Below are 72,089 nucleotides of genomic sequence, written 5' to 3' on the forward strand. Positions count from 1 at the left end.
AATCTGTAGTTATGGTTTTATTTTTTATTTTAATAAAAACTTTTCTTTTGTGAACGCCAATCAGAAAACAAATAGAAAGCATAAAAAGGAAAAGCAATGATTTAAGCAAAAAATTAAGTATTGAGTTAAAATTAATCAGCATAAAAAATCGATAACTAAATATGATGTGAACGTATGAAAATGCTATAGTGCTGTTGTTTTGTGTTCAGTGTTGCAAAACCAACGTACAAAATGCAAAGGGCGGGGGTAACAAACTCCAATCTTCTTTTTGCTAATTTGTTGAAAGAGCTATTTAAATAACGCCAGAGCGAGCGCTAAATACATTTGGTCGCTTTTCTTATTTATTTTTTCTATAGTTTTCATTGGTCATATAAAATAAAGATGTTCAATGCAAAAGTGCGTACGTCACTACGGAAAAAAATACCATGAAGCTTCAAAAATGAAGCTACAAACTTACAACGTATCACAAGAGAAATGAAAAAATAGTGTTATTTCGAGTGTGCAAACCAATCTACCAAAACCAAAATCTACAAAATTCAAAATAAAAATCATCAAATAAATGGCTTTCGATCGGGGCATAAAATGACATTTTTATTAATCCGGGTTGTGTCTCTAAGTTCTTCTAAAATATGTTTTTCATGTGCGCTGTTTTTATTCAGATCGATATGCTCCAACTGGTGAGCAGTGACTGGCATGCTTATAGGATTCATGAGTACACGTGGGTCAAATCTGCTTGTGCTAGTAAACCGTATTTTAAATTTGAATTTATATAATAATCATGATCAGGAGCTATAAGAGATGGATCCTTTGATATCGGTGATCTGTAACCTTATTTCGTCAATGGAAATCCTTTGGGTTATTCAAGCTAAATGTAGCTTTGTGGATCACGTTACTAATTCATCATTTCCGAATATAGTTTTGAAACCCGTTATTTTCATGATTTACTATGAAAACTGGCTTGTAAAACACTGTAACTCTGTTGGCAAGCTCAACCAAGGTATATTATTTTACAACACATTGATTAGGGTTTGTCATATTCTCCGTAATGACATAAATAGATACTTCACAAAACAATTTTAACCATTTGCAATTGAAGAGGGTTAAAACACTCGTTACACGTGGATATGAATACTATTACTTTTCAAACTACTAATTTTATTAAAACTATACCTACTTGTCTATAAATGTTGGTCTGGCGATTCTGACAGTTGAAAATTTTGAACCGCAAACCGAGAATTTGAACTTGACGCACGGTGTTTTGTTGCCGTTAAGGTCATAAAACCGGTAATCCTACCGGTAATAAAATTACCGGTTAGGTGTATGAATGTGTTGTGACACACGGTGAAACATTGTGAGTGCGTATTCGTGCAGCAATAAATTTCCTCAAACACTAGAACTAAAACTGACGGATCCCGTCAGTCCGGAATCGGAATCGATCTTGTGCGCACGTCGTTTCGTTCGTTCGTTCTGCCAACACAGAACGATTTGGGAAAAATTGCCTCTTGAGTTTTTCTAGCGTGTCGTCGAGCGAGCTTTTGAGTTTGAAAATTGATTTACCCGCGTTTGGAAAATCATTGCAAAGGCCAAAAAGTGTGCGGACGTAAAACGCGGTGGAGAAAAAGCAAGCTCTTTTCCAAAAGGGAGGCAGCACCTTTCGGTTTGTTTGTTGTAGGTGAGTCCATCTTCTCCAGGAGCTCCGTGTTGGTTGGTGCTACGGTCTGTTTTGGTGGCTGCTTTTTAACTGGGTTTCATAAAACGGACAGATTGCTGTTATCGAATTGGTAACTTTCTGATTGATAACTTGCGATACCTGGCTGGAAAGACGTCTGTGCGTTGAATCGAGTGTAGTTTATGTGAATTCATCAATGAGCGTTTTCTTAGTAACAGAATGCAAAGAAGTAGGCTTTGAAGAGAAGGACAGCAACAAGATGGAAATGGAAAAGACGTCACGAGCGGAATAATGAAACGAAAAATGGAGAAAAAGAAAACAGTAGCCAAGTGGCGGAGTAAAAATTGTGTGGTCTAGTGTTTTGCGGATTCAGTAGAACGATCAAAGTAGCGCTTGGTCTTTTTGTTTCACAACCTCCCAGTTTTCTTCAACCGTGCGTGTGTGTGTGTGTTGGTGACAACGCATTTCGTGCCGCGTTGTTGTGCGAGACTATTGTTTTGCTAGGGTTTTAGTGTTGATTCTTTCATCTTAACGACGTGCAATCATATAAGCACAAAGAACGCTTGCGTTTTTTTTCAAGGAACTTGCAAATAACAGCAGAGACATACAGTCGGCATAACAAAATCGATCAACATTTTCCCCACACAAGAGCGTGGATGCACTTTTCAATTTCGATGCATTCTTACAGTGCAAGAGAACGAGCGTCGTGGTGGTAGGGTCGAGCAGACAATGCAAAAAAAACGTAACCTGGGAAAGCGAAGTGAAAGGAACCAAAATCGGACGAACATGGTTGGTGGAAGTGTGTGCGTACCGTTTTATTTCTTACCTGGAGCATATTAAATCATAAAACTTCCCTCGACACCCCCAACCCATTCATGTCTTCTGATTTTGCATTATTCTGCATTACTGTGCCATCTTTGTTTTCCTTTTCTTTGCTGGTCCGCAACCGTACTCTTCGACGGGGGTTTTCTCCTACCTTCTCTCGGGCAGCACTTTTTCTTTGTCCGCACAGCGATAAGCTCACTGCTTTCGGTGCGAAAGGTGGCCATGCTATTTTTGTGTGCGGAAAAGTGCATTTCCTTTCGCCTCATCTCCCATTCGTCGGTGCAGCAAGTGTTTTCCACCAGCTCTGTTTATCGTCTTTTGCTTGCTCTGACTCTGTGTGGACGGCTATATCAATGTTTGTTTGTTTATTTTTTCTTCTTTCCTCTCACATCCAGGATACGAAGTGTTTTCGAGCAGGGCAAGAGTAATCCCAGTTGAAATCGGTATCCTTTTTTATGTTGTGTTCTCCAAGCAGCGAGAGTGTGCGTTGTGTGTGTGTGCGTTGATGTTTCCATATGCGTTGTGAGAGCGGTTCGATGCAATGCGCAGAAGGCGTGTGTATTAGTGAAGCATCGCAAACGGGAAGAATCTTCCTTGAAGTTTGATAGAAAAAAAAGGAAAAGCTGAAGAAACCAAAATATATCTCGCAGTTTACGTTGCGTCGCCACGGTCCCGATTTGATTTGTTTTGATTTGGTGCAGGTGTACAAGCAGGAAAAGCAGGGTTAAGCCGTTAGTGCATTAGTTTCGCCCGAGACTCCTGTTCGCAGCCTGCTTTGTGTGATAAAGTGTGTTCAAGTGTTTGGTGAAGTGTCGAGAAAAAGGGCTTAGTTTGTAAAAAGTTGTGTCTGCAATCGGCGGCTGTGCTTTCGAAGTTTGCTTGCGAAGATAGCGATCCGTTTCTTCAGCCCGCCATCCGGTGGAAAATAGTGCTTTTTGTAGAGGATTTTTACCAACACCCTCCCCAGGCCCCGTGGGGTGTTTCGTTTTCTCTACCTTCGCATCGATTGCCTTCGTCCCTTCCACCAGTGCGATTCCGCGCGCGCCACCCTTCGGTGAGTGCGGATCCAACTGTATCTCGTACACAATAGGCTCGATCGAGGCAAACAGCGACACTACGGAGACCAACGGAACGAACGTCGTCGAAAGCATGGTTAAACGGTAAGTTGGATTATTTCCATAGCGCTGTTTCATTGGTTTTTTTTTCGTTTCTTACCTGCCCGTTACAGTGCCACCTTTTCGGAAAACGAAATGGAGGTTGTCTTGAGGAACTATTTTTGCCACAGTTTTGTGCGTCGTATGCGAGAAGGTGGTGCCTTTCGCTAATAGTGCCGGTTTCGTGTTTCGGCAGAGGATGGGCCACGAAATTCGATACATGGGTTTTGTGTGTCCCCTCCAGGCTGTCACCTACGCCCCTTCGCCGTGCTCTACGGGATTGAATGCCTTCATTGATCCTTTTCGTGTCCTTGCCCAACGCAGCACGCAGGTTGCTGGTTCGTTGCTTTATTCGTTTTGTCCGTTTTCATCGTCATTCTTCTTTTGGAAATGGGCACGAAAGCTAAACACCGAAATGGAATTCAGTTCCTTTAAGGTCAGGGTAGAGTTGGGATTTGTGGAATTTTTATACCATGTAGAGATGGTTCCTGTGAGGTATGGTTTCTTTGATGAAATTAAATAATTCGAAGAAGGTCATATTTCGATTTTAAAAAGCCAAACAAAGTTGATTTCACGTTATATTCATATTCCTAGTACCTCGAGTTGTTAAAACACATGCTACACACCAAATACTGCTATTTTGTCGCCTTTAGTTTTATTAATGAATGGAAAAAGTTCAATTTTGTTGGCACACAATGACTAAAGAATAGCAAAAAGGTCCCAATTGTATTAAATTATTTTTTAAGCTTTTTGCTTTTAAGCCTATATACTTTTGAAGATAAATAATTGCATTGCTGATGATATGAAATAATCTTTTATTTTCCAATAGAAACTGGTTTCACACAAGTTGCTCCATTGTGACAGAGATTGTGTAATTATATTCCAGAAAACGGTTGTTACGAAATAGCCTTCAGCAGGTCTCTTGTTGTGTGCAATTATCATTTATCGATTAGAAGCAAAAATCTAGTTTAGTTAAAAGGAATACTTTGCATGTACGATTGTGTTTTCACGTGTAATGATAGCCATGAGGCGAAGCGTGTCGTACTTATTTATTCTACAATCGCGAGCCTTCTTACTTTATTTATTCAAGCTACAGTTGAATGGTTTGCAGCGTGCGTCATTTTTTATTTGTTTACTATTGCCTTAGAAAACATGTGCATTTCATTGAAAATGGGGGAATAAATAGTCGCATGTTGAAGTGCAAAAATAAATGTAATTTCGAGTACAAATGTTACAAGCATAATTTGTTTTCGTGCTTAACATATTGTATGCATCAGGTTATCAGGTTTTATGGAACAAACATAATAAAAACAGTATTTTACACTGTAAAAGAGCGTGTTAGAAATGACTGAGTAAGAAGTTTGCCGTGAATGTTTCGACAAATGGCCTACTTTGAACTTTTTATAGGTTTCAACACAAAAAACATTCAGCAAAAAAAGTATACAGGAATTTTATGCTCTCAACCTTCGATAACGGTCGATAAAAGCCATTCCTACCTTCTTGCTTCTCCTATGCCACAACGTAGGAACACAGCGCAATTTTGTGAACTGACATTTACGAGAATCACGGTGAAGCTTTTAAAGTATCTGGTATATAAAGTAGCCACACACCTCCTATTGTCTCCTTATTACAACTTTGTTTTACCTTTGCCAATTGATTTGTTTGCTGAACATAAGCAATACAGTTGACATTTTCAAACTTATGATTTACCGTAGCACTTTCTATTTGTATGTGTATTTTATTTTTTTAACAGCGTGTATAGCATATAGTTTTTATTTATGTTTCGACCCAGAAAGTGCTGAACAAAAAGTTGCCCGTAATTATTGAGAGCCCCCGGGGGGGAAAAAGTTCTGCTCGATCGAGCATAATCAATAGGGAGGTGCCGGGAACCTGTCCCAATGGATGCACCATTGGTGCCAACTGAGCTGGACGAGATGATGCCATTGCGCTGTAGAGTCACTTTGAGAGATGACTTTTTTTCAATCAGTTACTGTTCACCGTTTTGTTAAAAAGTTTTCGAAACCGTGCTTGGAAAGTGGGTCCTTTGGCTCATTGAATGTGAATAACGTACAATTTCAAAGCTGGAGGATGTTGATCAATCAATCATGACCGGGATTTCGAGTTCGGATTTTGATAAGACTTCGTGTTTGATACTTAAACGGTTGGTGCAAGTGCAACAAGGGGTTGAAATCAACATAAACGACGGAATGAAAACAATCTAAAACGAGAATTTGATAACAAACAATCAGCAGCAAGCAAGCATTAACGAATTTTCTAATTTATTACCGCACGGAAACGCGTCAGTTGTCACGTCAAAATCGAATCTACTGAAAAGCTGGCCTAAGCTGAACCGAATCAAGTGCTTAGGAAAGAGTTTCGATGCTTTTATTTTTGTCATCATTTGGATAAGTTACACCTTTTTCATCGCTGTACTTTCTACTGCAATGTTTTTCTTTCACCTTGATTAGGGAGGGTCAGCTTCGTCGTCATCATCGGGACGGTAAATGTCAGAGCTACCCCAAGTGTGCGGCTTACTAACTTCTCCAGAACGTGCTCCCGCACACAAAAGGCGGCTCTAAAGACCGTCCATTTTTAGAACAGCAAAGCAGCAGCGCGCTGCAGCAATTACAAATCAATTGGCGCTCGTTTATTTTGTTGATCTTTTCCTCCAAGCCATCAGCGCCCCCAACCTCCTGTTGCCGCCAAACGCTTTTCGGGCAGGTTCAGGATAATTCCCCAACCTTGGTCCCTCGCGGTCGATGGGCGATTACTACTCGGCATGACAATCCAGCCCGTTCCGTTTTTCCCCTTCTTCCTTTTTCGGAAGCCGCAAATTTTCCACCCCATTGCCGTTTCCGTTCGGAAGTGTACGATGGCGGATCCTCCCGCGGTTTATGATTGTTTGTTTGCCTCACGCCTTGGTGGGACGCACGCTGAAGAAATGTGCCACGAGTACGCACTTGGCGGCATGCTGAACGTTTCGTTGGGGTAGAGGGATTCACGCAAGGGAGCGGGTGAACCGGGCGGGGAGCGTGCAAGCAATAACCGACAAACAAGCAAACGAGCGTAGGAGTAATTAGTTATGAAAGCTTGGTAAATTACGCACAAAACTATTTTGCGCGCGTGTAGGTTGCTAATAGAAGACTGGTCGTAACGGTTAATTAAAGTTGTTAAATCTGATCTTGTTGCATTTTTTACCGCACTAGTTGCCAAACATGTGTGTGTGTGTGTGTGTGTGCAATATGTTCATGATATTTTCATTAAACTCGCTCGTTTAGTACATTAATTGCTAACAAGGCAGGGTTGGGCACAGAAATGTGTCCATTCTTTGAATCGCATCTTTTGCATGTTTCCTTCGGAATGCTATTTAATCACCGAAAGGAATAGATTTATTGTGTCATAAATAATGGCAATGAGGAGAGATACAGCGCGCCCTTTCTACGAATGTTTGATTTTATTGCACAACATTTACAACACCACTTACGTGAACCATCCTGCTATCAGTCGTCGCTAAGGACACAATCACCAATTGTGTCGGTACGAAACATGCGACGGTCCGCATTGGAGTGACTTGTACAGCTGTGTTTTGTACTTCAGTAGTTTTTTTACTGTGTTGAACTAATTTTTTAACTTTATTTTCATATGTATTCAAGCCACTTATCTGTGATAATGCGAAGAGGAAATCAATTCTTTCTACGGCTTTAGAACAGGGGTCGGCACACGTTTTCTGAAATAGGGCAAACAATGTAAAAGAGTATGAAACGATGTGTTGTTCTTTTGAAAGTGATAGACCTTTTTCGAATGTATAATTTTTTTATCTTGAATGTAACATAAGTATTAGATAAAACATTTCGAAATTTTAATCCTTACCGTTAATTTTGATTGTTATTGGAAGTTGTATTTTTTTAGCATCAAACTTGTCGCTCACTGTATTTTAAGTACATTTTTTATATCATACCTGAAAAACAGCCTATGGATGTTTTGAATATTGTGAACCATATCTTATTATGTAGTGGTGTCGACAATTGTAGCCAGTAAAATTGTTATTTTATCGCTGGATTATGAACGAGATTCACGCGAGCGGGAAATTTCGAAATCGACGATCTAAAAAGTCAAATTGTAGGAGGAAACTACATGGTATTGAACATCACCTTCAACAGTGTAGAAAATGTCGGATGGTCTTCATGCGATTGAAGGAATCCTTATACCTCGAGCTTCAGTTTGCTACTTTTTTTATTCATCTGTTCAAATAGTTCATTTGGATCATCTAACAATTCATTTGACTTAGTTCCTGATTCCTATTTAGTTAATCCTTTTTTTTGTTGCATTCCTAAATGCCAGGATGTAGGCAACTTATAATCGCAACAAACAGTGTTAACACGTTAAGTGCTACGCGCAAATTGTACTACTTCCCGTTCTGCCAGCGATTCGTAGAAACGCCGGCCTACCCAACGGGCTCTGTCGGCCCGAGCAGACCGACGCCGGCTTACGGGGAAGAACACGTAGCGCTTAACGTGTTAACTTAAATTTTTAGGTCTAGGCAAGTGAGGCATCGTGAACAAATTCGATAAGAATTGAATGTTTGATTTTGTATGTTGCGCTAGATTTTTCTTACGGGCCGGATAACATTAGCTGATGGGCCGGATTTGGCCCGCGGGCCCGGCTTTGCCGGCCCCTGGCTCAGAAGAACATAAAGCAAGCTTCATCTACGATCCACTTCCGAGCGTGGCAGTCGATTCCGATCACGTTGTTCTTATCGAATATTCTTACACAGTGCAGGTCGTATGTTTTCTTCTGCATTGCAAAACACTCCGGCTCTTCCCAGATTGGCACCACACCACATGACGACGATGGTGCTCTTCGCTGGAACTATGGTCACTCGTTATGGCCCTGCGGGTGCTGCGGCGGTCTATTTATGGCGTGACCGTAAACGTGCCTTTGCCGGCGAACCGTTTCGGGGTACAGCAGCGAGCATTAGATGGTTTATGAATATTGCATGTCCCTCCCGGAATGAATACGGATGCCGTGCATCGCCGTGCTGCAGGTCGCGAATGCATCGTAACGTGTTCCGATGGGGTTTAGAATCAAGTGTGAGTCAGTGTGTCGTGTCGTTGCCACTCTTTGTCAAGGGCAATCCATGTGAGGTGTTCTAGCATGATGGGGGGAGGTTCTCCACAAATGCTGCCTTGAAGTTTAGATCCGAATAATATGCTTTCAAATAATTATTTTCTGCATCGGTCGGTTTACCCTTCAGCCCCCGGGGTTAATGTAAATGTATTCTAACCAAAGTGGCCTCGTTCATGAAATGCAGTCATATCTTCGTTCTTTCCACTTCATGCACAAGGGCAGTCGCGAATCGTAGATTAAGACCTATCGGCTGCAGCTTCTTATCACTAGCGTAAAAGGAAGGTAGGAATGACGATTTGCCCTGACACTGAATTTCCCTTCGGGCGGTGATTGACGGCTGCGATTAAGTGTAGCGATTGAAGATTTGCGTGCTGTTCACGGCATTACCGTCACGCGCCGAACCGGACGTGGCCGTACCATGACTCCATCTGGCCGGAATGACTCAGGTCTTAATGTGTGTGGCTAGCGAAAGAATATAACGGAAACACACGCAAACGAACCAGGTCAGGGATACAGCCCAGAGTGCCCTCTCTGCAGGGTAAGTGTGTAGGTTAGTGCCACACATAAACAGGTGTGTTTCATAGGAAGCCAATGCGACACTCCGCCTCTTATGCTTGCCAACAGCTGGTAGCACCGATTGCATCATACGCCACCCGCCTGAAACCCCGGAAAAAAAGCCTACAAATGGGCGTGAAACATACAAATGTGAGTAGCTTGTTGTGGGATGGGCAAAAGCCCTTGGCCTTCGGGGGGTGGTGAGGGCACACGAATCCTTTTCAGCATCCGGTCCGTTGAGTGATACCACCCAGCGGGAGCACACGTACATGTGAGGCGCACCATATTCTTCCATTCTTCCGCCCAACATGATTGCACATGACAAAGAAGCAAAGCTAGACAGGCGACTAGGAGCCTTCATCAGCAGCACGATCTGCGTATTTTATCCTCAATGACATCAGCATCAGCAGCTCCATCGTTCATGATAATAACCGGGTTTATCGGGAGGGGGTGGGGTGTTGCGGGTGGTCGGATTGAGGTTGCCTTTGGGTCGGTTCACGCGCTGAGGTAAGCAGACGGTGGCACATCGTTTGTTCGTTCGTTAAACTTTACTGCGGTTGCTTTTATTATTTTCGATCATAAAGTGGTAATTAATTTTAACGGCGATCGGCGCAAACGTTGCCAACTTCGGCCAAACGTAAGACGATACCGGCGGGTTATGATGCAATGGCGGTGGGTGGGGGCGCGCTGTATGTGTCAGTAATGAGAATCCGCTGCCGGTGCTGTATATGATAAAGGGTTTTGATGTGCATTCGATGGCGATTTCGATAAAACTAATCTTGTTTGCTACATTTTCATTAATTTATTTTTCAAATGTTTTTATTTCTTGGGCAGTAGAAAAGTATAATTCTGAAAATGTAGGTTTGTTGATTATTGTATTTGAACAATAAAAACACTGTAGTTTTTACGAGAGACCAATTTCTATGTTAACATCAGTTTGAGACGAATCTTTTATTACAAATTAAAAATTTAAATTCTTATTTATGTAGTGGAAAATTTAATTTGTTACCTGGTTTGGCGCAATCGAGGTACGAAAGCGTTGGAAACATCCTAAAATAACTAAGAATAACTAAATAGTAGCAGAAGATTCTAACATTTCACTTTAAACAACAGAGATGAAACCTTTCCTTCCAAATAAAGTTAATTCTACAAAATTAGCTTTTGCATAAACACATTCATAACAATGAAAAGTTGAGACGAAAAGATTGTTTTGATCAAAATCACTCAAAAGTATTGAAGCGGTTTTGTATTAAGTTGATATTATATTCATTAAAATACGGTACTAGGCATTTTAAAATGAATTTCGTCACTTGTTCCATCCATGTTGCTCTATACACTGCTTATTTTCTGTGTACATATTTAGTTATGAGCCCTTTTGCTATTGCAATTGTGATGTATTATTTATTTCAAAAATCTACTTTTCATGCTTAAAATACTTTTGTTCCAGAATGCATATATTAAATTAACTTATTCGTTAAGGCAGTGCTCGGGCCATAAATAACCGGCTGTTAAATATTAACGTAGCCAGCCAAGCGTGATAACTAAGTTCGACTAAAATTGCAAAAAACTAAAGAGAATCTTCATGGGCCATGGCGGCGTTCCCCAATACAACATTTATCAGCTTTTCTTCGTTCCTGGAACTGCTCTGGATTGCTTTGCTGTTGCCTTTGCCGACAGTGTATGGAGCTTGTTTCCGCCGTTGGCACATGCTCACAATCGAGTACTGCAGAACCCGCGACTGGCTGTTCTGCTGGTACTGCAGTATCAGCTGCGGTTGTCACCATTTTTCCTTTAATGTTTGGCTCATGTACGCAAGCTGTACCGATGGGCAATTTCCATATGAATTTTTTTTCGCGCGCACCAGACGGCTTTTTTGACCACTTTTTTTTGTCATCACCGGGCAGCAGAGCTCTAGCTCCCCCCTTTCGTAGCATACCGTTCCGGGAGGCCATTCAACTGCCCAACATTGCTGACGCCGGATGTGTTGCCTGGACCCGCGGGAAGACAAACCGCATGGAAAAAACCCCAAATAGCAGCTGTTCGTTCTGATGTGGGCTTCTACACCTTTTCCTCAAGCTGCGTTGCTCGAACGCTGGCGAAGTTCTCTCATGCGTGGCGTAAATATGTCATCTGGCGAGAGCGAACGAGCGTATTATTTTGCATTACATAAAAATGATATGAACCCACCGGTGCCGGCAGCGTGAGTAACACCGTGACCAGGAACGCACACGTTGTCCAAGGTGTTTTTCGTGGCATTCGATTTTTGTCTTACTGCATCATGCAAAAGTAGCCGTCTGGTGGTGAGGTCACAATGATGTGGCTTCGCGGTAGCAGCTGCCCGTCGTCATATTCCTGCCAACGACGGAAAATGTCCCATTTTTGTGGACTGTCAGCGGAAAACGAGGCCAGTAGAGTGATGGTGGAACGCCATGCCTTAATCAAGCAGGAGGAGGAGGAGGAAGTCCGCCATCGGATGCCGGCAATGTCGGGCCGATCGATGAAATCGCCATGGTCATATACGAACACTCCGAGTGAGTTTGAGGCCCGTTTCGTTCGGTCGGTTTATTGAACGGATTGTTCCGTTGGAGGCCACTGGAAGAGATATCGATCCGTAATCCAGCAGTTAGCGACGGTCAGCATGTTGGTTGACGGTGGACAATGCTTAAGAATAGTTGGAATGAAATTGTTATGAATATTTGAAAAGAAGGCACAATTTTATCGGTTCATGATTCCATTAACCGGTTGTCCATAAGTTAGAGGACTTTTCAGGATTAAAGGATCTTGGAACTATGATGCATCGTTTAGAAAGTATGTCAACAAACTATAAGGTTATCTCAACACTGAAAGGGTCGATAATACGTTTGTAGCTTAGATAAGATAAAAGTAGATCACGTAGTAGGTCACGGTATTGAAAATAAAGGTTACACTCGGTATGGATAGCAGACAAAAATAAAGGATCTTGCATCAGGTAAAGAAGTTTATGCCATGTTTCGTTTAGAGGTGGCAAAATAGAATGAAGTGTGCTGTAATTCAGTGGGTTTCGATATTAGCTAAGGTAAAATATGAAATGTAGCATAAAAACGTATTTTAAATTTTCATAAAAAGAGAACTGAATTATTTCTTACCCAATTTTTTTAACAATCGTTGTTGTAAAACATATGAATGCTCTTTTAGCCTTTTATTAAAATCTGTAGCAATTTTTCTTAAATACTTTGTGAAATGTTTTCGATTAATACGTTTTGTTGCGCTTATAAAGCTATTTAGACTCCAATATAAGAGGATCAAGCGTTAAATATTGTATAAATGATTAGTTTGATTCACTTTGTGAGTTAGGCTATCAAATAGTTTCAATTAATTTTTCACATTTTCATACATTAATGGTACTGTAATGAAGCAATCATTACGCAATTTATTCAAATAGTAATATCTACGATTATTATTCAAATTCGCAAATATATGAAGAACTACACGACTGCAGATAAATACGACTAAATGAAAGAGATTTTGTGCAAATGGTCTGCAAGATTCAGGTTATTGGGACACGACTCTGACAGCTTGTCTTTGATTTTATTACATTTGAATTAAGCCTATCTGGTTCATAATTTGCCAGGTTCATTTTATTAACAAGTTTGCTACGTGCACTTTTATTACATTCGGTTTTGAAGGTTGCCCTCACGATGAGTTCGCGGGGGCCATTCGATTCGGAACGTTTACTTGCGTTGGATTTACGACGACGAAGCCATTGCCCGCTCCGTGTGGGGGTCCAGTTGGCAGCAGTTTCAAGCGGACGGAACAGTTGCTCCGTCGAGCAGCGGTCATTAAACTCTAGCGCGGTTCTAGCGCCGATCAAAACGTCTCTCGCGCTCGCGCAACTATGTTTTAGGTTTGGTGCGCGTTCGCGTTTTACAAAATCGAGAGAAATTGAATGATCGACACAGCCAGTCGAGGGAGCGAGAGTCTTTCGTCCATGACTTTGGTCCGCTGCTGTCATCATGGCGGACGGTTGGAGCAGCGTGGTGTTGTTGTATTCCGGTGGTTTTTTTCGATGTGTACCGGATCGCGCCACAATATCTGAGCATATTATGCTACAGGGGACAACGTATGTGGGTCAATTTCTTGGGTCATAAAGTTTAAAAACAGGAAAATATGTACCAATAAAAGTATGTTGTCCCAATAAAAGCAATTTCGACAGAGAGAGAAATTACTTCCTGGTCGAATACTTGATGATCGACATCAATTTCTCAAGATTTTACGCTCGGTATTTATTTGAAGTCATACATGCTTATATAACTAATAGGAAGCTTGGTAGATCAGCTTTTTTGAAATATGTTTAACCCACAAAGTTTATTCAATATGGCATCTTTCTTTAAACCAAACCACATGTTCTGGATATGTTTCTGAGCCATTTATCTAAAAAAACAATGCTGTTGAATGGCTGTTCTCCGCATGATTACATCAAACCGGCTCGGTTGTTGAGCACTTGTTCTGAAGAATGGAAGACTCAAAAGGGACCAGCTGTTACTTGACGGTTAAGCTTTGTTTTACATGGGGGTAAGCAATCTTACACCAGTTGATTGTATGTTTTTGGCATACGTATTTCACTAGAATTGTTTTCCGTCGATTACATTGTTTTGAATACTGATGAAGCAAGATTTGGATGATATTGAAAATTGCTTGGATTTTGCATGTCATAGCCAAAAGTGACTCACTGCTGGTGCGTGTTATCATCCTTTGTATGAATTGCTTTTGATCAGCGGTTCATATTATAATGAGAACGATTAATTGTACTATATTGATACTGTTTCGCGAAATCAGTAACATTCTAGAGTTTGGACCACACCTTTGTTTGACTATCTTAATTACGTTACTCTATAACAGTTTTAATCAACATTGACTAGAGCGTGCCTAATTGAGCAAAAGAGAACAGCTAAATTTAAATCTTCTTTGGCGTGTAAACATAGAGAGCCTGCAGATTTAAATTTTGTTGTTTTATTGATACAAACTAGGTTATGAGGGTAACTGTACTACTTTGGGCCTGCGAATACCAGTTTCTTATCCAAGAAAAAGAATGAAGAGAAGGAACTAGATAATTGAACCATAATAAGCTCGCCTTCTCATATCGCAGCTAATCCCAACACATAAGAAATAATATGAAGAGTATAGTACCACGGTTGCAGCGAATCAAACAAAATTATTTCAAATCAAACAAAAGATTTCAATTAGGTGCTGCTGTTTCTGATAACCGGATGGAATATGAGGAAAATGTGCGTGACACTTATTAAATACTTTGAACATATTTCACTCTTTAACATTGTTCGACCCTTTATCTTCTACATAAAACAAAGATCTGTAAAAATGCGTGTGCTCACTGCTTAAGTCCATTGTCTGTTGTAGTTGCCCCACAGTGGGCTCCCTTCCGGAGGTAGCACACGAGACAATGCGGGGGGATACAGATTCAGACAAACTAACGTGCATCCAACAAAATGGCAGTGCAAACGCAATGCACCGGCGCATCGTTTGTCGTCTGCCGGCCACGGATAATTATGGAACAAAGAAAAACGGTGTGCGCACACACGTACACACACGGTTCGTTGTCACCAGGCTCGAAAGGGAGTAGTAGTAGACAGAACATACTTGGTGGACGCCATAGTTTCCATCGACGAAACCACCGCTGTCCGGACGTCTGCCGTCTGCGTCGAGTGTTGGCGAAATGGATGCACTTGCTGCTTGCTGTGGCACCCTCTCGAAGAGAGGAGCCTGTTGAAGCACCGGGCACGTGGAAGTGGTCGTGGATGTAAACTTCCGTTATCATCGCTCATCGTAATACTGTCGCACTCGAGCGTGTATCGCTAGCTTTTTGCGTAAGTACTTCCGGGTGTAATTTCACTATCGTCGCGCCCAACAAAACACGCCAGGTACTAAGGAGAGTGTCTGACGTAACAGTGTGTGTCAAACGGGCGAAAAAGGGCCTTTTTTTGGGTTTGCCATATGGTTGAAGTGGAGTATAGAGCAAATACCACGAGTGTGTGCATGCGCTCCCCTTCCACCTTCCGCCAGGGGAAGCCACAATTGGAAGACCTACGCTCTGTCCGTGCCTTTGTCGTCTGTCAATCTGTTGCTCTGTCCCGCGCGCTGGAGCTTATCAGGAGGAGCAGTAGTGCTAAAGTGTCACTCCGATTGCAATGCGTAGTAAGTTTGTTGTCGCCTTGGTAAATTGATGAGCAGTACCCATGGTTGAACTCGTTCCTAGACGACGACTTAAATAAGCTCTCGACGCAAATAAGCGCACCGGGTCGATCGAGTGATGTATCAAAGTGGGTTTTTCTTAATTTTAGTAACGATTCCCTTAGAGATTGGTGAATAAGCAATTTGAGGTTTAGAAATGCTGTATACGATACAAACAAAATTATTTAACTTGAGTCCACTTAAATAATTCAAATAATTTATATCACACAAGCGATGTCTACTCGATTGACATTGAAAACCATTTTGAAGGTTTTCGAAATCATACTGATTTGACATAGAAAAATATAAAACCGACAAAAAAGTCAACGAGATAGGGGTTTCCCCTACGGTACTTCCCTGGGTTCATGTCTCGGTTCCTGGTGTCCTGGTAGTCTAACTTGAGCCGCCTGAGAGACAACTCTTAATTTTAATCGCTCGATAATGGTTGCACTGCTGCTACTGCTAATGAGGCGGGAAGGCGGCTTATCTCGTCGCGGCTTGTACGTTTGTTGCTGCGATGAACTACATCAATTCATCTTAAGTAGGTTGAGTTACAATGGGCCAATTTTCAAGCAAGATTGTCGACAGTCCGGTTCTTATCATTACCTTATTGTTTTGTTCCTTATTTGAACTTTACGAGTAGTTATAGCCGCTGAAGCTGGAATCACTGTAGGAGAAAGTGTCATAAATGTGTAAAAGAATTTAAGTTCGTTGTGTGTAATTTCCATTATACGGCATTTAGCAAAAAACAATAGTACAGGTCTGAAACTTTCACAACTTCATTGTTACTATTTACTAATACTACTAAAAATATTAGTTTCCGGCTGAGGCGCCACAGTAGCACGCTTTCCTTGGTGTAATTTAGTTATGGTCATGCTTTAGTAATAACATCAAACGGGAAGCTACAGGGTAAAAAGAAGCTTCGTTTAATTGATGGTTAATACAATCAGAGTAGTTTATTTGCTGGTTGATTTCGTTTATAATCCATTTCATTTAGTCTTTGATTTCTATTCGCGTTTGATTCCCATCGTTAACATGCAAAGATAGAAGTATTTTTTTTCTAGAACCTTTAAAAAGAGTAGAACTTAGTTGCACAACTTTTTGATAAAATATCTTAAAGGCGTTTTAAACGATTGCAACTTTCACTTAACAGCAACTGTCAAACATTCATTTCACTCATGTGAAACACAACTTAACTTGTCTAAACGCGAAATAAACAAACACTTTTAGTTAAAATTTAAAATTTTACTTAACGTAGCCAGGTTTGAAATTTCACGAGCTTCATTGGTCATGTCTCCCCTAAAGCTAACTTATGCTTGGTCCACTTCATACGTGTAGTTGTGAATCTTCATCGGTTGTTTTATGCTGTATGTTATAATTTTTGAAAAGCCAGTCTACATTGAATATTTTTTATTTGGGTTTTCAAAATTTATATAGGATCTCAGGCACGCTTTTGCTATTTTGAGGTTATATGAAAGGCTTTCTTAGGCAATACGTCATAAAAGCATAATCATGTTTGTTAGCAATTGCATAATTACTTGCTAGAAGAGTTAAAGTCTGGTGTTCAGAAGGATCCGGGTAAAATTTAGAAATCAACTCTTCAATGTAAAGCTACGTGACATGAGCTATTCAAAAGCAATTACCGAAATTGCACGTAACAACGTACTTACATTTCTATTTCATTCCGCCCGATGCATCGAAATGCAGTGGTCAATACTTCAAGACACGGTCTAACCTCGGTCTAGCCATTGGCCCCTAACGGTGTCGGGTGCACAAACCCTCGCGGTTTGGTTCATGCGCTTACAGGGGTGTAATCGATGTAAAATCCGAAAAATTATTTACGAGCCTCTGCCCCGTGGAGCTTTCCTATCGGTTCTAATCTGAGCATCGAGCTGGACGCGATGTTTGCCGCATTAGCTGACGTCAGCCGCGGTGGAAGCGTGCCATCAGCTGCTTGTTCCTCCGGTTCAGGTCGGTCGCCCCGAAACGTGCCTCCGGGTGTGTTGATGTTGGAATGGAGAACCGAGGGGCAGGAGTTTGTGGTTGTGGCTGGCAGGGGGAAGGAACTTATTCCGTTCGTGACTCGTAATTATCGATTGCCCAGGCTTACTCCAACGATTGCGCGGATGATGGGAAGGGACAGCTGAGGGACCACTTTCCCAAAGGGCGCACGTGAGAGGCGGCAGGGGAGGGCAATCTCCTTCTCGAACACACGCGCGCCCGCGCATAGCATTATCGTAATCGATTAAACCTTCGCGGCGAACTGTGCCCCCTGTGATCGTGTGAATATTTGATGGGGCATGGCCTGGCGGTTCCACTCGCCGACTGTGCTTGTTTGTTGCAGCATGTTCGTCTCCAGTCCGACCGGCATCGGATTGTTGTAAAGCTCTTCTACAAGTGACTGAGATTGATGGTTGGTGCTGGAAAACTGGTGCACGCAAAAGGCACGCAAAGTTTTGGAGCGAAGGCACAGGAAAGTAGGCAGCGGGCACGGAGGTATAAGGAAGTCATCCAGCTAAAATACCGTGCCAGCAATTGTACAAGGTTTATAATTACCGGTTGACAGGCTTACTTACGGTTGGTTGGAGTGTCAAGGTTGCCCCAACCTCTCACGTGGTGGAAGGTTCATACGGAGTTAAGATATTAGAGAGCGCGTGTTTTGGACTTGATATTCTGCTTAAGGTATCTTGTGAAAAATGCCCACAACCGAATATTAATAACGCTTCTTTTGTGTTACAAGCGTTTTAAAAAACGCGGTATTTATTCGGGCTATCTTCACAGTCCAATAAAAAGGGCCGCTTCCCTTCGTAGCCTTATATTTATACTCTCCGTATCGCGATGGCCGGTTCATTTTCAAAATGCCCATCGGGGCCATCATGCGCGCATCTTGATCGGGCGAAATTTCGCCCAACCAAGCTAAGCAGTTAAGGAGTGTTCCTTTGACCTCTCTTACTCTATAAACCCTGCCTGTCACTGCCTGTCACTATTGTTTACTTCTCGATTCCACTACCGCGTGGATACCAATCTAGTTTAAAAGTCGTCGGCCAGTGTTACTTTGTAACATATCTGTTAATAAAATATTTTCTTCGAACCAACGAATCTCCCATACCTAAGCTGCATCGATACGCCATCAATCGGCTTCCCTAATGGACATTTTGGGTGATTTGTTTGGATGGTTTATGGCCACCTTTTAGTGCCGGTCAAATGACGCCACATGGTGGAACCCGGCTCTCACTATGGACGCGTTTTTGTCGGTTTAAAGTTGAAAGGTTTTCTTTCTTCTGGCGATCTTTGGCCTCTTTTCCGTTTGGAGGAGGAGAAATGTCCGGAATTGTCTTCCGCGTCGTTTCTCTGTTGCCTCTGCTTGCTGGTGGCGCAGATGTCATTGAACTTTTTCTGGTGAGATGTTCCGGTCGTTTCGGTTTCGGCGCGTGGCCGCCGGCGATAGTGTGTGTGTGTGGATCCTAGTGTTGATTCCACGTGCGTTCTTGAAAACCACTGGGAGTTGAGGCTATGAGAGGTTCGGCTAGTGTGGCGCCTGTCTAGGATGACATTCGCGTCATAAAGCGGTGGCAATAGAGAGTGGAAATGGGATTTTTGTGTTCCGATGGTTGGCCGTTCTCGGAAAACTTATTTTGTGATGCACTCTCTCTTCCTTAGCATCCGAAAAAGTTCCGCGGCACTGCTAAGAAAAACAAAAAGTATGACTAAAATAAGTTTTACCTATTTTTGTCCATTCCCATCCGCTTATCTAGTGACGTTTGCACGGTGGGATAAGAGGCGAATGTTTCGGAAAAAAATTAAAGTTTTTGTATACTAATGGAAACAAGCTTAAGTGATAGCCAGATCGTTAACTAAGAAAAGACCGTTGTACAAATTCAATACATTGCACAATGTTCTAGCTGTCCAATGTCAACATTTTTTTTGTTCAGTCAATTTTGAACGAGTTCGAACTTTCCTTTCACTTTCGGCATGTTAAAAAATATATTTTAAGAATGTCAATACAACTTTTTCATTTGAACAGCTACTAGAATTGAAATAACATGTTTCCAGGAGGTTTTCTAACTTTTATTATGAATAAAAAACGAATCTCAAAAACAACTGGGAAATTTCTGAAAAAGTTAAGCTGTCCGAATTTGCGAGTTTTTAAGATACTGCTTGTTAGGTACATGTACTATCGCGCGCAGAATGGGGTATTGTATGACCAAGGGCTGTGGTGGGTATCTATCGGATAGAATGTAGGATCTAAAAGTATTGCTTCGAAGCAATCCTATGCTGTAGCTTTTCAAAATACCGCATTAAATTGTTGCAGTACATCACTTACATATACATTACATCTATTGAATACACTTCGAGTGCCAAGCCTTGTTCACGCTACAGTGGTACCATCTAGTTTTTCCATGAAAAAATTACCTTTTTTCTTGTTTTTGAATCATTTTCGGTTAAAAACAATCAAAATCGGTGATAAAAGCATCGAAAATTTGTAATGTCCTCTTGATTGTTCTACCTTATCCCACCGTGCGTCGCTCGCAGTGGATCGATGGTGTACGGAAGTGTCGATAGATTTATGTCGAACGTCTTCGTCGTCGCAAAAGACTCGAATGGAAAATGCGACAAATCGACTCATATCCGGGATCACTTTCTTATTCTGATGGAATGAATGAAAAGGAAAACTCGAATCAACCGCTCAATTTGAAGCCTCCGTTTTTCCCGAGGGTTTGGTATTTTATTTCCTTTCCTTGAAATGGGTCCACTATCGATATGAAGATATCATCGTGAAGCTGATGTGGTTCCCTCCTGCATTCGGCTGTCAATAAATATCGTCCGTGGTTGGACCCGAAGGTGTACGTGGCGAGCTGGTGAAATATCTCTTGTAGAGTAGTTGTTCTGCTATAAATAGGTTCCATTTCTCGGCAATTTCTTCGCGACATATGGGACTGCTGCTGAAGCCATTTACCTACGGCTCTCGGTCGATGTTGGCCCCCGCACGAAGTTGAATCTTCGTGAGTGGCGGCTCATCGCTATCGGCTGGATGCCGCTGCATGTGATGGTGATGATGGTGATCTTTTACCGTCTTATGCTGCTCGATACCGGGTTCGTGGAACATCTGGAACGCAGCGTGATTCGATGGATTATTTATTTTTCGTGGTTGAAAGAAATGCTCTCTCTTCCCCTGTCGGGCGTTTCTAGATTATTCTGAGGATCTTAGCGTTGAACAGGGGAAAGGCAAGAGGAAAGAGATTTATAGAAGCTTTGCGGGAGCCGCTTGTGTCAGGCAGTTAACGATGTCACGATGAATTCTTGATCTTCTTGTCCCTCGCGGAGGTTAATTTTGTCGAGGGATTATGAAAATAAATTGTTGCATTTTATGTTAACCAAAAATGGTTTATTTTTATTTTGCAAACGAAAAAACAATAACAAATAAAACCTAAGAAAATATCGTGCAATTAGAATAAGCAAGAATGGCACAATTTTTATTGCTGCACACAATGATTCTCATTATGGTAAATTTTCAGCCAACATTTGAACCTACGTTTGCGCAGTACAGTTTGTTTAACTTTACTTTTCGGTTCGTTTTTTTCCACGCAAACTTCTTTTTCGCGATGTTTGACGCAGCCGGTGGGTCATCCATGTATTTTATTTTTCCGTCCGTTCCATCGTTTGTAGTGCTTCAGATTTATTATTTTCCATTCCAAACGAGAGCGCTTTCTTTGGTTTTTTTGTCGGTACGTTTTTTGAAGGCCACGCCGGAGCCGTTCAGACGCCGGGCGGCCAAAGTCGTTGGGCCCTTCGTGTGGCGTTTTGCGATGGGGAGCCATGGGTTAAAAGGAAAAAAAACCGCCTCCAAAACGTGAACAGGCGTGTATTAACCGCCATTGCGCGCTACGTGTCGTTGCGGCGACCGTGGCGATGTTGCGTGAGAAGCCATTTCCATTCGCCGACCGTTGGCTTACAAAAAGCTTTACATTTTCAACCGACTACAGTCTCTTTTTTTCCTTTCCGAAAGGTGACCGAGAGGCATCTTTTTCTGCTGGTTGGAAAATGGTATTTTTGCAATCGAATCATCATGCCGCATTTCATAATGGTGCAGCGTTGTAGAAGTCGATTTGTTCCTCAATTCTTATGCTAAACATTACAATATTTGATCGCTTACTTTCTTTCCTATCTTTGACGTTTGTTTCTATTTTACCTTCTTCTTTCCTTTCAGAACGGACGGCACAGAGTCTCCGATAATAGCCGAGGGTGATGCAGACACAGATAAGCCTCGAATGAGATACGGCGAGCTGGTGATACTAGGGTAAGTGGTGGTCCACCTATTTCCTGCGCGGTGCGCAAAAACAAAACGGAAAAACCGGGCAAAAGTTCCGGATTTCACCGAAATATCTCTCCCATTCCCATTCCGCTTATCATTCGCTCGTCTCTCCGGCATTTCGATCCATCTTTCGGGTCACGATGCAAAGTTCACCTATTTTCGGCCTAATGCTGATTCATGCTGGTATCTTCGGTCGAGTTTTTGCGTGCTCCATTTTGTCCGGGGGGTGGGGTGGAAAATCTTTTACTCCCCGCAGAGGGAATACACCGCAGGCGGCTTGACCGTGATAGGGTTGATAGTAATTGCCGATAGCTGCTACGTACAAACGTTACCGCAGGAGGGGGGTTGGTGAAAAGGCACCTTATAAACTGAAAGTTTGGTCACGGGATAAGGCTTAAGGGAATTGTGCGGAGCTGTTTTCTTTTCGCACACGTAACGGACATAGCCGGAGCCTGCATGACGGCGGGTCATGCGCTGAAGTTCGTGCACGATAGAAAGCAAAGCAAAGCTTTTCCGCTACACTGACACACAAATCCGCCTCCCACGGTATGGGGGTACCGTTTTCGGGTGAAAGTGAACCGGCGTGATATTTTACCAATTTTTCTCCTCTTTTCTCGTGTGCCATTTGTCAGTCGGCAATGCCGGTCGGAAAATTGACAAATCGTACGAACACTAGTTCAAGCGAAACATGAGATTGCATGTTTAAATAACGTTAAGCATTTGCGCTAGTAGACAAAATCTGGACCGCAAAACATCGTCACCGAAATACTTAAGTTTAAGATAAGTCAAGCTGCTTTAAATTGCCGAAGTTTTTTCTGCTACCCTCTTTGCTTGTTGGAATATTATGCACTGCATTATGATTTAATACTTATTAACCCTTTGCGCTCGAGAGCGTTTTCGCCTGCGCAAACCAGCAACTCGAGGCGAAATTGACCAAACTGCTATACGCAGTGGCGGATTTAACGATGCGCGGACTGAGCGGTCGCGGGGGCCCCGAGCTCGCAAGGAGTCCTGAACCTTCACGGGTTCCCTTCATACTTTAACACAAATTCTATAGACTTCATCGGTTTTCTTCAATGAGCGACAAGTAATAAATTGTAACCGGTCAATAATGGATAATTTTACTGCATCCTATAAAAATTATTGCCAAGAACCATGACGAAATAATGAAAGGATGGTCCGGTGTATAATCAGAGTTGAAGAGTATCAGTTGGAAATAAGCATGCATTTGCATAAAACCAACAGAATTTTTGAATACACCAAGCATAGGCAGTTTCAATGCAAGCAATGCGCTTTTGACTTGTCCTGTTAGATGTTGCATACATTTGAAAAAGCTGCAAAACATTTTAAATAAAAATCGTTAGTCCTTGCAAAACAAGGTACATGTTTAAACGAATATTTTATACGGATTTTAATTGGCGAAGTAAAATTATATAATTTCTCTACTCTGACTATTGAATGAATATCAATTCTCAAGATTGATAAAATCAAACTTCGAGGAATTTGTAAACTTATTGATTGTAGAATAAAAGTAATTTATAACATGGATTTTTTTCGGAAAGCATACCCCGTTCCTCCTTTTACCTCCAGGGATCGCGTTCACTTTACCGCTTAGAGCCCTAATGAGTGTGTTATTTTTGTTATACAAATTATTATGTTATTGTTTTTAAATAACAAATAACAAATGAGTGTGAATCCGTCACTGGGTAAACGTGTTATACGTGAGCGCATAAACTGTTTTAAACAAAGTAGCGTGGAAGAAGTTTACAGTTATGTAGTTTATTAATTAATTGATTCATCGTAAATATCAAAATGTCACTATGCATGTTGAAGCGCATGGATCAAGAATTGCAAATTGAGTAGGACTTGACCGGCTCACCAGCTTCAAACGGCTTGGCCGCTTGAAGTTGGTGCTACGCTACTGCTGGTCGTCGTATCGGTGCCGCTCGAGTGCAAAGGGTTAATATCATTTCAAAACACTAAATATATCACCGCTGATTCTCACTAACACCCTAGAAACGCAATTTGGTTTGTAAAATGGATTGCTTAAAATCAACTTTTTCTTACTCAGTAAAGAAGAACAAAATCTACTATTTATGTTTAAAGTGGGACGATTATTTCACACTCGCCAAACAGTTCAATCTTTGGCTCGGTAGATTGGCATCAGCATAGCATTGTGCGGCTGGGGATTGCATTTACCCATACTACAGAATGTTGTTTGCGTGAGAACCCGAAGCCAGCGTGATCGACAGCTTACCCAAAACCAACCACTCAATGCCGATCGGGTTTGCTCAAACTCCGGCTTTGTGCACGGAAACCCTTTTCCCTTTTCTTTCGTGCTCATATTTGTTTTAAGAAACGCACGCTTTCGTGAGCCCTACATACGTCAAGTCGGTGGATTGAGTTATAACACTCCACAGTCGCTGCCTTATCGTACCGTAGCAATTCACGTGATACGTTAAAAAAAGAAGACGAAGTATGGGCTGCTTACGACAGGGCAGACGTAAATGGTGCACCGGTGTTTGGTACAACAACGGGCAATGGGAAGCGCCAAGATAACGGGGGCCATTTTATTCCACTAAGTCGTTGAAAAAAATTCAGCGGTTTTATTTGACGCAACCGTTAGAACATTGGTAGTGTTTTATTTGCCCAAAAATGAGCCTAAATCGATACTTATCCGACCACACAAAACTTTGGAAGTATAACTCTCGTACATGCATTTTTCTATATAACTCTATAACTTTTACTAAAAAACCGTAATTAGATGCGTTTTTTCTTAAGGTAATTAAAAATTGTTATTTTATTTGTGTTAGTATGGCGTTTTCGAGGATATGTGAACAAAATACACAATTCATCTAAGATTCATAAGAATCATAAGAATAAATAGAAAAAAAGGTCTTAAAATTTCGCTTCCAATGCCAAATGGGGAAGCATAGAAAAAAAAATTCTCTTCACCAATAGTTTTGCAAACTTTAGCATATTTGACGATCGCTTGCTTATTTAATTCATTTATCTTAGAATTTCTTTATAATGCAAAGATATGCCAATGCATTTTTCCGCACTAGTTGAGTGTACTTCCCTAACTTTTACTTCAAATTTCTCTATCTTAATTTGTGTTTAAACTTGGTGCGTTCCTTAAACAAATGGCAAATGGCACAGCTACAAATAACTACTTATTTGATGAAATGATGATATTGCAATGAATCATTTTCAGTAAGTTAACAATACAGTATTGCTCACAGTTAACATTGTTGAAGTCATATTGTGCGTATTGAAATATGTGATGATGAGAGGGTTGTTTTTGTTCTGACAAGTAAATGTGCGCCTTCGAGCGGAAAGAAGATACTTTGTTGCCTTGTACGTCCTGTAATTATGGGATCTGAAAACAACAGCTGTTTACCTTTCTCCAACCGCGTTTTAATCCGTATGCTGCTGGTCTGGTCGCCTGTGCGTTCTGTGAAAAATGTTCCAGTTTTAAGTCCATCCGATGGACTGGTTCGGTTCCTTCCATTCCTCATCCGCTCAATCGTGCTCATGCGTGTGTGTGTGTGTGTGGGTTTTGACGTTTCGACTTAACGATGCGCCTTACCGAAGGTATCCATTAAGGGCTCAGTCCTGCGGCAGCACGCTGTCAGTTGGAGTGGCTGAGACGAGGGCAGAAGAGCGAGAAAGGCGTTGGTCGGCGTGTTCTGGCCGTAATGAAACAACTTCATCTCGGTGGAATAAATCAGCGGTGGTGGGTTCAGCGTTGGCCACGTTGGTTTGGTCGTAGGTTTGACTCCCCTGGGGTCATTCAGCTGAAGCGGCTTCGAAATAATCTCACTTAAACGTTTTAATTCGTCTCTCGCCCGGTTTTCTGGTCCGGTGGCGGAGGTTCGGTCGTTGGAGGGATGGGGACACAAGATGGTTTCCCTCTTATTTTGGGTACCATTGTGGAGGATCACGCGTTGAAGGATTGTCTTTGTGCGGCGTTGATGATCGTACGTCGGTTGCAATGTTGTAGTTCCGTGTTGTTTTCGTTTCGGATTTTCTTTCCCGAGGTTCTTCAGCCACCGCCAAACTAATCTGTTTGGTTCGTCCACTCCTCTGGTGTGAAGTCGGTACGCATTTGCTGTGGTCTTTGACTCTCGGACACGCACAATTACTGTGTCCGATGCCTAACGCTGCGGATGACCACACTCGAGACCGAGGACCTCCGGCGGCATTCATGTAACAACGCCGCAAAGTATTTCATTACCCGTGTGCCCGTTGGCCAACTTCCACGGGGGCATCCTTTCCGGATCTCTTTCGGAGTCGTTTGAAGAGACTAAATGAAAAATCATCAATCTCGTTGATCTCTCGTCTCCTCGGCACTTGTCGTCTTCGAAAACAACAAGCAACTCAGAGCGGACAGACGTCGGTCAGGGGGCTGATGATGGGCTTGTTGTTCCGGCTCATTACATCCATCCAAAAAGGGCCTCAGCTGGCAGGTCACAGGCCTCGTCTAGGTCTTGGTGAAAAAAATGATCTTCCTTTCCTTTTCCGTGTGCGCCAACGTTCATACATCAATGTAACTCGTTGGATGTCTTTGACCCAACCTCTGTTCTAGGGGTCACTACTTGGGAGATTCGGGTTGCCGGTTGGGTTCGATCTCGCTTCAGCTGGAAACTTGGTTCAGATTACAAATTCCTCGAAACCACCATACATAGAAAACGAAATGATAAACGCTCGCAGGGCCGCAGTACCATTGGCAAGCAAACGAGCCACCACCTCACCTAACATCCACGACATATGATTTTTTTTACTCTCCAACAACCAAGAACAGGCTTTAGGTCGTTCCGTTGGTTTCCTTCATCGATTTTTTTCGTTTCACCGGACTAACAAAAGGCGAGGCGAGAAGAAGAATATCGGTGGCCTACAGTGCGACTTCACAAACTCTTCCCAACTCCACACGCCTGATATTCTGATGGCCATCATTCGTGGCTCCGAGCCTCCACCGTTTGGTTTACGATATCTGTAGCCTCCGGCACTGCGTTTAGTGGGGCTGACCGGGCGCGAATAAAAATAAATTAAGCATCTTTGGTTAGACGGCTTGTTTTTTATCTCTCCTTCCTTCCTCTCGCTAGATTTCGGAGTAGCGATAAGTTCTAATACTAAATTTAATTTGGTCCCAACCACAACAGCACGAACAAGTATAACGTTTCCGAGAAATGGGATCGGTCGTCTAGACTCTACTGGAAGCGGTGGTGGTGTGTGATACCGTCGGCTATCTGAAAGTTATGGGAGAAGCGAAGGGTCGGAAAAATAAAACGTAAAAAGCATGTGTAAATCAATAACTTTGTAGCATACGACACAGTTCCGTGTGTCGCAGGGAGATTGAAAAAGTTACCTCAACACGACGGTGTGTTCGTAGCGTTTGTTTAATGCACCAAACATTCTCTAAACGGCGATGCGCTCCATGTTCGGTAACGAGTAGGTGTGTAACCGGGACGAGGACTCTCAGAATCACGGAAAACTTTCACGTAAATGTAATATACTTTACTGCCCCCCGAGCAAGTCTTCGCCTCGCTGTGGAGGCACAGTTTCGGTGCGGAAACGCTATAAATTAAGGCAGTGTCAGAGGCAGGCAGTTCCTAACTTCCATTTTGGGGCGCACGGTTTGGCGGGCTTGATTGAGCATGACTGTCCGTTCTAGTCGCAAGGTCTCTCACTGGGAGATGCTATGGGAGTTAAGGGAGCATAATAGGGAAGACAACAAAAATAAAGCGGATCAACCCGCCATCGCCGCAGTCTTGGCTGGATACACCGAAACCCATTGCTGCGGGTCCTCCATTGATGGCAGATCGAGAAACGCGCCCGGTCCAAACCCGGTGGAACCATTCGGCTTGGAAAAGGTGCTCCAATGGGTTCGTCCGACCACTTTTTAATGGTTGATCGAATGTCCGGCCGGGACGGTTGGGAATACGAAATGTTATTAAACATGTCTGCTTTATAGACACTAGTGATGGGCACTCCGGAGCGCATTACCAGCTCCCGAGCTTGCTCCACACCAACGGCTCCGGAACCGGCTCGGAACTAACGGTTCCAAGTTTACGGATCCGGAGCCGACGCCAAGGTAAAGTTTGGTAATATAAAACAAACGTAGAGTATTTGGAATTATATTCATAATTATGCTATTTCAAGACAAAAAAACCATAAAAATTGATGTTCCGATTCACAACAGCTTTAGTTGCCGACTACGATTACTTGATATCGTTAGTTTGGAACCGGCTCCGGAACTGTTAGTTCGGAATCGGCCTCTTAGCTGTTAGTTCGGAACCGGCTCCGGTTTCGGAACAAATTTTGGAGCCGGCTCCGGAGCTGGTTCCGAACTAACAGCTAAGTGGCCGGACTCCGACCAACTCCGGAAAATTTTAGAGCCATCTCCGGAAATAGGAAAATTGGCTCCGAAACCAGAGCCGCCCAAAATTTGCTTCAAAACCTGAGCCGACTCCGACCAACTCCGGCAAATTTTGGAGCCAGCTCTGGAAATAGGAAAATCGGCTCCGAAACCAGAGCCGCCCAAAATTTGCTTCAAAACCTGAGCCGACTCCGACCAACTCCGACCAACTCCGACCAATTCCGACCAACTCCGACAAATTTGGGAGCCGGCTCCGGTTTTGGAGCCAATTTTCCTATCACTAATAGACACACACACGGTCCCTCTGGTGAGTGGCATTCTAAGTCGTCTCATGATGACAAACATTTTAAGGACGATATCGTCGAAGATGTTCAATTCCCTCGCCGATCGATGCGGTCACTCGCAATCCGATCCCGGTACTGCTGAGATTGACGACGCTCCGTTGTGGTACCTTTTCCGAACAATAACATAAAAGAAAAGGCTGAGCTGTTGGAACTAATTTATTTTTCATTAATCTGCTTTCCTCACGGTCGGTTCATGTGTGCCCCGAGAGGATGTTGGGTCCTTGAGGGTCAACCGTTATTTCTACTGTATCAACGTGCCTTTTTTGTGGCATTGTCATGCGTGTATGCGTGAAAGCGACGTGTGTGTGTGTGTGAAGGGATGTAATGTCGTCTGAAAACCTGAAGGCGGTGAAGGTGACCGGTCACGCCCGTCTCGTCAAGGAAGATGATATTTACGACCCTTCACTTTGGCAGTCCCCCGATGATAGGGCGATGATGATGTTTCCAATGCTGCCCGATTACAGATGATGAATCCTCAGCCGGGTCACAGTCTTCGTCTGGCTTGAGAGGAGAAAATGATCTTCCTTGTGTGGAAAAATATAAACTTTAATGAATAGTTTTTTGAGTTTTGTTTCGTTTGGATTGCTCAGGTGGAACGATTTGTTTCGACGTGCCCTTCACATTCGTTATCGGACCATCTTTAGCTAATGCCTTCGATCACATTTAGGTCAACCTCCAAGACGGACAACATTTAGGCTCTAATTGAACGTGAATTTTCACGACAACACACCATGTTACTAGCTTTGTTTCGAGATATGCGTTATCAACTTTAAAAGTTCGATTCGATGATGAAATTCTTCTCAAAAAACGATGACGATTAAAATTACGATTGTGTTAAAGAATTTAAATATTTCGCATTTTCACAGAGAAACATATCCCCACGGTGTAATGCCAATCCTATCGAATTTTGATACCAAAGTTGTTTCTACTATATTTGGCATTTGCTAAAATAATTGCTTCACACACTGTGGTCCCACAAAAAATGTTAGATTATGTACAAACGACTGCAGATAATCTCTTGGCGAGTTCGGAAGGTGCATCGGTTGAATCGGTTGAATTGAATTAAAATATCAAACAAGATTCGCATATAAACATGTGATTCTACTGCGTTTATTATTTGCTCGACGAAAATGAATCATTTTACAAAAATGATTTCCGATGATTCAACGAAACTGTTTGATTATATTCAAATGGCTACAACTAATCTTTTTGTTGGTTGTTTGCTGTTTCAAAACTTCTTCCTTTTGGTGAATTTGGGTTGTGCATTAGTGTTCGCTATGAAGCAAAGTAAATCGATAAAAGGGGCGGTTATTAAATTTACAACACCGTCCTTATGGTCTGCTACTCTTTGTTCAACAATTTTAGACTAAAATTACAGCTTTATAATTATGCTGATTAATTGAAATGTCAAACAATGAAGGATCATGTAGACATAAGTGATGCTATTGCATTTATTATTTGCTCCGCAAAAACGAATGATGGCTCGACGAAAATGTTAGGTGATGTACAAATGGCTGCAACTAATCGTTTTTCCGTTGTTTCCTGTTTCAAAACTCCTTCCTTTCGCTGAACCTCGGTTGGTGCACCGGTGCACTCGCGTTCGCTGTGCAAAGCAAAATAAATCGACCAAAGGGCAGTTATTAAATTTGCAACGCCTTCCTTATTTCTGCTACAATTCGTTCAATATTATTTGACGTCAGGCAAAGGCGGATTAATAATTTTAAAAAACTCGTTCCGATTGCACACACTCTGTCTAGCGTTTCGTTCCATGTTTTAAGCCGGTGTTTCGTGTCTGCACGGGGTTCGTTTTCAAATAATTAAGGTGTCTTTGAGCGCTTGAAGGCAAGTTTCACGAACCAGTTGGTTTGAATTTCGGTTGAGTTTGCAATGTTTAGCCCGCAACCACGGCGGCGATGTCTGCCTGTCTTTCAATCCGAAGGAATCGATTTAGAATGATACCCTCTCTCAAACGAAGGGTTAGCTATATAGCTTCAGCCGACTCACGGTAATCGTGTACATGGACGAGTGCATGAACCCTCCGGAACCGAAGCACATCGATCCGGGTCGCGCGAATGCCGCATTGACGGTGCCAAATACCCCAATTCGCCGCACGTTTCTGGGGCAATCAGTGAAGGTTAAAGCTGCTGACGTTGGACGTCGTGTCCGGGTTAACAGTTCCTTTCGCTTTGAAGCGAGCCTTCCTTGGCTCCTTTCTTGATGGCTGTGCGAGCACATCATCCGGTCGATACGATGCGATGGTGGTTGGTTTTTGCCGTTTTAGCACCGTCAGGTGGCGTTGAGTGTGTATGTGTGTGTGTGTATGTGTGTCCGTTTCGTCGTATCGATCGGAAGTGGTCGTGGTTAGTGTTGGGTCAAGTAACACTTTTTGATGTGCCGTATTGTGGTACCACACACAATTTGCTGTGCTGTGAATTGTGGTAGCACAGTAAAGTGTCATACAGTTATACAACTTGTCTTTTTATTCAGCAACATCTTCTCGATGCAAAATGCACAAACAAGTATCTGCTGAGTGTTGTTACTTTGCGCGCTAATCAAATCACAAAAGGATGCTAAAGTATCTGCAGTATATGCATTTTGCTCGATATTATGCTAGCTCGATAAGGGCTTTAGCCATTTAAATTTCCATTCAACACATTCATAATCCATAAGCAATTAGAGCCGGTGTTTAAAATGTGTTCCTTGTAAAAAATCATTAATAATCGATACAAAACCTCTGTTTTTTTAATGTGAGCTTAGTGGCGGTTTTGTTTCAAGTATATGCGTTATGTTTGAATAAAGTAGGGAAATTTCTTTTCTTCTTGGATTGGTTCCTATTGTGCTTCAATCGTAGCCTTTTTTCGTATGGTGGCAGTTTTTTTTATACAAATAATAGAGTAAAGTTTATATGATAATGATGTTAAAATTCCACATACTGGTTTATACACTTCATTCCTATGCTATGGTAGCTATGGAATTGGTATATCAAGGAACCAAAGAACGGTTCATACAATTTATTGGTTTAACGGTATGAAACTTTACTGTGGTACCACAATTTTTTCTGTGTCGTGTGTGTTGCCACACTTTACTGTGTTGTGTGTGTTGGGTAGCACAGTACCACACGACCCAACACTAGTCGTGGTCCGTCTGATTTCGGAGGGCCCGTACTCAGTTTTTCTTCGTCGGAAACCTTGACCGTTTGATGGTTTTTTGTTTTGCCCAGCCGTTCTGCGCGGGTACTTTTTTTTAAGTTTTGCATTTTTCACGCTTTTTCCCATTCGCGAGCCACCATTTTTGAAGGGAACTTGATGGAAAAATCGAGCGGAAGTACATGAAGGTTGTTGGTTTCAAAGTGCCCCGCTTTCTTAGATGTGTTTTTGTTCATGCCATTACATTTCGGCATCGTTTGTCGCGTTTTTGATTCTGCAATAGGGTTTACGAATGGTCATTTCCAAGTCAAGGATGGATTTGGAAGATTTTCGTGCTCAATGGTTGCGGTTTGTTGTGCCACGTGCGTCCAGTGCGTGCCCCGAGCATAGCTTGTGTGGTCAGTGCCGGCACAAGTTAATTTATAGATTGGAACGAATTAATTCTACCCAGACTCCAATGGAACAGCGCCGTTCGAGGTGGTTACAGTTTTCCATTTTTTTTTTTGTCACTGGTTTGCTGGTTGTTGGACTGCAAAAGATTATTTCTTTGGGCCATTAACTTCACCGCACATTACCAACCTCGGAATAGGATGCGTCCTTTCTGTTTTAATTTGATATTGAAATTATAACTTTTGAAGATAGCTCTAGAACAGTTTGTTGTTGGTTTTGGGTATGTGTGTTTAATTCATCTATTTTTAAATTTCAATGCTACTTTTTATCTCAGATGGACATGCGGGGTTCCGCGTACACTTTGGTCGGTATATAAATCACAGTTTTAATTAGTGAATCGGCCCATGTCAATATTTAACGTCTGGAACAGAAGAACCGGAATAGAATGGCTGAGTTGCTGCTGCCCCCCGGGCAGCTTGAATTTCGTGTGCTTGAGCCGTGCCCAACAAACGAGGGAAGTTGATTGCTAAATGGGCGTGAGTTCAGTGGTCGTTGGTTAGTTCTAAAAAGTTTACTTTTCTTTCTTTCAACCCAGACGGATCTACTTAGCTAACGTAGTCGATTTAACACTGGAATCCATATAACGGTTATTTTAACCGCTACGGAATTTTCTATTTTAATATCTCAAAAAGGATTGAATATTTTTTCAAAACAAAATATGCGTTTTTCGCAATCCAAAGCTACATCTAAAAGAAAACTTTGAGATTTTTATATTCGTCCGAGTTTCGGGAACCAATTTAGGCATTAATACTCGTTAAAATATGAAACCACGTTTTAAAGGTATTAGTACTGCAATTATTTTTGATATATTTTTGCGCATACACTGATTTCTTAATTTGAATATTACATTTTGTTAAACTAAAAGTTAAAAAGAATTTGATAAAAATAAAACCGTTTTTTTAACGCGCTATGATAAAAAAGAAACCGTTTGCGGATTTGAAAAATCTTTTAAATTATAGTGTGTTAAAAAAGCTTCCAAAAAGATCCCTTAAATAATTCGGGCAAGATTCCAAAACAATGTATTCTAGTTTTGAGTGGAACTAACCAGTAAAATCTGAGTGGTATAGAAAAATAGATTTTAAATTTATGTGAAATCAAACATTTACCATATTTTCCTCATCCATTAATGTAACATCTCATCGTTCTATGCTATTGCCAACCCCTGACCACAGAGCCGAGTGGTAATTCGATACGATTCTACACAATTTCTGCGGGTTTTGCCGCTGACCAACGTATTTTAGAAAAAAAAGGCACAACCCAGCTGAAAAAGAATTAGGGAAGATTAATGAAAGGACTTTTATACCTCCACTTCATCGGCGCTATTTTTTTTTTTTTTTGCGAGCTCTTACATTTCTTTTTGCTAGAAGACGTCGGTCGAGCGATTCCTTTTTCCTTTTGTTTTCCCCTAAACGACCGTCGCTAATGAAGTCGTACCCTCATCAGCCGTTCCTTTCCTTAACGATGCGCGCATTAACCTAAATTCGAAAATCCGCCATATTTCTGCGCGGCTGTCAATGTGCTTCAACGTTACACGATATCATCGCCGGTATCGGTATCGTCTTGCGGTCAGCTCGGGGATGGTGTGGTGTGGGTGCGGTTTGGAAATGGTTTAACTGATGGAAATCTTTCACCGCCCGGGAAGCGGCACTTCCGGTGGAGATATATCAAGTATCTGGATTAACAACGGGTGATGCAGCGAGAACAACCCGCAGGATACCGCGCATGCTGACGGCGATTGAAATGTTCGATTTCTCATCCTGGTGTCTCCCACCTTTCTGTTTTTGTTTTGCTTTGCAGATATAATGGCTGTCTACCACAGGGCGATCGGGGCCGCCGTCGGTCAAAGTTCGTCCTACACAAGCGCACCGAACCGAACGGCGTCAAGCGCTCGAAACACTACATCGTCCAGTCGCCCCAGACGTCGCAGGCCATCCTGGACGCCAAGCAGCACTCCATATCGTACACACTGTCCCGCAATCAGGCCGTCATCGTAGAGTACAAAGAGGACCAGGATACGGACATGTTTCAGGTAGGCCAAAGGCAGTGGCATGGATTTGGGGAATCAATGTTTGCGGTAGTGTTTATGTGCAACATGTTTATCTTCCGTAGGAGAATTTATCAGCACCCCTATGTAGGTCATCTTTCTATCGCTACCGGCTCGGAAAACTAAACATTACTTTTAAGTTTTTAAATGTTCAAAGCTCCAAACCATTCAGAGGGAATATGGGTTGTTTTGCTTATTCTTTATGTTGACCTTGTCCAAAAAAACAGTGTGCCTCGGAAGTGCTTATCTACCCGGGGTGATCCCGGTACCAGTTGGGAAAAGTATGTCACGGTTTCCGGCATGTTCTGCCTCCGGTGGTTGTATCATATTTCTCCACAAAGGGGATCGGCACTGTAATTACTGGACTTATTTGGGTTTGTTTTGGTTCTTCTGTCGCAAGACGAACATCCGGTATGTCGTTCGGAGTGCCCTTTTTCGTTGCTGTAGTCGGAGCTAGCCGTTACCGGGCACGATTTGTGTGTTTCCTTCATCGGATGTCATTTTGGATAAGATAAGTTAAAATTGAGCAATTTGAAACACTATGGAAAAATCGGTTTCCTTTTCGGTTCCACTTGTTCTTGTTATGCAAAAACAGTTGGACCACATGTTTTGGAGCGAATTTTGTTTTGTTAAAAATCACTAGAGCTTTTTTATATATACCAGTATGTTTGTTATAGTTCTTTTAATCGTGCCTTGTCTATTCTCTTGACATAATGTTTGAGCTTGCCCTTGGACAGACAAAGCTGATGTTGCAATGTATTATTTTCTCTCAAGACCGATTTCCACCCAATGGTAGTAGGTTTCCCACGTGCATAGTACAATTTGCTTCTTGCTAAGCATTTCTCATATGTTCCGGATTGTCTAACAGGGTGGCGTTGTCGTTCAACCGTTGGTACGTCTACGTTTGTCTCATTTCACCTGGCAACTGTAGATAAAACCCCGTAGCACCAACCAGGTTGTGCCAGCAAGCATAGATTAAGTGTTATAGCTCTGTCCATGCTTGGATTTTTCCATGGCTTTATGTCTTCTGGCAAAAAAAAAATAGAACCATTCCAAGGTGGTTTTACTTTGCTATTCTGGACATCTGATGGCGGTCAAAATTACTGTGATTTCCGGTATCCAAACCATCCTGGTCCCCGGTCCGTATTTGCCGTGCGTTTCTGGGTGTGTCTGCTTCAGGCGAGGCTATAATTTTGGATGATCGAATTGGAAAATGCCATCGGTGGGCAATAATGTGTCCGAACAGCAGAAAAAAGGGCATTGAAATATTACCGTATAAAATACGTTGGTGTGACCCTTTGTGTGGTCGTCCGTTAAAAGTAATGTGCAGTATTAATATACGGGAATGGAAAAGAAGGATAAGGAAGGAGGTTTTATTGGGAAATATATGTTTGTAAACTTTTCTATTTTACAAAGCTAATCCCCTTATGTGTTTTTTTCTGGTAGTGTCACCGATATCAATAAACAGAAAAAACCCAGTTTCAGCTACCCTTAAGGTTCTAATAGTTCGAGTGCTATAAATTTGTTCCTTATCAACGTCTAAACACTCTTACTCGCTTGCGTTATACTCAAGACAACATATCGATTTTTGGAATTGGAAAAAACAAACAACCCAGAATCAAGGTCTAGATTTAAGTTTCGTTTTCGACGATAAGACATCGCTGTTTGGTGTAGTGCTTACTAAGAGCGAGCTACAAATATAGGTCACTGAGCTGTCGGAAATGGCTTTTTCAGTATTTAAAAGCTACTCTTACTGGATTTCTTTTTTCATTCTACAAGATGCAAGCTGCAGCTACTTCCTCATCAACATCGAAACTCTACAAAACTGTGCAATCCGTGTGCTTATGGGGATTAAAAGCATTTGCACTCATAGAAGCAGACAGCTATTAGCACCATCGTCGGAAGAGAGGACCCAACCCTCGAACAGTGCACAGCAAACAAAACTGGATGGAAACAACAAACGTCCGCGGGATGCACTCCTGCCAGGGAACCAGATAGACCGACGCACCTCCCGGAGCGAAAGGGATCCACACACTTTGGTGCCCGGAGATAACGGGACGACGCCCGGCGGTCGATTGGTCGGCGCCGTTTTGCGATTGCAGCAAATTGCACAGGCTTTAGCGCTCGAGGAAGCCGAACCGGCAACAGGTTTCTCGTGGGCTCTTTGAACGGCGGGGCTCCGGTGTTGCAGGGGCGCACTACTATCTCTCTAGTGCTTGTGTGTCGCGCTAGTCGTGACCTTCGAGGGTGGATTTGTTTACCGGAAAGGTTCTCGTCGGGCGTTGCCTTGACGGAACAAGCTTCCTCTTGTGCGGAATCGCAAACAAACGCAACGAACGAATGATTGTTTCCGCAATATTCATGATGGCAAGGACCTTGATAGGAAAAATATTGTAATCTTTGTTTTATATTTAAAAATTTTATTTATTGAACTTAAAGAACGGAAGTAGCCTTTTTAAATCAAGATTTTCCTTATTGTAGGATATGCATAATGTTGATTAATCATCATTTTACCGTCTCCTTATGAGACTTGTTCCTTGTTCAACTTATTGTTTTTACATAACCCTTGGTATCATGAAGTAACATACATAGCTGACTAAATGAATAGTGGTTTGCTACAATATTTCATAATTGTTAAGCTTTACTGTTACTTCTGCTTTATTTTATTATTTAAACAGAGTGTTAGGTTGTACCACATAGCGTTTAGTGTATTTATTCGTTTGCGGTGTTATCAGGCTTTCAATACGATTTTTACAATTGCTTTCAAAACCTAAATAAACGAATGTGATTGTGGTTATTATAAACAAAATTGCTTTGCCTATATAACGCTGTGATTAGCTCTCCGTAATGGAATAGAGTAATAGTCGTCCATTTCTCAATGTTCTCGTTTTGCTTCCACCCTTGCCGCGGTTCAATGACCTTATGCTGGTGCTGCTTTTCGACGCGACCGTTGACCGAGGTGTAATTGGACACTGGGTTTTGCACTATTGACGTGGGTGTGTACTCCACTGTTCGGTTGTACGAGGTGGCAGGTGTAGAACTAGACACCGTCCAGAATGAACCCGCGGATGACGCGGATTCTGCTGTCTGCTTCAGACTGTCCGCCGACGACGACCCCTTCGTTTCCTATCAGCATTTTCATCTCCGTGCCCCCCTCCCCTCCCCATCCGAAACGATAGTTTTCTATCGTGGACACACCGATGATTCGTCTAACGTGTAATGCCCACCCAAGCACCCGCCGGGAGATGCAGTTTGCAAACAAACGGCAACGGAGACCAAACAGTGTGTGACGACCTGGGCGGCACCATCGGGGTAGCGGTAAATGTCACATAATGGACATTAATGCTGATGCCGCCACACGAACCTACCGTGCACGTGAGACGTGCAGAAGCGGTAGGGAAGAGAGAAAGAAAGAAAGAAAGAAAAAGAATGTAAATAAAATCAACCCCCAAAGAGAACACTTTAACTAGCCGGACCGGTTTGATGCTATGATGCATTACTGCGGCCACGATCACCGAACCCTCCCGCCTGCCCGTTGTCGATGCAGCTGCTCGTTCCCGGTGCACCTAGGAATGGTGGTGGGTGTGATTCGAGGGAGGGAACGCTGTGGAGGTGTGACTGGGAAAACTCGATCCACAACCCACCAGCTAACTCACTTCCCACTGCTGCTGACGCTGTTGCGAATCAATGCACTTGTTGTTTTGCTATTCTCTCGTGCGTTTGCCCTTTTTAACCGTTTGTCGTTTTTACACTGCTTTGTCGATGTTTGAGTGCAATGAAGTTTTTCATTTTTAACTTATTTTATGTGTGTGTTTTTGTATGCTGCACGTGAAAATGCAAATGCAAAGAATTCCCGTTAAAAACTACCACGCATTTTTGACTTATTTGAAAATGTCATAAACTATCATTGGTCCAATTTAGTTATCTCTTTTTTGCTATAGGTGTTTTATTAGACATTATTTAAATTGGGAAAGAGATGTTGTAGCATATGAGGCAAAGCAGCGTTGTTTATTTTATCTACCTTGAGGTTAAGCTGATCAATTGCATCTTACCAAACCTTTTTTGTCAGCAAACTTAAGATTAACAGCAAAAGCTGAAAAATTGGAAAAGGAAACTGTGAAAAAACGCTCTTTGATTGTAATATTACTTAATAAGTCCACCAGTTTTCTCAATTACCTACTCCAATCGGAATCGAGGGCATATCTTCACAATGTATAACTCAGTTATCGAGTTCCATGGCTTGGTAATGGAAGCTTTCAGGGATCCTACGATGGCGTTCACATACGTTAATCTGAACATATGCCCATGTTGAGTAATCCAAAGGATTCAAACCAGAGCTACTGGGAGGCCAAATGTGCTTTGCCCAATATTGCATGATTTCCTTCAACCGCGCTTGAGTACTTTTTGAGGTATGACACGATGCTCCGTTCTGTTGGAAAATGACGTGTCGGTGTGTTTCAAAGTTTTCTTTCATCCATGACAGAACGTGATCGTTCACAATGTTTATGTAAACTTCGGTATTAACTTTTAATCCAGTTTATTAAATACTGGAGGCATTTTCAAACCGTTGGTCGCAACTGCCCCTAAAATCATAACTCTGGCCGGATGTTTGCTTGTAAATTGAATTGTTTGATTTGGTCCGTTACAAGATGGTGCTTTACTTTTCAAGTCATATTTGAACAACCGGTGCATGGTAGTTTTTGAAACTTTGGGCTCCTTAGCCAATTTCCGGATCGATCTGATGGGATTCTTTTCCAACATTTTTTTCAACTTTACTTTCACCTTTTTTTATATGACATTCTGTATTTGTCATCGTTGATCTTTTCATTCCGTTGAAAAATCACCGCCTTTTAAAATCATAAATAACATTCGCGCAAACACCAAGCGATTGCCTCTTATTCGTTGTAAATGCCTTTGCATTGGCGTGGGAAAAGCATGGTACTATGCCCAACATGGGAAGATCATTGGCACGGTTTCATCTAGTTCCTTATGTCGCTTTTCCCTTGCTACAGTCACTCCCCAACCCACCTAGCTGTAGAATGCAAGATAAACGTCTAATTATCTGTTTCACTTTTTGCGTCTGCATTTAGCTGCAACTGATCGGTCACTAACCGTCCGGGGGTTTGTGCACTGGGCGCAAATGATGGCGCACGGTTGCCTTTGAGCGGTTCTTAGCAACGGCGCTGCTATTTGCTGTTGCACGGGAAAACAGTGTTCCCGTCGTGTTCGTCTTGTGGATTTACTCTTACCCAGGTGTATTTACGGTTATTTATAGATGACTTTATCATGGCGCTGAACTCTAGAATCGGTTCAACGCACGCGTGTTATATTGGGATGGGAAATAATACTGCATATTTTTGAACATGTACGTGTCCATGGGATAAAATGATAGAATGCATGATTTTTATGAAATAATAAAAATAATACTACCTTGATTCTCACTCGGATGTGGAAGATAATCAAGACACGTAGCGAGCTGGCCCGGATGCGTGTCGAAGAAACGAGTAAGTGTTAAAAAGGCATAAAGCTAAACATGGCTTCAGTTACCCCACAGGGGCTGGGGGGGGGGCTTTTGTAACACTTCAAGAGTGACAGTTGAAGGGATGCGCTCAAAAGGACGCCTACGGCAAGTTGTGCCTGCAACATGGAAAGAAGAGCGTCATAGTTAGTGAAGCACCTTTCGGTAAATGTATGAGTGGGGAGCAAAGGGTCAAGGATGCAGGAACGCGTGTGCTTTGTTTTGAATGGTTGCATCGTTTTCTTGACACTTTTTATTTTCCGCATGCCAAAGGGTATATTGCTCATGCATGATTAAATGCTTCAAAGCAGAAGAATGTGACGTTTCGTTCTTGTACCGTGTTTTTTACTTTCACTGTTTATGATGTGATTCTCCCGGAAATTTTTAAATTATCTGTTAACAGAAAAATTACCCTTTCCAATATTTTACATTTGTTTTTGCATTCTGCATATTAAGTTCGGCAAACGCACATTATCTGTTAGCATATGAATTATGGTCACAAGAAGCTCTGTCCTTATTTATATATAATGACTCAGAAGGCATTTAACCCCTTCACAGTCTCAGTGGTTTTTGAGACTTTTTGTGATTTAGATGAATACTGTGTTAAATGTTGTTCCATTTCATCGATTGGTATCGCATAAATGAGTTAAAATGTACAAACATGTAATTACGTGTTTTTGAAGCAGATGCATTTAGAATCAACGTCGCACAACGAAAATAGAAACAAAACAGGCGACAAAAACTGCCCAAAACTGGGCAAAACTTAAGGGGTTAAAATCACACATATAAAAACTGTTTCGTACATTAGGTCTTACTTTAAAACTATGTAAAGGTAGCAATGTTAAAAATTAAGGATTATTTATTTCTTTTGAATCGTTTAGTGTGTATTGCATTTTTCACAAATTTGGTTGTTTTAAGATTTGCAAAAAATTAGGGTTATCGATGAGAAAGATGGAAAACACATTGGTACATTTAGAGGCGTCGGGGTTATCATAAAACAAATTTCATACCCAGCATTAACATATCACCCTGATAGCGATTGCTCAATGAGGTAATTTTGTGCTTGCTGACAGCAAACGTTAAAATGTTTCGTTTGTGATTATGTTTGTTTGCTTTTCCGTTTTCAGAGCGGACAGGAAGAGGGCACCTTTCTGGGAGCGCGCAGTTTCCCTGTTTATTTATACGGTTCCGCTGTTTTCGTTTTGTCATCTACTGGACATAAGACGCCCGTTCCGGCTGAGACAAACAGGGCGGTGGAGTTATGGGTTTTTTTTTAAAAACTTATGCGATGCCCCACGTTTCTTGGCTGAACGCATTGTTTTCTGCAGCGACGGAGAAAGTGTGTTGACCTGCTGAATGATGCACCGAAGTGCATCGTGCTGACACACTAGCCACACCATGGGTGAAGAGATGCATGATTTATAAAAATAAATTTAAAAACAAACGAAGTCGAACGCAAGACAGCGAAAATGCTGACCCAAACGAAGCGCGGGCTGAGAAAAACGCCTACGATAAACAAGTTTTGATTTATTTGCTTAAAGTTGTACCAATAACAATTTTGTGTGTATTTCGCAACACTTGGTTGTAGTCGAAGGAGCGGAAAGTTAAATTTTTCACTGAAAGTGGATGTGCTGCAACATGAATTTTTAAGCTAATTTATTATGTTTTTAATATAAAACTTTTAGACAAGAATTTGTACCAATTACTGTTTTTTAGTTTACCCTTCTGTTAATGTTTGGAATTGAAATCCAGCTTTTAGCAAAGTGCTTGTTTTTGAAGTTTGTATTTTTTTTCTCTCCTGTGAAAGTTAAGTGCTTTGTGGATATGCTCTTTTTCCAGAGAGTAACCAACTATTTCCATTGTTCCTGCGAGATTCACACTAATTTGGTTACTTACGCTTGACCTAGTTCGACTCGAAGTAATCCGATCGGAGTTCTTTGTGACTTTTATATTCGTTTCCGACGAAGTGGAACTAAAATTGTTTTTCAAAGTTATTTTTAACGGCGACTTTTAACCCAAGAAAGATTTATATCAATTCATAGGAATTACAGTATATTCTTTTTCTAACGGAGTATCACCTTCTTGATATTTTACTCATTTTCACAAACGATTTGACTTTTCATTTGAAACCTTTCGCATAAACTACCGTCGCAGATGTTGACTTGCGTTTTGCCAAACAGTGAACAGATATTGTTACTCAACCACTCACAGGCACCCACTTTACCCAAATCTCTGCACCGGGCAGTGCAACAACGCGTACTCCAACTCGTGTCCTTGGCGCTGGCATCACGTTGGATGGTTGGGTTGCTTGGCCCTTGGCGTGTCTGCTGCATCCAGATGAAGTACACATTAACACTTTGGCCAGTTCGACGTTCGTCCCTGAGACGATAGGAGACGTCTAGTGGTCGCGCTTTGCTACGGCATCGCCGGTCGCTGGGATGCTGTTTCAATGTTCGCTTCGAAACCTCCGAACAAGCATTCCTACGAGGACACTTACATTCATCGGATCGTTGCACTTTCTTTGTGTCACTGTGCAAGCAGAGTCGATGGAAGATGTTTGTCAGATATGGTAATGTACGATAGCAATCCAAGTTCCGTTGATTTTGTTTTGTTTTTTTTTTGCATGTCAGCGTAGAGCAATGCTCTGAAGGGGGTTAATAAATATGTATTTTCAATCACTATTTAACTTGCCTTACAACCGGTCTTTGTGGATGGCAGCATTAGCTGGTGTTGTGTACGACTTACAAAATTTTGACTCCAACAAACCTTTTGTGACTTTTTCTCCAGTGTAGTTTCTATTGGATTCGATTGGTCAATTGATGAATTATATAACTTTTTCTCGCATTTTATCGAAAATGTTACACATTTTATCTAAAAGCTCATTACGGGATCGAAAAGTAAATCAGTAATAATTTTATTTTAAAAATATATTCACAAGCATATTCTTGCTTACAGCTTTTGCTTCTTTTTTTTGTGTAATCGTGAAATTGGCTTCGACTTGTTCTCATTTTCGTTACCACTTATGCTTTTATTTTCTTTCAGCGAAGTCAGTGTAGAAAAACGGCAGTTAAAAAAATATGATCCGTTGATTGAAAAACGGCTGTTTCGCGTTTCAATCAAATAATTTAATTGTTTATTTCTCTTGTGTTTCTGGTCAATACTGTGTGGGTAATTAAACAAAAACAAAATAATGGCAGTTTAATGGGTAACTAAACAAAAAGTAATCGCACTTTCATTTCATTTTGGTTTTGTTTTCTCCCTTCAAGTTTCGTAAGCGCATTTTCGAAACGGTGTCAGGTTTATTGAATTTGCAAGATTTTCCTTTGTCGTCGCGTCGTTTTTTACGGCTTTTGAAAGCAAACCGCGCCACTCACCGCTCATACCCACCCCGAAGAGACGGCAAGGCAGCACCGGTGGAAAAAAGAAACCAAGAAAAGCCGGCTTGGCGGCTTCGGAAAAGCGGATTACGATGTGGGCACCACCCCTTGCCGCCGGTAGTGTTGCGTGGGGTTGGAGTAAAAACTAGCAAAAACTGGGTGTGTGTGCGTGGTTTCGTTGGTGAGCACGACTGCCCGCACCGTGGCCCATTTAATTTTCGCTACATCGATTGAAAATCCACCGCAGCTCCAAGTGACCGCTCTTAATTGTCCGTGGCTTTGGGTGTAAGAGTGTGTCCAGCTTGCGGAAAAGGGGCGCTGGGTGGAGAAGCGATGCGCTCGTCTACCGATGAAGTATCTGGCGGGGCGGGGATCCATCCAATTTCCTAATCCAAACCGCTTGGCCTCGCGATCGCCCCTGGGGTGTGTGTGTGTGTGTGTGTTTTGTGCATTTTTATTGCACTTCTGCACACCCGGCAAGAGCAAGAGCTCTGCTCCACACGCCGGTGGTTTACCATTGAAAGTTGATACCATTGATAAAATGGAGCGCGTGGCGCCTCCAAAATGGATTGGGTAATAGTCTACACCACTCCACTGGGGGAGACCAGTACTCCGCTGTCGAGCACTTTTATGGCCTCTAAGTATGAATGGGCCGTCTTCGTCTTCGGAGCGACCGATGGGCAGTTTCCTAATCAGCCATCGTGGGCTTCATAGCTTCGACGCTTTGGTAATTTATTGAACTGCCACGGTTTATGGGAATTTGAATTGGGTTATTATTTTGATGGTTTGTTGTATTTGTTAAATTTCGTAAATGGTTCAGTATGAGATAATTGTACAAAACAAATAAAAACATCCTTTTTTAATTTATCTGCAAAATATTGATTATAAAATATTACCAAACCTATCAAGAGAAAGGCAAATAAAGCAAAATATTGTTTCCATTGAAGTTCATTTTTTTCCGTAGGCTCTTATTTACTTCGTTTTCAATCCATTAATGGAAACATTCAACTAGGATTCCTTTTTTATCTCCCTTCTCACCTACTCTCTTCTCCTCTCTTCCCTCTAACGCACACTCCAGGTTGGCCGATCATCTGAATCACCGATAGATTTCGTCGTCATGGATACGCTACCCGGCGACAAAAAGGACGCCAAGGTACTGCAGAGCACGATTTCACGATTCGCTTGCCGGATTCTGGTGGATCGAACCGATGGCAACAAGGCACGGATATACGCAGCGGGCTTCGACTCTAGCAGAAACATATTCCTCGGGGTAAGTCGCTGTGTAACTGTTGTTGGTTTAAGGTTTTGCTATCTATTTTTAGACTGCTGTTAAAACTACTGTTGGCTTAAGGCACCTATCGCTAAGATATTTATGATATTCTGTTTGGCTCGGTGGTCCGAATGTATTCGGCTTTTCGATTGGTAAAAAGGCACACTGCAACGATGGGGCAGATAAATAATGCAACGATAAAGAGTTGCAATAAACTTCATTGGTATTATTCGCCAATTTGGAGCAAAGTTAATTAACCACGAAGAGTGATTCGTCTCCTGTGAATTGCCAAGTAGGAAATGAATTTTCTTTCGTTTGGCATTTGCGCTTGTTTGCGAGCTACCTTAAAGCAATCTGACCTTCAGTAAACTGCACGGCAATTCAGTGAAGAAAAACCAAATTTCACACGTACCATTTTCCGGGGACCGTATTACCGTTGCGTGTGTGGTATTTCGCCCACAACCATAAACTTTAGCATCGGGATGCGGATGACGGGGTAGGAAGTGAAAAAGTCTCGTCCAGAACGATAAAACCAGCTGATTTGGTGCCATAAAATATTTTATTCCCTCATTCACCATCCAGTGGAAAGGGGAAAGAGTATCGCACCTGTGCCGGGCTTTCGTTTTTACGACGTTATGCATTGCGGTCCCCTCTCGTTAATGTGAAAGAAGATGCAGAAAAGTGGGAATTGACTATACAGCTCGACTTTATCAGTAGCGAAAAGTGGCGTGTTGCGTCGCCCGGTATCATCACTTACGTCGCTACGGTCAGCAGAAGAAAGCAACCGGTTCGGGGTCTGGTCGACAAACGCTGGGGAAACTATGGAGCATCAACACTTCCGTGGCCCAGTTAATGGATGACAGCAGACAGCAGTAACGCTCCGGTCGCCCCCCTTCCTCACACAATGATGAAACGACGGGGGACTATCACGCTGTGGAAAACGAGGGGAAAACTAAAAGTAATGACAATAATAACCGATCGACCTCCAAAATACGCAATGTGAAAGGAAAACTTTCTTATGTCACCGTGTTCGCGGATATGGTGTAAACTTGTACCGTGTGTACACGACCGGTTTTTGCTGTAATCGATCCGATCGTGTTTGCCGCCAGTTCGTACGGGCAGATGAACGAATCGAAAATGAAAGACGACAACCCATTGAGATTACGGCAAACGGGTTGCGGAATTGGTAAAGTTGTACCGGGCTGAAGGAGAAGACATGTGTGGCGTCGTCAAACGGATGTGATTCAATTCATAGAGCTTACACGGGTGGTGAATGGTTTTGCTGGCATATCGTTCGCCTTGGGGTGTGCCATAACTTTCCATGCCTCACGGGGTAAGCGGTAGTAGGGGAGAAAACTGTGAGCTAAACGCGATTATTGGACGGATCCTGGAAAGGACAGCTTCACCATGATCTTACCGGTAAAATCCATACGCGCATGGGACCACCGACCCGGGGCGCCAAACGGAAACGAGTTAAACAGGTTGGAAGATACATGCGCATGTGCGAGTCCGCTACGGCCGGCCACTATTTCGTGGCCATGATCATTATCATCAAACAACATGATCGGTCGGTCTCCGTCATCATATGGGACGGCAAAGTTGTCGTGTGCGACGCGCTTGATCGTGCGTTGAATCTGTTCGCTTCCAAAGGTGTTCCATTTGATGGCTCCCTCAGCGTTTGCCTTTTTCTGCCAAAAAAGGGAAAAGAAATAGGTGTGCGTGAATATGCCGTTGTGTTTTTTGTTTTAATTCGTCACTAACGCCCGGATCCCGTTGGTAGTGATCATGAAAAACGACCGGCTTGCTTACCGTGACGCGAAATAAAGCCACGGAGATCTTCAGCGATCGTGCCAGTTGTGGAATAATCATAAAATAAAGGAAGCCGGACTTGGAGGAAGTCGACAGTAAATGGTTAATTTTATATCAATAGTGTGTAGAATACGCTTCTTCTTCAGATGGGTGTTTTACTTCGCTGGACATATGCTGTAGGCGGATGTTTAGTCACTTGTTTATCCCTGGATATACAGAACGTTCGTGCGTGACTTGATTGCATTAACCGCTTATTTAAATCCGTCGGGGCGCACTGATCCAAACACCTCTACGACGGAACATAAGAGGTCTTTCGTGTGTTAAATCGATGGGAAATCTTTTAAAAAATTATCATTAGCCAGTACCAACAATTCTGAAAGAATTGGGGTTCGTTGTGCAACTGTTATCTGTGGAAGCTCGTTCGTTCGTTAATTCACACGTTTTCTTTTGCTCGTCCAAATAATTGTTTACAAAATGAAATGAAAACGTATAGATTTTTCTGTCATTCAATTTATTCTTGTCCTTATGTTATTTGTGTACTATCAGGGACTAAGTAAAATTCTTCAAATATGCTTTGTATTTGTTGCTCAACATTGTACCCTTGTTATGAAGCTTTCTCTGTTCAAATCTGTGTCTGTTTGTGAAAAAAATAATTAATTTTTCAGTTTTAAATCGTAACCTCGTTTTGGAAAAGGGCAAAACAAACGAACCAGTTGCTGTAACACAATAATCTATCGTAATAAAATCATTGACATTGCTCTCGACACTACCATCATTTGCATATGGTCTAAATCCAAGCGCAACGTCAACTTGTCAAAGGTCAAAGACGTGTCACACCGGAAAGCAGAAGGGCGAGCACATCGATCCACCACGTTGGTGGACAGTCCAACTCCCCGGTAAAAGCCGGGTTTTTTTGGTGTAATTGTTCCGGTGTGTCGGCGTTTCCGTTAGTTGCGTGAGTCAACCGGGCGTCGACATGTGCAATGAGTCACAAATATACGTGAAGCTAGCGAGCTCTTGTTCACCTTTCACACGATGAAGTTAGACTGCGGGCTGCATTGATATGCAAATACTTTCATTATCACTGCCACCGCGTCATCGTGCTGGCGCCGACCGTACCGGAAATGGGAAGCAACCTCTGTTGGGTAGGGCGGGGTGGTTTTTTGTTTCTTTTGTAGGTTACAGTTAAAGGTAGCCAGCAATCGAATTGGCACACCTCTTCCGACCATCTCCGTTCGTGGTACATTTCTTCCACATCTTGGAGATTATAAGTGGCCCACTTTGAGCTGGAAAAGATTAATAGTAACACATGGGAAAAAGACAAACCCCCACTGGGATGGAGTTGACTCAACAATTCCTGTGCCGGGATGGACGGACAAGAATGACTGTTGACTAACGCTAATCAACCGGTTTTCTAGGTTTGAACTTTTCCCGTGTTATGTGCGTGCCTAACCCATCGGATGTTCCGAGTGTGGTGCGAAAAAAGCTCGGCATTCTAGTCGTACTTTATTTGCCATTTGGAATGAAACATTCCTTTCCTTTAGTCGGGAATGTTTTGCTCCCTCGTGCCGATAGGAGAAGGTGTGGAATGTTAAGTGCTAATAAATTAAGCATTTTTGTAGCAGTACTCGACCTTGTATATCCGTATTTTTTTAGTTCCTTCGTAAGATCTTCCGGGTATGGTAACATGTAAAAACAATCCGGTGCAGAGGAAAAGAGCACGTTTACATTTTGGTTAAACATTTTCCAGCTGGGTGAAAGTTGGTATTGTCCCCCACATTGCTAGAGGCGAAAAAAACATTGCACGGTTGAATTCGCACCAGGGCTCGCCAATCGTTGCGAGTGATCTACCAGAGCCGCTCGCCGCTGTAGGGATTAGTAATGGCTTTTCTGGTGCTCCATTTACGCTTCCCCCCGGGTAGGTCCGGTATTTGCCGACATGTTTTATGGGATTAATGGCGATTTGTTCGAGGCTCGGAAGCAAACTTTCTTTTTTTTTTCTGCAAGCTTCTTTAACGTTTCTTCATTCGGGGTGTAAGTTTTGGTGTCGCCCAATTAGCTTTGTGAATATTTCCACCAAGTGTAGCTAAATGTACTCCCCGTAAAAGCTGACTCCCGCTGAAGCCCCGAACTGTTCGTTCCCTAACGGAAACAGTACTGCGCAGTACTGGTTTGTAGGTTTCTTTATCTCCGTCGCGTCACGACAAAAACAACGAGACAGGAATATGGCGTTGGCGAATCCCTGAGCAATTGGTGGTGGTTTGTGTATGCCCCTCTATGGTTTACCATTTTCGTCGTTGTCGTCGTCGTCGTTGTCGTTCGGCAATAATAATAACAACACTGACGGCGCAACAGCCAGACAGACCGACCCGGGTGTTTGTTGTGGCTGGGACGCTGGATCACGTACCACAAATGCGCGGATTTTCGATTTCGCTGAAATTGGAAAGGAAACGGAACACCGTGACCGGAGGCTCTCCGAGTACTGGTACGAAAATCTTTCTTTGTGCCACGGCGGAGTGTGTGTTCACTCGTTCCGTGGAAGCTGTGGCTGCGTAATAAACTTGCAAATTACTTTGGCGCAATTTTTGGTTCGTTGTTCTGACTGATTTTGTGATGTACGAATAAGGTTTGTTTTGATTGTGATTTCCCCCTCGGCGAGGGATCGATCGTGTTGTGGTTTCGAGGAGGACACTCCAAGAAGTTTTTTTATTTAAGTACTGAACATGTATGCATTAATGCTTTACCTAAATAACAATTATTGTTTAATAAATTAGAAAAAAATATTAACGTTTCTATGAAATAATCTCTGACACACAGGAAAAGGCAACCAAATGGCAGGACAAAGTCGAAATCGATGGTCTCACAACGAACGGCGTGCTGATCATGCACCCCAAGGGTGAATTCTGCGGTGGCAACGCGGACCGTGGCCAGTGGCGCGAGACGTCGGTCGGCGGGGACGTGTTTAGCTTGCGAGAGTGCCGCTCGGCACAGCAAAAGGGCCAGCAGGTGTACGACGAAACCAACGTCCTGCAGGACGGCACACTGATCGATCTCTGCGGCGCGACGCTACTATGGCGCTCGGCCGAAGGTTTAGGGCATTCGCCGGTAAGTGTCGCGGGGTAGCAAGAGGAACTTCACGGCGCATTCACGGTTGAGCTTCGATAATCGAACCTTTTCCCCTTTTTCCTCTTTTCAGACAAAGAAAGATCTTGAAAAGCTAGTAGACGAAATCAATGCCGGCCGGCCGCAGTGTCCGGTCGGTCTCAACACATTAGTTATTCCTAGAAAAGTGTCATTGGGTGATCACGTCAATCAGCCTTACGTCTATCTTAACTGTGGTCATGTTCAGGGTAAGCTCTGTTCCCCCGGTCCCTTACTTTGTTTGTGCGCCTTAAAAGATGCATAATGCTATTTCCTACCACACTCAAACAGGTCAGCACGGTTGGGGTCAGGACAAAAATACCAATGCCCGGCGGTGTCCGATGTGTCTGGAGGTGGGCCCCGTCGTCACGCTGTGCATGGGAGTGGAGCCTGCATTTTACGTCGACTGCGGTCCGCCGACGTATGCATTTAACCCGTGTGGTCACATGGCCACGGAGAAGACGGTCAAGTAAGTAGGGAATGATAGCTCTTCCTCGCCAAATGCGACGACTATACAGCTAATAACCGGTGGCTCTTTTCACCCCCCTATTTTGCAGGTACTGGGCAAATGTCGATATACCTCACGGTACCAACGGTTTCCAGTCGGTGTGCCCGTTCTGTGCGACCCCGCTAGTAGGTGCTCCCGGTTCCGGTTACATAAGGTTGATTTTCCAGGACAATTTAGATTAATTTCGTCCGCATCGTCTTTGTCGTCGTCGTCGTCGTCATCTCGCCGTCGTCATTACTGTTCGGTGTCTGCTAGGTCATGTTTTTTTTTCGTTTTTCGTGCTAAGTTTTACGCAATGCTGCACCCGATGGGAAAGTAATCCTGCCTTATCCTGGAAAGCTTCTTTTAGTCTCGCCGTTCGCTAAACACGCTCTGAAAATGGTGGCGTACCCCCCAAAGTCATCTTTGTCGCCATGTTTGCGTTCCTCATTCTCGGGACTTTTTTGGCGGACGCCGGAATAGGTCCATCAAGTGCACTAAAACATGGTTCAGGGATCGTTGGCGCCACCAACTGTATCGATAAAGCAGAAATCCTCTTAAAGCTGTAATTGGAACAACCCCGAATGGGTTTTGGAACCACAAAACGTTTGTTTAAACCGGCTCCGTTCAAACCGGTTTCGTTCAATCCGGTTTCGTTCAATCCGGTTTTCAAAAAAACTTTGCATAGTGTCTCATAGATGGCGCTGAAGGATCTGCACATTGAAATCTTGCGTCTCTGCAATATTTCACGCTTGAGCTCGTATTTTTCTAAATTGTACTTGATGGTTTTGTTGGATACGTTAGCTAGTTTATGTTTTTAAAAGATTTTTTTTTATCTTTGTTTATCTTATGTCATCACCGTGCGCTGCGTGAATTCTTCAACAGCATTAAACTAGCCCGTGTGAAGGTGAAGAACATTGTTAGAGCTGATGGGCGCTGGTCGAGTCAGTTGCATGTCGAATGTTTGTGTAAAATAAAAGATTTAATTTTAGTGAATTCTTAGAACAACCCTTTCCGTGCTGGCATTGCTTTTGGCGTATTTTTCATGTATTCTTCAGCCATTGAAAGTGGTTAATTTACATATTACTGTTCATTTAAAGCGAGAACGCGCTGCATCGAAAGTGTATTAACGGTACCAAACGAACCGGACAGCGTACGACTTGGTGCGATCAATTTGTTACGGTTTTATTTCAATGTATCGCCTTGTGTAGTTTAAATTAAATTCTCTTTGTAGCTCACAGTAAGATATATGGAAGAATTCGTATTGTTCTCGCGTTCTATAGCGTTAGTTATATGCGAAAAGTAAAGAGAGAAGAATACAGCAACAAAACAAAGGAAAGCAAAAGGCTACATGGGACCGGGGGGAAAGTAAGCCAGCCCTCTGCTTAAAGGTACTACATGTCCCGTTAAATCCCGGCTTCTTTCATTGTGCCGCCAGCTTGGCAATTGGACGCGTGCAGGCAGACGTAGGCAGAATAAGGAAAACGTTGATCGTTGGTCCCGTGGACGTAACGACTTCATCATTTCGATCTTCGGTTAGCTTTAGAGTAAATGTTAATGAATTTTGCTTGCAGATATGGTATATTTTGTGTTTATTTTTATCTCTAAAATAAGGGACCGTAGTTTGTAGTACATCGGGACTCATAGAACCCAATGGATCGTTTCATGCAGCTATAGCTAGTTTTCATTCGTACATTTTTAATCGATACAAGAAAAAAGAAACGAGTGAGATTCAACTTTCTCCGTTCGTTCTGTTTCTTATTCATTTCGTTTTTCACTAGTTTAGCTCCGTTTCGTCACCGTTTAATGCTTTACGATGGGATGTCTTGAATGGTTGTTTCTGTGGCAAAATGTAGAGTGGTGAGAAAACCCCCTTTGTTATAAGTTTTCGTTTAAAACTAAATTGATACCGCATGCATCCGGGTGGCAAAAGGTCTATGGCGAGCGTATGTGAAATGAATTTACGAGTGATTGAACAAAGTTTAAACTTTAAGAACGCCGAGGGAAAACACGGGACGAATAGAAGTTAGTGAAATATGTTCTAAAGCCGTTTCTGCAAGCAGCTATTGCTTCTCTTTCTCGATGGAACGTTTCCGAAAGCGAATCGAAAAGCATGGAGTTGGATGGGGCTCCGGACAAAAAAAAAAAACAAACAAGAAAGATTGAAGAAAACTTCAGAAAAACACAAATGACCCCGTTGTCGAATGACCGTGTATATACAGTAATGATAAGAGAAGTGCATAAAATAAATAGATGAAATAAGCGTGTGTGATGTACGCGTGGTGAAAAATAGAATTTGAGTATTAGTTGGGAAAGGAGTGGGGATTATTTTTCGTTTCATCCAATTTTGTTTTGAATTGAAAGAAGGAAATGTTCAACAAAAATATAAAAAGTGTGAAAAAGGCTACAAATTTTCAGTTGTGAATGATTAAGTGTCGTGGTAGTCGGTTTGAGCAGCATGATCTCGTTGAATCGAGCACTAATTTATGCTCGGAAAACGCACGTCGATGCTATTAGATGAAAATACCCCGTAACATGCATCCTTCGAGCGTAATTATAATCCCTCTAGTGATTATACAATTTCCGTTTCCCTACACCAGACCAAAGCAAGGAAAACCGAGTTTGCTCTTCCTAAATATCACTTCACACTGATCTCCTTGCATCGTACCTTTCCGATTCGTTTGGGAGATATGCAAACATTTTAATTGTCTCTCCGTTTTCTGGCAAACCCTTCCACCGCGTTACACCGCGTAGGGATCCCATTAGCGGAACAGTTGTCACCGTGTCATGCTGTCAGCGTGAACATTTCATCGTCGAATTTGTGCCCCACGCAAACCGGTGGTACTGGCGGCGGGCGTATGGTGTTACACGTTACCGGTTTCGGTAGTATCCAAACAAACGGGGAGATATTCAGTTCATTCTTAGATGGAACAAATTGCTCATCTGCCATCACGGTGGGAAGTGTCATTTTTCAACCAATTTAATGTTTTTTAACTCTTCAAATGTCGGTACGGTGATGCAAGTAAAACTCCACTAAGGAGAATTGCCGCTGGAACAGGGAGTTCCATGTCGGCTTGTGGCAGGGTTTGGTGCTTCGCACTGCGCTGGAACCTGGTGGAATCCTCGTGTCGGATGTTCTCCCTCCAACGGCTTGATCTTCGTTATCATCGCGGATGGCCATAATTTTTAATTTATTAAATCCGCCTTGTGCGTGTCCCTTCGACGGGTGTTTCCTCCGCCGGTGGGAAAAGAAAGCCTTCCGCCAGCACCGGAAAAAGAAGAGGTTATCATCCGGTAGCAAGGTACCCTTCGCTAACTCCCTGCCGCGCGGGACGGGATGTGAAGCTTTTCGCTTTAGTTTGCACGGTGAAATATTGAGCTTCCAGCGAAAAGCGATGGAGACCGGTTTGAACAAACAGAATACCACGGCGGAACCGAGAGATGGTGAACGGAAGGTTTGAATAAAGAACGCGCCCGGCTTCTTAGAGCGTACTATATCCATCTCTGCGTTTGCATGCATTTTTCATCGATGTCATTGGGTGTCGTTCGCGCGTCTGTTCGGCGCTTCGCAGGAAAAAGAAATTAAAGTAGCGGTGTTGGATCGGTAGAAAATGAACAAATAGAACCTTTTTTGTTCCATGACAGTGTATCTTCGCAACCTGGTGCGTCCTATTATCATTACGTTATGATGGTTGGTACTGTTCGTTTGATTAGCAGATATGAATTGACACAAAATTAACACAACGATTTATAATTAATAACAATTAATTGTGTTTTTCCAACTGGATCAATGCAATTATTTGCAATTAAAGCAATTATCAACGCATTTCAATGTAAAGTAATGAGAATACTTAGGACCACTTAAGGACCACCGATAAACATTTATTTCTCCCTGTCCATGGCAGAAAAATATCGCAAATTTGCACAGATCGTTTCTTTTACATCTCATTTATATCCAAAAATATCAAAACGACCTACTATCATATTCGAACTAAAACTAACATTTTTAATATCACCATTTTCCACGCATGATTGAGAATTGTGGGTGTAAGTGGCGCATATTAGATATTTTTGCTTTTATCTCCACAACCAGAATGCAAGGATTATTTCCAGTAATAATTGAATAACGGATTGATGTACTAAATGCTGGCTCGATTTAATTATTTCTTTTTAAAAAGCGTTCACCGTCAAATATGGTAGGTATTTACCAAATTTGCTTTATCCTATTTTCTTTGTTAAATTGTTGAGTTGTGTAAACAATCTATTTGCATTTTTGAAATTTTCCATAAATTCATATATTTTGTTTGTTTAAAAATTTAGTATTGTGCCTTTATATACATTTTACATCAAAAGATTCCTTCTTACCTTTTGTGGTAACTTTTGTACTTCATTTTCACTTCTTGTATGACGCGTTTTTACAATTGGTTTGTTACAAGACACTGTTATATTTTAATAAATTCTAACATGAGTTTGGACTGACTTCCAAATAAAAAAAATCTAGTTAATCCTTAATTGGTTGGCATGAGCGAAAACTATCGTTGCGCCAACAATGAAGAAGATAGAGACCGGGAACGCTAACAATCTTTATGCAAGTTACCGTCGCACACGCGCTACCGGCACACGGCAACACGCGGATACGCGGATTAAGGGCAGCAGCAGCGTTGGGCCATCGACCGATAGTTGCCGACGCAGCAACACGCGCCGATCGGACGACTGGCGCACCGTGGGATACGCTGACGCAGCGGCATGCGCCAATCGGGTCACCCGGAGCACCGTGGAACCTGCTGGCGCAGCACGGTGCGGTGCGCAGCACGACGACCATCGGAACAACAGTTGAAATTAGTTCTGTTCCAGCTGGCGACGAGTAAAGGTTAAATAAAAATTATATTTTTTAAAAACCAAGTCCGCTGGACAGACTCATAACTGGCGCCCAACGTGCTAAGTTTTCCAGGCAATTGTGTTAAGCGGTAGTTAGTTGAGTGCCCGTAAGTCCGGTTGCGTAAGACACCATTGGCTGAAAGTGATTGCCGAGTTGTGACACGGGAGGTGCGAAGCTACCCGCCAGGAAAAGCAGTATGAGGATTGGTTGTATCCTCCTGTAAGTATACTAACACATTCAACCGCGAAAGAAATAGTGAAAAGCTAATATCTAACAGTGCGCGCTTTAACCCACGCAGTGTTAGGAAGCAAAATTCGTGTGTTGGTTAGTGAAAACTGGAGAGACCTAAACCTCTACTACCCGCCTTTTGCTCGCTCATAAAAATAATAATGGCGACTCCTCCAACACAGCCCGAAGTAGGTAGATACGAAATCAACACCGAAGCAGGGTTCTTGGACAGAGGCAGGGTTCCAGCCATAGTGAAAGACATACCCGAATTCGTAGGTAATGTAAGGGAACTTTCCACGTGGATACTGGATGTGGAAGATTGCCTAGAGCTCTTCCACGACTTTAAAGATAAGGCGGAGTATCACTTGGTACTCAAGACGATACGTCGAAAAATCAAGGGTGAAGCAAACGATATTCTCGTTTCAAACAATACCCAGTTGATTTGGGAAGAAATCAAAGAGGTGCTCAGGCTTTATTATGCCGATAAAAGAGACCTCATGACGTTGGATAACCAACTCAAAACCATGGCAAGGAGGCCGAACGACTCCATTGAATCGTACTATAGTCGAGTCCGCGAGATGACTACGTTGATAAGTTCAGCTATATCCACGGACGAAGCATGGAGAGGCCATGAAACTGCCCTCATCAGGCTGTACAATATGATGGCACTGGACACGTTCATACGTGGGTTAGGAGAGCCGCTGTCGATGTTCTGCAAGAACTACAAGCCGCAATCCCTTGCCGCAGCATACAATTACTGTGTCGAATTTCTAAACTTGAACGCTCGAAGTGCACCATTTAAAACAAGTGCTGCACCGGCTCTTCCGGTACCCAGAAACCTTGAAATGAAATCATTCCCAAGGCAAAGTGTCCCCTTTGGAACAAATCATCCACCACCGCCTCCTCCTCGAAACATGTTTTCAAACCAACATCCCAGTCCCGCGCCAAGAGCAATAGTTCCCAACATACAAACAAATTCCCAACAAAATCCAAACAGATTTGCACCACCGAGGACCTTTTACCCTCAACAACCTAAACCCGAACCAATGGAAGTAGATAGCTCCATGCAATCCCGAGCGCTAAATTACGGCAATAGACCCCCTATTAAAACGGCTAGGCCAACAACCGAATCGATGCAAGCTAACAATCCTCCAGCAAAGAGGATGGCATATCCTCTGGAAGAAATAGTCGAGTTACCCGGTGAAATAACAGAGCAAAGCTACGAAGAAATCTTAGAAGAGCATGAAGTGGAAGAAATCGCCAGTGAAAATCAGTGCGAGGCATATTTTTTAGAAGTGGGTTGGAAGAATCTGTGGCAAGAGTAAGTGCGTTACCGTTCATTAAAATACCCACCACCAAAGGGGAAATAAAACTCTTGGTGGATAGCGGAGCGAACGTGAACCTAATTTCAAAAAAATGGGCTTACCAATCAGGGAAACCAATAATCCAAATCTCCCCAGAGTCAGTGAAGGGTGTCACCGGTACAGGATCTATTTCAGAAGCGGTAAACCTTTCCCTATTTTCACCAATAATGAACGAACAATCTAAATTCTTAATTTTTGATTTCCATGTGTTCTTTGATGGACTCATAGGAACTGATTTCATATTTGGACAAAGATTTAATTTAAATAGTCAATCAGAAACTTTACAAGTTTTCGGAAATGAGAAAACCCTTAACGTTCCACTACACTTTTACAAGCCAACTGCCCATGCACGCGGAGTTAACGTCAGCTCTCACTTGGAAGTAAGGACTGCTCATTTGCAGCAAGTTGAAAAAGATGCACTCCTCTCGGTTCTTGGTGACATACAGGAAGTGTTTCACAACCCAGACAATCACCTTTCGTGTACAACAAGGGTGGAATGCCATATAAGAACAGAAGACGACGTACCAATTTATCAGAAATCCTACCCCTACCCAGCCGCATACCGGGAAGAAGTGGAAGCCCAAGTGAGAAAGCTTCTAGATGATGGAATTATTCGACCATCGAGGTCACCATGGAACTCTCCAGTGTGGATAGTTCCAAAGAAAACTGATTCTTCTGGTAAAAAGAAATTTAGACTCGTAATTGATTACCGCAACCTGAACAAGAAGACAATCCCAGATCGGTACCCCATGCCAGAGATCACAAATATCCTTGATCAGCTAGGGGGAAACCGTTATTTTACGACACTCGATCTAGCTTCAGGGTTCCATCAAATTAGGATGAACCCGAAAGACATAGAAAAAACCGCGTTTTCCATTAATAACGGTAAATACGAGTTCGTCCGCATGCCTTTTGGGTTTAAGAACGCCCCTTCCATTTTTCAAAGAGCCATGGACGACGTGCTACGCGAGCATATTGGTAAGATATGCTACGTTTATATGGACGACGTGGTTGTCTTTGGAAAAACGCTAGAGGAAGCCGCGCAGAACTTAAGAACCATTTTACAAACCTTACAACACGCAAATTTGAAAGTTCAACCAGAAAAATCAGAGTTTTTTAAAAAATCGGTCGAATTTCTCGGTTACATTATAACCGAGCAGGGGATAAGGGCCAATCCAGATAAAGTTGAGACCATAGAGAAATGGCCAGTACCAAAATCTATCAAAGAGCTGAGAAGATTTTTGGGGCTTATAGGTTATTATCGGCGGTTCGTAAAGGACTTCGCGAAAATCGCCAAGCCCCTCACTCAACTCTTCAGGGGGGAGAAGGACAGACAGTCCAACAAGAAAATCACATTGAAGGAAGACGGAATTGACGCATTTCAGAATCTGAAATCAATTCTTACGTCCAGTGAAATTTTGACATATCCGGACTTCAGTAAACCCTTCTTGATAACCACCGACGCCTCGAATTACGCAATAGGGGCCGTCCTCAGCCAAGGCGTAATCGGCAGCGATAAACCAATTCATTTCGCCTCCCGAACCTTGAGTAGAGCGGAAGAAAATTATTCCGCTACTGAAAAGGAGATGCTTGCCATCTATTGGGCGTTAAAAATTTTTAGAAACTATATTTACGGACAGAAATTTGTCGTCGTAACAGACCATCAACCCATCACCTTTTCCCTCTCCTCCAAAAACACCAACGCAAAATTGAAACGCTGGAAGTCATATTTGGAAGAACATGACTACCAAATAATTTACAAACCCGGCAAGGCTAATGTCGTGGCGGACGCACTGAGTAGGGTGCAAGTGCACTCGCTTACCCCGACGCGACATTCGGCAGAAGATGATGACAGTAATTACATTATTTCCACTGAGGACCCATTAAACGCATTCAAACTTCAGATTGTCATAGAGAAGACCAATAGTGCTCCCGAAACGATAGTCACAAATCCGTTTCCCGGGTACAGAAGAATCATCATTAAGAGGACGCAATTCAGCGAACAAATCCTGATTGCCCTAATGAAGGAATTCTTTGTGCCCAGTAAGGCAATCGGCCTAATGACATCAGAGGAAATTTTGGGACAATTACAAGAAGTCTATAAAAACTATTTCAGTCAGTCCAAATTAATGAAAATAAAATTTACCCAAACATTTTTAAATGATGTCGTGGAGGAAAGTGAACAGGAAAAAATAATAGAGAACACGCACAATAGGGCACACAGGGGCATTGAAGAAAACAAACAACAAATTTTAAGAAAATACTATTTCCCCCGGATCACACCATCCCTCCGGAAGTACATCGCGTCGTGCGATGTTTGCAATACCTCCAAATACGACAGACGCCCACTCAAAATCGAATTGCAAGAGACACCAATCCCTAACCATCCATTCGAGATTTTGCATATCGACATTTACCAAATAGAAAGTCAGCTATTTCTCTCCAGTCTGGATAAGTTCTCCAAGCATGGGCGTATGATTCCCATAAAATCAAGAAACACAACTCATCTAAGACAGGCTTTTTATGACACGATCACCTCCTACATCATACCTTCCACAGTAGTAGTAGACAATGAAAAGTCATTCTTATCAACCGAAATACGAGGTGTGATGATGGAACTAAATATAAAAATATTTAACACGCCCTGCAGCCAGTCGGAAACGAACGGACAAGTAGAAAGATTTCATTCCACCATAACTGAGTTGTACAGGATTCAGAAAAAGGTAACCCCCGATTTAAGCTGCCGCACAATAATGTGCATTATAGTGGAAAAGTATAACAACACCATACACTCAACGATCGGAAGAACACCAAAGGAGATATTGTTAGGGATATCAAACGGTCACATTTCACCAGAACAACTGCAAGAGATAAGAACTAAGCGCTACGAGGAGGTAGTGCTAAGATTGCAAGAAAATCAGAAGCATATTTTGGAAAAGCATAACAGTACAAGGAATGAACCACCTGAACTTGCCACGGGGCAACAAGTATACGTAAAAGACAAAATTATCAAAGCAAAACATAGAGATAAGTTCAAGAAACATTTTGTTCAGGAATCGGGCAAGACCACCTTTAAAAACGAGAGAAACGCAAAAATATACAAGGGCAACATTAAAAATCTTAACCTCACTAAAACCTAACCCAACCCTTCTACCTTTCTTTTCCAGTATTCCTGCTGTTATAGCATCCCTCCAGATCCACCACCTTAACAAAGACCCAGTTGCCGTTGCGAAGATAGGAGTAGGGAAAATATTAGAAGGTCATTACACGATAATTCATACTATAAATATAACGCTCATTAAGGATAGAATACAACGGCTAAAAGAAACTATACCCCCCACGCAAAATTCAAAAATAGCTAATCTACTCCAGTATAAAATAGAAGCAATCACCAATAGCCTAGAACAATTAATACCCTTAAAACACACTAGGTCCAAAAGATGGGACGCTCTAGGTAGCGCCTGGAAGTGGGTCGCTGGCTCACCCGATGCGGAAGATCTAAGAGCCATTTCGGCATCGCTAGACAAATTAGCAGATAACAATAACATTCAAATAGCGACCAACCTACAGCTCCAATATGCCACCAATAATATCTCAAATCTTATAGAGCGGAAAATGACAATAGATTCAGGAAATATTCAAAACCTTGCAGAAGAGCTTAATCTTATTCAAATTCTATTCAATCTAGATACCATAAATAACGAGATAGAATCTATCCGAGAAGCTATAACCTTGTCAAAAATCAGGGTTTTAAACAGTAAACTAATAACTAAACAGGAGACGAAAGACATAGCAAGAAGACTAGAAGCACAAGGAGTTTCCAAGGACCTGATGGACGAGGTTCTTCAATTCATAACCACATCAGTTGCAACTAACGGGGATCTTATTCTGTATGCCCTTGAGATCCCTAACTTCAGTCAAGCGGATTACGACTGCCTGCACATAGAACCAGTTTCGAATCACGCGGAGCACATCAAACTGCCCGGGAAGCTGTACCTAAGAAACCCCAGTACCCTATATACGATAGTAAGCGAGTGTCCTAAAATTGCCAACTTAACGATCTGCGAACCATCAAAATTGGAAGATGTCTCCAGAAACCAGTGCATTGGTAACATTCTCGACGGAAAGCACGGAGAATGCTCATACGAGACTACAGAATCCAGCACGCCAATAGTGGAAATGGCAGAAGGTATCCTCCTACTTAATGAAGCAAACGACACAATGAGAAACACATGCGGAGTAGCGGATCGATGGCTTCACGGTTCCTACCTCATCACTTACCAGAACTGCTCAGTCTCGCTTGGCAGTTTCACCTTCACCAACAAGATATTAGCAACAGTAACACAACCGTTTTTCATAGCCTCATCAGATCTAGCCATCAAGCGACTAGCGACCTACGAAAATTTAACGATAGGGAAGCTGCACCAACTTCACCTTAAGTTGCAGAGCCAGCTTGAGCATTTCAACGGAGGAAACAGAGCCACGCTATGGTCATTGAGCGCAACCACAATAGTCATCCTTATACTGGTCCTCGTCATCATTCGCTACGGACCCTTCAGGAAAAAAGGAATGCAGATACAGATAACGGAACGCTCTACCCATTTCCACAGGCCGCCGACACTCGCTGACACCTATAACAAACTTTGAACCAGGAGGTTCAAGTCTTCGGGAGGGGGCAGTTACCGTCGCACACGCGCTACCGGCACACGGCAACACGCGGATACGCGGATTAAGGGCAGCAGCAGCGTTGGGCCATCGACCGATAGTTGCCGACGCAGCAACACGCGCCGATCGGACGACTGGCGCACCGTGGGATACGCTGACGCAGCGGCATGCGCCAATCGGGTCACCCGGAGCACCGTGGAACCTGCTGGCGCAGCACGGTGCGGTGCGCAGCACGACGACCATCGGAACAACAGTTGAAATTAGTTCTGTTCCAGCTGGCGACGAGTAAAGGTTAAATAAAAATTATATTTTTTAAAAACCAAGTCCGCTGGACAGACTCATAACTTGCAGTTAAACTAAGTGATCTTCAAATGGAGGCGCAATTCTATTGACCTTTTTCGAAAAGGAAGAATCCGAGGAAGAAGAAAGAACTGTCCTCCATTCTACAATTCACTAAATAGCAGTGACACATGGTAACTTATAGCTATATTACGGAAAGCTGCAAACTGCTTTCAAATATTCTCTTGAGGGTTGTATTGTATGTTTGAAGTGTATGAAGCTGAAATATGTTTTGAATAGCCGGAACTACTTCGGGCTGGAGCATTTTTAGAACTACTTGATACATTTGTATGGATCTTTTATAACCTGTTCTGGATAATCATCTGACTTGTTGGTTGATTGAGACTGAACGAACGATTTTCAAAAGATTTTGCCGAATTAACTTATATGTCATCTTACGTGCATAAGAGATAATTAGGGAAAATTGTGTAGACAATATAATGATCAGCATATTTGGGTCGAAGTTAATAAAATAATTTGTTATAGTGTTTCGCAGCATTTTACTATAATGATCGTTCAAAGGTCTTCCCTAGAATACAGTAGTTTTCCAGTTTCAATACTTTTACTTTTTTACAAATAAGAATATCTAACACCTACTCGGCAAACCAATGCTCGAACTAAAGCTGGGCGATAAAATTCTAAAAAGAAGAGAAAACGAGTATAAAGCGCTGAAATAGCAGAATAAAGCAGTAAATGAGGAAATGAAAGGCAGTGACATCGTTGGTACTATACGTTGGCATTTCCACGATGGAGACGCCTAGTATCTCATGCGTTGCAATTTAACACGTTGACTACCATGTCACCCAAAAGTGGGTGACAGCAGAAATCGGTTCTAAAAAGTTTTTGACCCGTAAATAAATGAAAATGCAACATAAAAATTATAGTAATATTTTATATCAATTCTTTGGGAGGCTAAGTTTTTGCTTAGCCTTCAAAAATCGTTAGTTTAATCAATGTTATAAACAAATTATAATAAAAAAGATTGTTCTAAAAAACTGTGCTAAAAACGCTTGGCAGTCAACGTGTCAAGGTGAAGAAAAGGAATCAAAAACAACGTAAGAATTCGTGTTAAATGCATTACATGAGGGTTAAAGTTTTTTGCTCATTTGATCATTTCTTGGTTCCTTCAATGCGCTAACCCGTTGAACTGTGACTTTTAATATTATATTCATGATTTAAGTGTTTATTGCTCCTACCTAAGAACGAAGAGAAAAACAGTTCTGGTATTGTACTGGTGTGCGAAAGTAGATTTTATGATAGTTGAGTGTAATGGTAAGCTTTTCGTACAAGTTACACAAAATAGCTAAGAATTTTGTGTAAAAACAAAAACAAAAAGGAAAAGGCAAAAATAGTAAATTTATCAGAAAACCTGCTTGTTTGATAGTTTCAGAGCTTGAGTAATCTACTAAAAAGATTTTGTTCTTTTGCTTTTTACCATCTGTTCCCAAATAAGGTTTTTAATGTTCTTGTACTCTTCGAAATAATTAGATTTGGACAGGTTTTGATCTCGAGCATAGGTTGTTTTATTCACTCAACTGATTTTATTCCTTGATCGTACCGATAAAACTTTTGTCCTTTTACGTCTTCTTTTACGGCTTCTGACTTGCTACTGGCTTGCTTATTTCCACTCCTTCCGGCTACTCCGTTGTCAATTCCGCTCCTGGGTTCGAACCTAGCCAGCTATTATGGTAACTATTTTGTATGGTCCGAACGGCTCGAGCAGTTCGAGTACTTTTAAAGTGGACGTTCGTAACACCATCGTTTATCGTTTGGATAACATGAACATGGTTGGTCTCCTGGATTAAACGAACAATTCATCACTATTTATGGAATGAAGAATGCAATTTAATAACATCCAGACGTGCGGGCGATCTTGCCCGTTGCGATCGTTGGTTGAAAGTTACATGCACATTGTTGCTCGAAACTTTCTCCTCAACTGAACTTCCAATATGGATCAATCAAGAGGTAAATGTGCATATTGGGAAACTTTCCTGAAACACATTCAAAGTGAAATTAAAAGCAGCAGCAGCAGCAGCAGCCACAACTTTCTTTCCTGCTATGCCAAAGGGTTCGTTTCGTTTAAACTACACCAAGAGTAGCTGCTTTTGAGTTCTACTAGCGGAACAATTATTGACAGAACTTTCGATTAGCAAAGTTTTTTTTCTTATTTCTTATTATTTTCTTGTCGCACACTTCTTTGGCTAGCCTTCCTTCTTTGGCCAAGGCTTTATCCGCTTGTGGTGGTACGTTACACCCCGCTGATTGATGATGGCGGAGAGGAAATTGTTTTCCTTCCAGCGTGAAAACGGTTCTGAACCGCGAGGCCAAGGGAAATGGGAATAGTTGAGCGAAATGGGAATGGAAATAGTTGTAAAAATTATTCCTTTTTCTTAAACTATGCCGGACCGTTACTCGTGTCACCTGTCATTCCGCAACTTCCGATTTCCCGTCACACCCTTCTGGCCCGGAATTTGTTCTCCATCCTTTGCTGCGACCATTTTAACGTTTCCCACACACACACACACACACACACACACACACACACGTTGTTCGGGTCTTCGAGAAAGTTGTCACAAACCGAGCCTCCGAGACTTTGGGGCCACTATTCCCCTGTATGTGTGTTCGCGTGGGTGCGGGCTCACGTGGAGGCAATTTTGTTCGTTGGTAAGTTGTTAAGTTTAAAATAATTAAAAATAACTTTCGCAATATTCCCGTTTTTCCTATCCCTCCTCCTCCTTCGCCGTTCCCGGTTTGGAACACTTTGTCAGACACTTTCAAACGGGCGACGGGTGACCGCACGCTACCCAGGACCGGGGTCCTTACACAGCGGGACCGGATGTGGCTCGAAATGAGAGTGTGATGACAATGCGAAAAAGCTGGAACTTAAACTTTCTCCCGTCGGAGTTGACAGGGCACGACCGGGAAGACCGACGAATCGGCCCCTTCGCAGTATTGTAGACAAGTTTAAACGGTTGTAAGTTGCCTTCTTTGAGTCAACAAGAAAAGGAGTATGTGTGTGCTGCCCAGGGCTGGGATAATATTCGATGGACAATTCTTCGACCCATCGGGAATGGATTTGTAGTTTAGTACATTTTCCAAAAATTCGTTTTGATTCTTCCATACAAAGGGGGCAATAAACGTAGTGAAGGTGAGCCCTGCGAAGTCTTGGATATATTGGGGCCACGCAACCGAGGCCCCACCGGCACACATACCTTGGCCTTCCCCGGTTAATTCCTCGCGGTCCGTGCGAATGTGTCTCCGCGCGTGAGATACGGCCGCCGGCAGCAGCTGTTAGTTTTTCGTGGAACCATTTTTCTTCATAAACGCCAGTGGCCTCTCTCGCCTTTCGCCGGGCGGGTTTCGGGGGTAATGGATTCTCTGGCGAACGTCGAATCCCGTAACCTACGGGGATTCTTGTTACGCCCGAACTTTATTTTTCTACTTTACTCGAGACACTTTTGCCCTGTGCGTCATGTGCGAGGGGGTCTGGGGAAAGCGGGATCGTCGCCTGCCCGGGGGGCGCGCTTGACAAAAGTGGCCAAAGCGAAGGTGGTATGGCTGGCTACACCAACTCCTCCCCTTTCCCCCGCCCACACTTCTCACACCTTCCGAAGCACTTAAACGGCTGCCTGCCACAAGCTGCTATCAGCTTTATGTGACTTTAAATTTCTTTTCTCCGTTCGCGAGTTGCCTCCTTGACCCGTGTGGCTTCCTGCGTCGTCGGAAAATGTGTGTGTGGCTGTTCTAGCTTGCCAGCTTGTGTACTTGTGTGTGTGTGTTTTTTTGTCACCGTTCTTTTATTCCTCAAATTTTATTATTTCACATCCATTTTACACCCTCGCACCCTCGGCTGGTGGTGGAAACCTAGAGGGGTGGAAAAAAACAAAGCACCTCGTGAAAGTTCGGCTGCGAAAAGGTGCGAATGTCCTCGCGGAGCATTGTCTTTGTCGAGCGTTCATTTTCGCGCTTTCGCACGTCGAAACAGTGTAACTTAAGTGTTGCAAATTTTATAACAACAGAACGTCGAGGAATGCGGTAGGATAGCTATTGAAAATGAAAGAAAAATAAAAGTCAACGCCAAAAAGGGCGGTTGTAGCGATGGTTGGTTTGGTTTTGTTTACGGCGACCAAATGCAACCAACAGTTTTGATTGTATTTTGCAGTGGATTACGTTTTGTTTGTTGAATTACACCAAACAAGGCTATTAATGAAACATAAAAGCATGTTTCTTTTTCTTGACACATCATTTGTTAAATAGTTGTAGTTTTTATCAAATTTAAAGGTTATTGGAAAGTAGGAAACTATGCCTTTTTTCTTCGTCAAACTTTTATACATAAAAGTGATTATAGTTGTTAATGTTTTTACTTTTCAAATTAAACATGTTTTACGATCTAATAGGATAATTCGAAATGTACAATAAACTGATAAAGCACGAAAAACATTTTTTACGTTAATTCGAAATGTACTATAAATTGATAAGGCACACAATAATATGGTTATGACAGCAGTAGAGTGTTTATTGCATTGTCATTTTTTCATGCATTAGAATTGGTTTATTCAAGGAAAATACTTTAGACATTAGACAAAAAAAAATCGAGCAAAATAAGCATTTATATGAATTTAAAACTGTATGGGAATCTATCTGGTCTTGCCTTTAGTTGCGTTTTTCGCTCATAGCGTTTTTTCGGTGCAACATTTTGTAGTGAAATGAACACTAATGTAAAGCTAAAGATCTTAGCTTACCTTTGTTCCAATATAGTTATTATTACTGACCAATGGACAATTTTTACAGATTTTTATATAATAAGTGATTTTTGTCAAAAAAAATTGTATTCGGTGATGGGCTTGAAGTTGGCAACAAACAAACAAAAACATCACAAAATTAAAAAAGTGACATAAAAATGACATTATTAGATGAAAAAAAAACAAATTGTGATTTTAGAATGCATTGAGTTGGTTTTATAATCTTTTTTGAGGTGTTCAATATATTTTTGTAACATTGTCGAATTCGGAAAGAAGGAAAACTATTTGGGTTAGAGACGATAAATCAGATACCCACAGCAAAGAACATTCAGTGGCCAAAAACTGGAAATGGTAGCCAACTTTTTTTGGTTTAACCAAAAAGTGCAACAATAATATTAAATTTGTACTTGAAATGTACGTTACGAAGTACACTTAATGTACTAAAATATGCAATATAACACCCACATTATTTCAATATTTATCTTTATATTATCGCTTGTAGAAAATAATCCAAATTAAGAAACACAAACCTATTACATGGATTTTGTGATTTTTGGCTCGCAAAAAATCAAATGCTCGCTAACGCTTTGTATTGAGTATGGTTATGCGTATAACTACAACTTTCACATGTTTTAGATAAGCCGTATCTGTTAAGGTTAAAAATTAATTAAGTGTGTCCCACTACCGGATCCACTCTCTTAGCTAATAATATAAATTGAATTTCACAAATTTTGAAGATGAATGCCTTCCATTGTGGTTGAAAGAAATAGGAAATTTCAAATAGACAGCAATTTTATTATTATTTTCTATGCTTCAGTCACTATCTTACAAGCAGTATGTTTGTCTTCTTTTGTGTAACACTCTTTGTAAAATCAAAATTTAATAACAAATCACTTTTTGTCCCAACTGACGGTGTCAAAAAAGCCTTGCACCATATGCGCCGTGGTGGACAAACGAACTGTCACATTACCTCATAAGGCGCTAATGGACGCTGGCATCGAAATTAAAAGCGAATCTAAAACGAGCTTAGCCCAACCCGCTTTACAATAGTTTGTGTAAAAGCGGCGGTGGTGCTAATGCGGAGACCATCGTCAACCGGAAGCGTGCGCTGGCTAATGGTTTGGTAGCAGAAGGTGACCCCCCTATTTCCTCCCCCCATCCCCCTCGCACTATTCCTGCGCTTCTCAGTTCCGGACCAACCGCGGTGGTGCCGATTTTAAAGTGCGAAAACCATAATGTGAGACCCCGTAAAAAGGTGACTACTTATTTTATACGATTCTCCTCAACGCTTCGAATGCTGCGGAAGCACTTTTTGCTGTGGGAAAATGAGCCCATGAGCGCGTGGGCCAAGAGGGAGGGATAACAAGTGGCACCAAAAAAAAACCTCACGAATGGTTGCCAAGAAAAAGTTTTCCCACCGATTCTGACCGCCACTGTGTTTCGTTCTGTCGCGTGCGCCAGTGGGGGAAAACTTTTGCGAGCGATATGGGATCATTTTTGTCAGTTGCTGGCTTCGTCAGTTGTCCTCAAAAAAAAAAAAAATAAATAAAAAAGCAGGACTCCAAACCATTTTCCACCGGGGAAACTCCGTGGGGCACTGGGTATGGTAATTGGTAGCGAAAAACTTTTCTGTCTCCTATCGCCTCTCCCGCGTGTAGGGGGGATAATTTCATCGACACAAAAAAAGAAAATGTAATGTGTGCATTTCCGACCACGTTTTTCCACGCCCGTTCCATGCTGGCTTTTCCGGCGGCATATGAATTCGAATGTGCACCGGGGGAACCACAATCGGGCGGCATCTCCAGCCGGATTGCCGTCGATGTTGGCAGCCATGAATGTATCTGCTTGTGCCTTACGCTTTTTTTCCCTTTAGTTACCTACATCTCCCCCTCGCAAAGGCCATTTGGAGGATCTAAAATTTCTAAGAACGGCTTTTCTTGGTTTTCGCCTTTTTGTTTTCCGCCCGTCCTTGGATGACATTTCGCCTTAAACGTTTCAAGCTAATCGTAACGGTGCTTACCCGCCGTGAGTGCCCGGCCGTGACGGGCTGCAGGTGAAGGCGGAGACCGAGCTCAACGTCGGCTCCAGCAAGAACCCCAGCCGAGCAAGGCATCCCATCAGATCGTCGGAGGCAGCAGACGAAGATGGAGCGACGTTGCAGCCACTTTCCACCGACTCAAGCTGATACGCAGGCTGGAACAGACGGGCACGGGGGTAGTAAAAAAGAAACAATTTAAAAAATTACATGCAAATTTTCGGTAGTTAAACGAGCAATGACAATAAAGTGGAAAATTGTCTCCGATTCTCGGGATTATTGGAGCGAAAAGTGAAAAGCGGAATAGATCCTCCTCCAGCGCCATGGGGCTTCGTTTTTTTCTTATTTTTCGAGTGTACGTACGGTTGTGGGTTCGCTGTGATGCTTTAGTATTTGTCATTCGTAGTCCTGAGTTTGTGGCTAGCTGTTTTGTTTTATTTACTTATGTTTAAACATAAATTGAACTATGGTTGACCTTTGGTATTTGGCAATCTTTGTTATTTTGAGTTCATTTAAAAATAACGAAATGGTTTTATACGTTCACACGGACATTGTTATATCATCTTAAATTCTTCGTTTTACTGAGCAGCTATGAGCACTTAGCTCATTAAATTACATTTTGCATTACATTTGCATTACAATTTTGTAAATATTTGTTAAAATTTTTATTTTGTATTCACCGCAATTGATGCACGTTAAAATAAATAGATAATTAGAACAGAACAGTAATTTATTCAGGCGTTTCAGAATTTAGCTATATGTTTTTTTCAATTTTCCTAAATATCCCTTCCCAGTTTAAAAATAAAGTCGTCTCACTGTGTTGTTTGCTCGCTTTAAGGAAAATAAACAACAATTGTAGTAGTTTGTATTTTTTTTCGCACACTGTAGATGATGTAATTTAAATGATCTTCAATGTATGCAACGTCGAACCGTTCGGCCGCCATTTTTTTAGACGTCAGGCGGTAACTGTGGTGGAACTTGGAGAGATATATTGGGAGTTCTGTTGTTTTTTTATTTCCCCCATTCCATTTAGAGCTCCGTTAGGATGCGAATCTTTGTTTTTGTGGGTCTGCGCTGTAGGAACGTTTACTTCGACTTGCCGCTTCGAGTTGCGGTTCAGCTGCAATTGTTTCGTTCTGTTGTGTGTTTCTCTCTTTTATTCGGTTTTATGAAACCGTCGAAGAGCGGGTACAAGTTTTTTTTTCTGTTTCAAATTCCGGTCAGAGTTTATTGTGATAGCGTTTGGAATGACGTAAATCATTACCCGAGAAGTATGTTGGGCCAAGGGGATAAGGATCAAGCTTCATTGCTGTTGTGGTTTCAGTGTCAGGGTTGCAAATCGTAAATAAATTGTCGCTACAGTTTACTTAGTTAAGCGTGTCCCATGTCTTGGTTTTCCAGTCGAATGAGTTAATGGTATTTGTTTGAATGGATGAGTGGTCTCTTTTATTAAACGTTTTTTCCCGTTCTGAGTAGTTTTAAATTTGAATAAAATATGTTTAAGTCAAACAACGAGAATCTTTGAAGCTTTTCTTTTATGAAATGAGATGATAATTAGTACATACCTTCAACTTTCCCAAAAAACAAGAATTGATTCCTTATATTCAAATAATTCAAAAAATTCACTTAGTTTCACGAGAATTTGATATGTTTAGAAAAAAGATTGTCTCTGCTTTCGCTCATAAAATACCAAATTATGGTACACTTCTGTTAGTTACGAACGGTACAAGTATTTTCCTTGTTGTTAGACAAATAATCTTGTATCGGCTTAAAGTTGTTTAATAAAGCCACGTGCACGCGTTAGTTGTGACTTGGCTCTTTTTAGTTGTTCCTGGTAATATTCTTGTCTGTAATGTCTGTCTGAAGTCTGTAGATTATGGCCAATTTAAATAGATTAATTTCCCATGTAGTCAAGTGTAGGGTACGATCATTGACAAACTAATTGTTTTAAAGCTTCCAAGTGTATTGCACGGTTCCGGACGTGTGACAAGCAGACGACAAATAGTGTGTGGCGATGAAATGCATCTCCGCCCATTCCACCGCCGTGTATTGCATTTTGTGAGCAATCGAGCAGAAACGATTGCACATATTAGAACGTCGCCTGACCGGGCACTGACTTTTGTGTTCCAATGATTGATATCCGTTGCTGTTCGGTTCAATGAATCGGGATAGAGCCCGCGCAGGAGGGCTCAGGAAGGTCAGCACGCCACGGTACGCTGGATGATTTACGTCCGCTTCTCGAAAGATCAATCCTATTGAATACTAATCGTCTTTGGTGATAAGTTGCAGCAAAGGGATGGCCGACGGAAAGGAGGAAAAGAAGCGAGCGGTGGTGAACCTGCAGGCAAGTATGCACGGTAGCTTCATAGCGTCCCGGACCGATGTACGGCAAAGAAGCTTATTTTGCCGCTGCAGTGCACATCAGAGGACATCAGCCGGACGTGTAATATCATCTCGATGTCATCAAACGCTGACCCTCCTTTCCACGGGAAAACCGTCGTTCTTTTGGACAGATGCTTATATGTACCTGCCCCGGTACGGTACGGGAGTGGAGCGTTCCGGCACGGAAGTGCGTGCGACTCAATTCCTTTGAGCAAATAATTTGTAATAAGGTTGAACTTTACTTCCTTTGCGATCACATAATATCCGCTTTGAAACTGTGAACGCTCTCCGATAATGCTATTGGGATTCTTGGAAAATTCATTATTTGCTTGGTGCATTTACAGCAAATGAAAATTAAGTGAACCGAGGATGTACTAATCAATTTCAATAGAGGATTGGAAGGATTCCTGTAGTGCACAAATATGTTAATTATTAGAAAGCTATCCAAGCAAACGATATTCAGGTATAAAAAGAATTTGCAATGGAAAACGTCAACTAAAAGGTGCTTCGGGGTGGGAAAACTATGATTCTTTAGGATATTTTAAAATATTTGCTTTAAATAAAATATCAAACAACCTGCTGCATACACATTTTTGGTTTTTTGATCAATTAAATCAGTCAGCTCCATATTTGATACTTGCAATAGTTTAGTTTTAGTTTTGTTTTTATTGAATTTCTAATCTAAAAAACACTGAAATGGCTGACTGACTTTCTTGTCAGATTTTAGTCAATCAATCAACAAATTTTGTCCTGTTTAAACTCTATTTTGCTATAGATACATCAATTTGTAGCACACTTTTTAGTACAATAGTTTTTGATTGGATTTGATTTATTAAATTAGTTTAGAAAATTTATTCAACCGCCAGTTTTCGACGATCAACCAAAGGCTAAGCATCCCAAAGAACTAGTTCTTATGATTAGTATAGCGTTTTTGTATATTTATGGGACATTTTCTTATATCTATGGCAGCCAACGTATTAACACGTTAAAGTAATTAATGATTTTTATTTTATTTTTAATATATTTGAGTCATTTTTCTTATCTTAACTGGTTTCCTGTCTTACATTAAAGCAGCATTAGCTAACGGGTGCACCAGAACTACTCACAAATACAATCTGGACCAGCGGACAATTTTCTGCAATCTTCCTCTGCTCGATCAACCTGGTTCGGTTGAAGATAGCTCAACATGCATTTATCTTCCAGATAAGCAGCCCAAACCGCCCCTTACTACCGTCTCCTCGGCCAACGGTCTCCTTTCGTGGTGCAAAGCTATGCTTTAATCTCCTCTCCCCTGCTCTTGGCCGACAGCCCAGTTTCCGCCCGACTGGTTGCAGCACCCATTTCCCAGTGCAGTTGCGCTTCGCCGGGAAAACACTGCCGCACCAGGTGCACAATTCTCATAATTTCAATTGGGAGAATTAATTCAAACATGAGCGATGCGCTGACGCTGGTGCGGCTAATGTCGATGATGTTGGTCTTTGATTAAAGATGAGCATCCCCGAACCGACCGTTTCGTCCCGGGGACGTTGGCGCCTTGATACCATCGGCCGGTGTTCCATCTTTTCCCATCCATGTCCTTAGATCTCTCTGTCACTATCTCTCTTTCTCTCTTTCACTTCATA

The 72,089-nt window shown here is 42.2% G+C and overlaps 1 protein-coding gene across 1 annotated transcript; it reads left to right on the forward strand.

Annotated features, from left to right (window-relative positions):
• The first annotated feature begins 1,434 nt into the window (after positions 1–1,434).
• On the forward strand, positions 1,435–52,054 carry LOC131260856 (protein pellino). The gene is made up of 9 exons (XM_058262692.1): positions 1,435–1,672; positions 2,890–3,654; positions 21,764–21,853; positions 33,985–34,216; positions 44,205–44,396; positions 49,023–49,310; positions 49,402–49,555; positions 49,638–49,815; positions 49,904–52,054. The coding sequence occupies exons 2-9, from the start codon at positions 3,644–3,646 to the stop codon at positions 50,034–50,036; spliced, it is 1,278 nt and encodes a 425-aa protein (XP_058118675.1). The 5' UTR covers positions 1,435–1,672; positions 2,890–3,643; the 3' UTR covers positions 50,037–52,054.
• Positions 52,055–72,089: the final 20,035 nt, after the last annotated feature.

Source organism: Anopheles coustani, chromosome 3, assembly GCF_943734705.1.
Source record: "Anopheles coustani chromosome 3, idAnoCousDA_361_x.2, whole genome shotgun sequence".
Taxonomy (NCBI): Eukaryota; Metazoa; Arthropoda; class Insecta; order Diptera; family Culicidae; genus Anopheles; species Anopheles coustani.

Coding starts and splice junctions, on each gene's coding strand:
- LOC131260856 (XM_058262692.1), top strand. Junction 34,217..44,204: donor AGGATACGGACATGTTTCAG/GTAGGCCAAAGG, acceptor CGCACACTCCAG/GTTGGCCGATCATCTGAATC. Junction 49,311..49,401: donor AAGGTTTAGGGCATTCGCCG/GTAAGTGTCGCG, acceptor TCCTCTTTTCAG/ACAAAGAAAGATCTTGAAAA.